At 29.2% G+C, this 60,948-nt stretch overlaps 2 protein-coding genes across 3 annotated transcripts; both read right to left on the bottom strand.

The window, feature by feature from the left end:
- Positions 1 to 331: 331 nt before the first annotated feature.
- Positions 332 to 47,881, bottom strand: LOC122504988. 2 transcript variants are annotated; one of them, XM_043616379.1, is made up of 2 exons: positions 47,572 to 47,881; positions 332 to 2,409 (listed from the first exon to the last, which is right to left on the bottom strand). In XM_043616379.1, the coding sequence occupies exon 2, from the start codon at positions 2,346 to 2,348 to the stop codon at positions 735 to 737; it is 1,614 nt and encodes a 537-aa protein (XP_043472314.1). In that variant the 5' UTR covers positions 2,349 to 2,409; positions 47,572 to 47,881; the 3' UTR covers positions 332 to 734. The 2 variants fall into 2 exon arrangements, with proteins under 2 accessions (XP_043472314.1, XP_043472313.1); XM_043616378.1 differs by lacking the exon at positions 47,572 to 47,881 and adding an exon at positions 20,057 to 20,489.
- LOC122504989 lies at positions 39,552 to 42,715 on the bottom strand. The gene is made up of 2 exons (XM_043616381.1): positions 42,388 to 42,715; positions 39,552 to 40,537 (listed from the first exon to the last, which is right to left on the bottom strand). Exons 1-2 carry the CDS (start codon positions 42,524 to 42,526, stop codon positions 39,963 to 39,965), a joined length of 714 nt encoding a protein of 237 aa, XP_043472316.1. The 5' UTR covers positions 42,527 to 42,715; the 3' UTR covers positions 39,552 to 39,962.
- Positions 47,882 to 60,948: the final 13,067 nt, after the last annotated feature.

The following is a 60,948-nucleotide window of genomic DNA, read 5'->3' as shown; positions in this document are numbered from 1 at the left end:
TAACAAAAATTTTGCCATTAGAAATCGAAAAATGTCATAGAGTGCAAAAATGGGTCTAATTATTTTCGTTTCAAGCGCAAAACGCTGGTAACAACAGTTTTTCTCTCCAAAATTTTTTCATTTTAGTTACAGTCGAAAGAAAAATTTTCTTCGACTTTTTAATTAAATTTTATACAAAATTTTCTGAACATATTCAGAATGAATGAATTTTTCATTTCTATTTTACTATTATTTTGCAATTTTTTTTCCATTCATTACGAACATTTCAAAAATTTTTTTTTTTCTAATTTCAATGCTCGTGAAAAATAGTTTATAAATAATGGTCTCTCTCTCTCTCTCTCACGCGAAAATGAATATTGCAAAAGAAGGAAATTGCATTCGCAGATCTGAGAACGTGGGTTATCAGAAAAATATACTAAATTTCTATTGTACCAAGGACGATTTTTTAAAAATAGAATTTTGCTCATTGATCCCCCAAGAATCTCGAATTCAGTCAATAGAATAAAAAAAAGAAACGATTGGAAATTTCGTAAAATTCTACGTTCGTGATTGAAATAATAAATTTTTTTCACCTCTTAATTTTTGTTCTTTTTTAGTTTCTGAAAAAGGAATAAATTATTCCCTTTCAGTTTCTACGAAAGAATTTTTCTCTAGAGGAGAAATTGCCTCGTGGGAGAATTCAAAGAGAGAATTAAAGAAAAAGGAATCAGGAGCAAAATTAATTTTTTCGCAATTCAAATGCTGTATGGATATTCAGCGAGATATTTCCTAATAATAACTGGGAGATGATTCTTCGGTAAATTGTAAGCATTGACCTTGAGCCTCGCTAAATGTGAGAGTGACGTGACTTCCTTGAGGAAAGGTTTTGTCATGTAGATATGACTGTATATTTCGCCACTGTAATCAATCCAAACTTGATTCTTCTGATCGTCCATCCTCGTCGAGTAGTCGACATAATATTCGATCATTTTGATCGGACATCGAAAGAGTGGCATTGCCAGAGCGAGTCTTGGCTCGGCGTCCAAACGAAAACGTCCCTGAAGAAAGTGCACCCTCACCGACGTGGGTCCACGTTTTGTCTGCACGGAAACCGCAAACGAATATCTACTGTCAGAACTGTCTCTCATCAACCAACTGCCAACAGGCGAATCCTTGAGGAGTTTCTCACTCTCCTGCCAAGTCATTCCCTCGTGATACCATCCGGTCGTCTGCAGGAGCTTCTTCACCTCGCCAAGATAACTGACATCCTTCTCCATCATGTGAGTATTAAATGTCCATGGACAGGGCATTAGCCACGAGACCGGTGTACTTGGATTCTCGTCATTCCTCTCGATGAACGAATCGTCGATCGGCGAATGTGGCTCTGTCTCAATGAGTCCCCCGCCGTTGAGATTATTCAGATTTCTAATATTGTAGTAGCCGTAGGTATTCCTCACGGTATTCGTAGTGGCCGTGATGTTGACAGTACACTGCCCGAGATTCGACGGAAGCTGTACGGTCGCATTCACTTGGATCTGAAGATCGGGATTCACCCGCTCAACATTATTCGTCTGTACGGATATATTCGAATGCGAATGACAATTGAATCTACTCGACGTTCTGGAAGTTTGATTTTCGTTGATGCGCCTAGTGCCGGGCAACTCTTGACAGCCACTCGGCGGTGACAAACCGCACTCTCTACACGGGAAGGTGCACTCATTTTCGACTAGTTTTGGACTTGGAAGATTGCGAAGTTCCTCCTCGTTCATTATTGGCTCTGTCTCCTCCATGAATTCGGTAGAGAGACGATTTTGCAGAACGAAACCACCGCCGGTGAGATGGGGCCTCATTTGAACGGGCGATTGAAACAGAACACCGGAATCAATGCACTTGATGACACAACCACCGGAATGATTTCTCGGCGTTGTGATGGTGACACTTCCGCCTTTGTGGTCGCAATTCGTGGTTATGTGACAGGCTGACGGTGGCAGGAGGTCGGGCACGTCTTGCTGATCGTCATAGCCCATTTGGGAGAGTTTCACGTGATTCGCCATCGAACTGGGCGAACTGGGAGGCTCGTCATTGACGGGATAGCCATGTCCCACCCTGAAACTCGGTGCAGTGAGGCAATTTTGATTACCAGTTTGAATGATCGTTGGACCATGCACGATCGTCGGGGCATTGATAAAGCAACTATTCTCGCTGGTGAAACCACGAGGCACCAGAATACCACCGCCACTGTAAAAATCCATCCGCTCCGCTGTTTGGGGCGCCATCAGTCTGTTACTCTCTTCTTGTCTCATTGTTGGATTACAGCATCCAGGAGCTGGGAATCGGTGCTGGCAATTCGGACACATCACCGTCATCATTTTGGATGATGCTTTTCCCCCGGTTGCTTCTTTAATACAGCATCACTCGCCAAACGACAGTCTGTAACAGGAAAAAGAATCATAAGTTTGCTGAATAAATCACACAAATACAAATACTTCTATTGAACAATTTTTGAAATCTATTTATCAAATTAATTTTTCAAATCACTTTAGAAAAACTGTTTTAGGTTAACAAAGTTAACTTTGTTTACAGTAAAAGGGTTAAAATAGAAATTTAAAAATGGCAAAAGGTAGCAAAAAAAGGTATTGTCTGGCTTCCGAGATTTGGTTCGATCCAATCGAGGCCATTTGAAAAACATTCCTTGGAAGTCAATCAACAGTCGCGGCCAAAGGAACCGGGAACATTAAAGGTTTTCGAGAACTCCTAATGTTCTCGCTTACGTGGAACGCCACGGTCTGACCTCGTAACAGGTACAGTCCTCGTCAGTCAGTTACAATTTCTACCAAAACGGTGTGTGTGTGTGTGTGTTGGGACAAAAGCTTTCCACAAAACAATAAAAATTGATTCTTCCCCAATTTTCCCTGAGTTTTTCTGGACCTGTGGTAACCCTGTAATATTTTCTCTTCTTTTGGAAAATTTTCAAATCCCAATTGAGCTATAATATGGACACAAAAAACAATTCATGCTTCGTTTCGCAAATACGGATCTACGGGATCTAATAAAACTCGAAACAAAAAAACGGCTGCCGATGACTACTAGAAAGTCATAAATTTTGTGAAATCGTCCCAAGAAAAGCAACAAACCGAATAACAAACTTACGATTTTCAAACACAAAATTCATTACATTCCACTTTAAGAGAGTTCTAACTGTAAAACAGATTTCGGCCAAGAGTGACAAAACACAAAAAAAAAAACAGTGCGCATATACAAAATACAGAAAGAGAGTAATCAACAAACTCAAATCGCGTGAAAGAACTCAACGACCTGAAAAGGATGAGCACGACGACCATTTATTTCATACTGAGAAGGCGTAATGAAAAATCTAGTAGCTTCAAGAAAAAAAAAACAACAAGAATTTTTCTCGGTACTCTAATAGCGAGAAATAGCAATTTTCAGTAAACAAATTGTTAACCTACTCTTTTCTCTGTATTTCAAAAGGCATTGTAAGCAAATAAATTTTAATTGAATTTCACAGAAAGCAGCGAATTGGACAAAATAACAAAAAAAACGTCCCCATCAATGATCATGAAATCCAATCGCGACAAAGAAGGAAGAGAAAATTTTTGTTAACAGTCCGTAAACAAAAGAGACAAAACTGATTGGCGGCAAACAACAATACACTCTCCTGAGTGTAATAATGATAATATTCTTTCATCACACGAAGCTCTCGAGGTTAAGTCGGCCGATAACCTCGTGTCGTTTCCTCGTAATTGCCGGTTCTGAGATAATTACCAGCCACTGAATGAGGAGTGAAAGGGAAGCGGTGACTCGATCCAAGAAAAGAGAAAAGTCCACTGTTTTCAAGTGTTTCAATCAATTTTTATTTTCTGCGTCTAATCAAATTTTTCGGAACCTAACGAAATTATTTTTATTACACCCATGAAGCTTCATGATTACACGTCTTTAAGACTCAAACAAAATTTTAATAAAATTCTTGTCAAAATTTCAATTATCTTTATAAATAAGATAAGTTATTACTGTCAGTGTAATTTTTAGTTTGAAAATAGTAAAGGTAACTTTATTCGTTTTTGCTTTGCCCGTATGTTTTCGAATGAATAAATGACCACTATGGGAATAATGAAAATAATAATTGATTGTTGCGAGTACGATTGTAGAAATGGAAAGGGAGAAAAAGAATTGGATTCAATGGCGTCATCCATCCTGTTTTAATCACAATGTCAGAGGGGCGAGAGAGAGAAACGTGGGAAGTGCTGGAGGCGGAAATAAAGCCAAGTCATACGGACTACGCACTTCAATCCACGAAAGATTGATTTCGCCATGCGATTCTCGCAATCCGTCGCGATAATCTATCTATGAAAGGCTGCAGTCGTGATTCTCGGAATGATTCTATTGATGAAGCGCTCGTTTCATGTCCATAAAGGACCCCGTCCATGCCGCTGTCTTTTCATGTTCCCTATCGGTAACGTGCTAAGTGCTTCAAGCTTTCGTGGAATTCAATTTTACACATTCCACTTGCGCATACCTACATGGAAATCATCTCACGTGTATCAATCCAGTTTCACTATTTTTCCACTGTGGTGAATTTTTATTTTTCCCCAATAGTCAAATTCTATTTCCTTTCTTCCTGTTTCGAAAAAATTTACTTATATCCACTAGTATAGTGAAGCTTTTTTATTGATTACTTTGGGACTTTTTTCATTTTTAAAAAAAGGACAGGAAAAATTTTTAGTAAAAAAATGTTCTGTTACATTTATTTACAAACTTTTCGAAAACATCAATAACTTCTTTTTTAAATAAATATTTAATTATTATTTTTCTATAGGAAATAAAATTCTTCAAAAGATTCAAATTCTTTAGAAAACAACAATTTTCCTGGACTTCGATCAAAATTCCCTGACTTTTCCAGGTTTCTTCAAGGTTTATAAAATTCCCTGACATTTCCAGATTTTCAGGTTGCATGGCAACCCTGTAATATAATAAAATACTATATAATATAGCGTACAATAATAGAAAAAACAGAATCGCTTGCAGCATTTCCCAATGAATTATGCAAAAGAAATTCCCGAGACTTTTTTCTATTGCAGAAATCCTGTTTCTCGTGTGTAGGCAAATTTAACGATACGATTGTGTACACCCGCCATATGGCTCTTTGCAAATACAAACACAAAAGCTTTGCGGCTAAAAATGCAACCAGTTGCTTCCGCATAATACCACACAAGTGGCTTTGAAAATTGATACAATTTCTTTCATCCTAAAAAAGATATTATTTCATCGTCAGGAGATTTTGTTCCTACGGAAAAAAATTTTCCATCTATTTTTTACATTCGCTCTTGAATTTTTTCATTACTTCCTCAGAGGAAGAATTTTGATTCTAAAAAAGAAACGAAAAGAAATTAATTAATTCCAAAGAGGACATTTCTCTAGAAATGATTCACTTGGAGTATCAAGTATACAAGTTTCACGCTGCAAAAGTTGCTTAGAAGAAATGAGTGATTGACTCACGATTAACTCGAGACGTAGAAAAATTGAAACAGCATTTACTACCACGAATTATTACCAGTTTACTATATATATCAAATATAAAAAATTTGTAGGATTTCAAAAAACGATAATTCCGAGGAAAATTTATTCTCGGTAAAAATTATTCCAAAACATATTTGTTAATCATACTTTCATAATCATTTTTGAATAATACCAATCACTGTTTTTCTAAGGATATCAAATTGAGACAAAAAATCGTATCAAAACGTTGCTTCGCAACTCAATTTGATATCCTTAAAAAAAGTCCACTAATTTTAATTCAGGTACACATTATTTTAAAATTGTTTTCTTTAAAAGTAGAAACAAATATTTACTTTTATAGACAAGAAATCGTTTAGTTGAATCAAATAATTTTTTTTCTATTAAAAATTAGAATAGAAATTAGAATAGAAATTAAAATTAGAAATAACTATTTAGAAAGTAACGAGCAAAGAAAGATATGACAAATAGTGTTCGTTCTCATTTGTCAATAAAACGGAGAAATGCAGAATACAAAATTATTATTAGATAATGTCATTGACTGATGATGATGACTTTTTTTCTCAATTATATACGATAACACACAATTTCCAAGTATAAATATACATGAAACATGCAACATTGTATATATAATGTATAAATTTGTAACTAATTGTTCCAAAAAAAAGAGTGTTTCCAGATAAAGTAATTTATGAAAAATGTTACTGAGAAAAGGAGTATAAAATTAAATTATACGAAATTATCATCGACTATAATATAGTACCTATACTAATATGTGTAGAGAATTTCATGACGTTAATATATTTTTAAGAATACTAAATGAAACTAATATACTTCTATATTTTCATAGTAGCGAGTTTCTTTTTTATTTACAAGACGATGATTTTTTTCTTGGAAAGTGATATTAATAACAAGTTAACAGCAGGGTCACGCGATAGGATTGCCTTCAAGGAACCAAATAGATTGACCTTGTCTAAAACGATTGTAACCAATGGTTACGTTCGTAAAATACGAATCTATTTTTGGGTTCTAATGGTTATTACAATTAATTCACTAATTGCCTCGTTTCAATTATTTCCCATTACTACTTTTTTATTTTAATTCCTTTTTATTTCGATTTATTCCTTATATCAACTTTTTACCATTTCAATTTTATTATTTACCACTTCAATTATTTATTCTTCCAACTATTTATTACTCCAATTATTTATCATTTCAATTATTTATTGTTCCAATTATTTACCACTTTAATTATTTATTCTCAAAATTATTAATTACTACAATTCTTTACCATTTAAATTATTTATTAATTAAATTATTTGCTATTTTAATTATTTATTGCAACTTTAATTAATATTAATGCTGGCAATTGAATTGTAATTTATTTAACAAATTAAATGCATTATACATTGAATTTTTGGAAAGTATTTAAATTATGCATTAATGTAAAGTTCTTGGAGGAATTTCGGTGGTTATTTTTTCTAATAAGAAAAAAGGTGTTTCGGTTTGAACCTCCCCAAAACAGATGGCAACGAACCGCCTTTAATCTTCGGTATCGACATTAAGTACTGCGTCTTAAGATCTTCGAGGAATTTAATTTTAACGAGGACAACCTATCACTTGATGTCTCGGTGCCTCTTCAGCACCCTTTTCTTATCTCATTCTCCACCCTCTGTATATAAATATATATTCAAACAATCCTCCAAATTTTTTTCCCGAAAGACCAAATGTACTTCAAAAAAGAAGAAAATAAAATTGAGCCAAATAAAAACAAAAAGTTTTTACAAATAAAAATTAAATGAAAAAGTTGAATGAAAAGCTAAACGAAAAGCTAAACGAAAAGTTACACGAAAAGTAAAAGCAAAAACTTACAGAAGAAAAGATTACAAAATAACAAATTTAAAAGAAAAATCCCAAGAAAATTTTAGCAGATAAAAAATAATTGACACAGTTTCGGCTAAACTAATAAATATCTAATGAATAATTGATGAATATACATAAAAGAATCGAAGAAAAATTCGACTCGCTAATTATTTCTAGGAGTGCGCGCGCTTGTTCTCACGCGATAAAAGAAAAAGAATCGAGTCATTTAACATTTGCAATAGAATCGATTGTTCCACGAAGAAAAATGTGGCAGGGATTTTAACGGTTTTCCTTTTAAACGATTCGTTAAGCTGGAAATCTTGTATTCAACTGTCAGAGAGCGAGCGCAAAATAGTGTTTGTTGTGCATTAGAGGGAAAACGAATAGAAATTTATATACCCGCACAGAGATTGTCACATATGACTCATAGCGAACTATATGGCGATAATTAAATGGCACTCTTAAGGAATACCGATCGATTAGAAGCGGAGTGGTTAATACCATAAAGGTTAAATCGTCCATTTTCTCTCATTATAAGAATCAATTAATTCACAAACAAGCCGATCGAGTCATTTAATTCCTCAAATTATTCCATTTCCCACCTTGCTAATTAGAAACTTGCGTGTATACAATTATTCCTTATATTTTCGTTTCACCAGTTGTGCTCATCAATGCAATAAGCAAATATAAAAAAAATAAAAATTGAAGAAAATAAATGGAAAAAAGAAAAGTAGGACAAATTAACTAAAAATGAAAAAATAACTAAAAATGATGATGAAAATGGAAAAATTACTAAAAATGATAACAAAAATGGAAAAAATAACTAAAAATGATAATACCAGTGGAACCTGTCGGAATGCAACTTGGTTTTTAAAACTTTATTGCAGTAAACAATCCTTAAAAAATTGTTTTATAATTTTAATATTTTTAGAATATTCTCAAATTAAGTAAAAATAATTCTTGTTGGACATTTTTGAAAATAAAATTTTTTTTAAAGAGTTGCATTCCGACAGGTTCGACTGTAAGAGAAAAAATAACTGAAAACGATAATAAAATGAGAAACAATAACTAAAAAAGATAATAAAAATAGAAAAAATAATTAAAAATGATAATAAAAGGAGAAAATAACTAAAACTGACAATAAAATAGAAAAAAATAGCTAAACATGACAATAAAATAGAAAAAATAGCTAAAAATGATAATAAAATGAAAAAATATACCTAAAAACGACAATAAAAATAAAATAACTAAAATATAATTAAATTAAAAAAAGCCTAAAGTAGATAAATAAAATTAATAACTAAAAAAAGATAATAAAGATAAAAAAAAAATAAAAAAGTAATAAAAAAACAAACAAAATAAAAAACAAGATAAAAAAGTATCACAAAAAATAATAAAAAAGATAAAAAAAATAATTATTTTAATTATAAAACAAAAAAAGGAAAAAATTTGCATTAATCATTAAATTAACTAATAAGACAATTCTAGTTAATTAAAAATCAGTTGCAACTATCCTCGATGAAAATTACCATGATTGGAAACGTCTATTGTTCAGAACTATCAATTATTCTATAGAATCTATTGTTCGCTTGAAATTATATTAAATTTACTATTATTATTTTTTAACTATCTTTAAAATTTAAATTCGTTTTAAATGTTAATGATTCTTAAAAATGATAATAATATTATTTATCGGAACTATTTTTCATAGAAATTTAAATGATATACAATTAAATACACCAAAAAAATAATAACCGATTACTCAGTTTTCTCGAAAAAATTTCAAATTGATAGTGAATCAAATCGATACCAAAAATGCTCGCAAAAATGTAAATTTTTGATTTGATCATTTTTGGTATCAATTCGTTGGAATGTGATACTTTAAAGTTAACATTGACTATTAATTAAATAATTAAATAATTATAAGTTATAATTATAAGTTAATTAAATAATTAATTCAATTAAATTCAATTAAATTAATTAAATAAGTTTTATTTGAAACTTAAAACTAAAAATTGTAAAAAAACTAAAAAACTTTTAGAAAAACCAAAAGTGATTTTTTATACGTAAATATTAAGTTAGGACCAAAAATTCTCTCCCAACTATAATTTACCTTTATTAATAGAAACTAGATACAATTACAAATTTTTGCTAATAGAAATTTTTAAATTGTTCTTAAAAATAGAAAAAACAGTAGACAAGTAACTCATTTTTCGAAGGATGTCAAATTGAGACAAAAAATCTATCAAAATTGTTGCGAAGCAACTATTTTGATACATTTTTTTGTCTCAATTTGACATCCTTCGAAAAAGTGTGAATTGAAAAAGAAAATCAAAAAGAAAAGTGAATAAAAAAATACTATTGTAAATAAATAAATTACAGGAAAAATTTCAAGGAACCGAAAGTTGAATTAATTTTAAAAATAAAATTCCAAGATGAAATCTGCGTGTTTTTCTTGAAATTTCTCAATTATTTGAATTCCTCTAAATTACTAAATATTATGACTTCAATAAAGAACTTTAAAAAGCCGGAATTTGAAATAATGTTCGTGTCAGTTGTACGTTCAAAGTAGTGTATAGTCACTAATTAAAAGGAGATAAAGATCGCGGAAATTTCGCATCCGCACGTACCTCTCCTCGGTAATAATTGCCATTTTTGTGAAAGTGACTTCTCTCTCGCGGTTAGATACGTTTTTTTTTATTCTTTTCTTTTTCTCTCTATCCTCCCACGACAATCGGCATTCTACTCATAAAAGACTCGCTTCAAAGTCTCTTTAATAGACTCTTACCAAGAACTATAAGTACTCTGTTTTGTTTTCTCACTCTTTCCTTCTATTTCTTTTAATTTCCCCTTCTACTTTTTTTTTCCTCCTGCTGCTGCTCCCCCACCCCTCTCACACTTGTCATGTTGGCGGCAAATTATCACAATAATTATTTATGTAACGCGTTGACTTTCTAAGAATAAACTGTCACATACACGTACAAATTTGGATTCAAAGTATAGGATTCAAAGTGTATAGGAAAAGTATATGTGTAAATAATATATGCCCCGATCAGTTTGGAACGCATAATGCATAAAAGTGGTATCTGATAATTATACCCAGTACACTTCATTTTCCATGAAAAGTGCATTTTTAATTCTTGGGATATCATATCGATCATGGGAGGAAATTAAAGACGCATAACGAGAGGGTTTATTATTCCCGGCTCGTTAAGGTCGTCACTTGGTAATAATAATAACAATCGCGATTACCTTTCTAATAATAGCGAAATATTTCACCGATGATGATTTCTTTTCCCGTACCAAAATTACGTAAAGAAAACCCGGATTTACGCTACAGAAGCAAAAAATTACGGTAGAACCTAATTTTAGATGCAACCACCAAATCAGACACTAATTTTCCCAAAAAGAAAACAAATACTAAGGTAACTGACTTTTTCAAGGTAAAAACAAACACACACACACACACCAAGACGCATCGTTGACACATTTGAGACGGAAAATTGGACATCTGCCATCGTTGTCTCCAAACTTTTGACGCAAAAGCATCAGACTAGACGTATCGTTTATAAAGTTCAAAATTAATTTTCCACGAAAGGAATATTTTTAGAAAAAAACAAAACCCACGTTAAACGTATTTGCCTCTCTTTAACACTATATATAAAAAAGAATAATATATAACTTTCGGAAAAAAAGAAGAGTTTCCACTAAAAATAGAGCGCGGGAATGCAAATAAATTTAGAAACGTGTATATTGTAAAGAATCAAAAATTACTCAACAATCATTTATTATTTCTCTAATAGTGTATATCGTAACAGCTTTGAAGGTTGTTCGATATATCAAATATCAAAAACCTTTTTCCGTTTGATACTTATTAATATTCACGAAATATTATGAATAATCTATTATTCATAACTTATTATTATATTCATAACTTATTGTAAACATTTTCTCAAAATTATTTCGTGGAACTCGGTGGAAAAAGTGTTTTTTTATATAAAATGATGAAGACTTTTAAAACGAAATTTTCACCTTGAACACCGAAGGTCTAAAAAACAATTTTTTTTTATAGAAACAGTTTGTATTAGAAAAGCACAAATTCTTCCTATTGACAAACTTATTTTTTAAATAATCACTCACTGAATTAGTGAAACTTTATTTAAATATTTAACTGAAATAAATACTCTGGCAAATAATGACAAACAATGGTTTCTAATCCTAAATATGATGCTGAAGTGCACGATTCTAAAACCGAAAATAAAAAAATAATATACAATTTATATTATTTTTGGTTTAAAATTCATGTTATTTGTGAGTAATTGTCTTTAGCTAACAATTAAGTAAAAATTTCTCAAAAAATCACGCACATGAAACTTGAAGATGAACTTTCGAAAAAAAAAATTCCTTTCTGATTTTTCGTTTCCAAAAACGCTGTGGACTTCAACCTGCGGTCCTAAATGCCAATAATTTGTTTCGAAAAGATATTTCTCGAAAAGATTTTTGCGATTTTTCTTCATAATTATGGACTACTAACAACTTTAGGTTCCAGGGTTCGAAAGAATACTACAGAATTTGGCAAAGATTACTTCACCGATTTAAACATAGAAATCATAGACAAAATTAAATCTCATGAGTAGTTATGGTGCGAATTTTAAGGATTTTAACAGATGCAACATTGAAAAAAAGGAAAATTCGGATTTATCTCTTAATTCAGAGCAAAACACTCGCGGAATTTAGAGATTTCTGAAGTGGGAACGTATCACTTTTGGGATTTAAGTAATAACGTAACAAATTCCAAGGAATCTTACTTGTAATCTTGATTATATTCCTAATCTTAATCCTAGCGCTTCATAATCGAACTTGGAATCATAATTTTACAAACCTACTTATTCAATTCCTAGTATGCGTAATCTTATAGGCTTAATCCTCGATCCTAGAAATGCACCTTAACAATTTTAGTCTTGTGATAATACTATTCCAAAATAATCCTAAAAGGAAGATTTAAATAGAACCTAGTTTCTTAATTCTAGTTCCAATTTATTCGAATCGAATCCTTAATTCAAAAATCCAAAGTCCAAACCCGAAGCCTAATCATATAGTCCCAACAATTCCAATGGTTTTGCTAGGTTTATAACTAACTTTCAATTTCCAACATTCGGAACTTAAGTAAAAATTTTATGGAAGTGCTTCAGTTTCTAATCATTAGCATCTTAGTAAATATACAACAAAAAATTACACAAACAGAAACTTACAACAGTAAGAGATTGAGAACATAAAACAACTCCTCAAAAATCTCCCACTTCGAATAATTTTTTGAAACGAATAATCAGAATAGATATCCAGTAATACGAGACTCATCCCAGAACACAAAATGATTGCTAAACAATAAATTACAGAGAGACCACTTATGAATAATAATCTCCCGCTCTTGGAAATTGAAACAGAGTAAATTGAAAATTGTTTCTCTCGAGATAAGATGATATGATGTTGTGTATTGCGAGAGGAGTAAGCTGAAGCGAACTATTGAGAGGCTGATTGCAGCTGATTGTGAGTTGAATTCGCATCGCGTGCTCGCATTTTATACAAAATACACGTGCGAATCGAGTTGCGCACAACTGCGCGCGCATGATGCGCGTGCATCAAGGGAGCCCGGTTTTACACGAGAATCGGTATCTCGGCACGTGTGTCGACAATTCGTAGTATTTGTGAAGTAGCGCGAAGGCGAACTTCCGCGAATTCAACTCGGACTCGAGTAGCCGAGTGTCGTAGTGCCAGAAGGCCAAGCCCCCATTTAGAAGTCACACAAGCAATAGCTCTTACAGACAGCATAGTAGTAGTTTTCAATATTTCCACAATTCGTCAATTTGAATAACAATGCGATTTTCTCGCAAGAAAAGAATGCAATAAAACGTATTCTTTCAAAGTAACAAATAATCAGAATATATACCAGAAAACTTCTGTTTGCTTTTTAGCTCCACGAAAAATTTTACAAAATTAAACCCAAAGGTGCAATTTGTACGATATGGTGTTTGGCTTTAACAACAAAACAGCCAATTCAGCAGGTGATTGGCCCCCTGAGATTCGCGCGCGGGGAAAAATTGACCATACGTTAATTATTTTTCAAGTTCGAAAGCCGGCTGCTTCGAGGGACCGAACCCTCTTGCGTGCACCTGCCGTTAACAATAATTTGGTAGCGAGTGCCGAACCTTTTTTTGCTGCTTTGTATATTCAACCAAAAAATTTCCTCTCAGAGAATTTTTTTCTCACCTTTTCCAAGAAGACTTCTTTTTTTCCACACACACACCGACTGTTTTTCTAGCATAAAAATAGATATAAATGCACGTCTCGACAGGAATTTTATTATAGACTTGAAAAATTGTAAGAACTCGTATATACGTACACTTCGAGGAACTTTATAAAACTTTCATAAGACCTCAACCATTAATATAAGTCTTTAAAAAAATTAATCATATATACAAAAAAATAGTAATTACATCGGTTGACAAAGAATTCGCAACTTCTATGAACTTTTTCAAGTTGTATAATAATATAAAAAAAGATCTATATCTCTATTCTCTAAAAGAATCTATAGCTCTTGGAAAAAAAGTTTTATAACGTTTCAGTGACAAAAGTGTTGTCATTAGGAAGGAAATGCTATTTTCTGAGAAGTTATTGAAAAAAAAGTCATGTAAACTAAATTATATAGTTTAAAAAAAAATAGATACGACTCCAACTTTTTAAGACTTTTAGCAGAACTTTTTAACATTCTCAATAAGGTTTTCTTTTCCAGAAATTGTCAAGATAAAAAAGTGGAATATTCAATTTGTTGAAAAGTAGTTAAACCGAATATATTTAGACAAGTGTTTTTGAATGGTTCTAATAAAAGATTTCGAAATCTAAATGAATTCTTCATTGGGAAATTCTTTGTTTATCAAATATCGTCATTCTTTATCAATACGAAAATTATACTATTATCAAATACTATTAATCAAATAATACGACTAAAAAACTAGAACAAACTTTTCAACTTCTAAGATCAGTTTGCTCATCAACTCAGCTTTGAATTATAAAACATAACTTTTCTGCAGATATCAAATTGAGACAAAAAACGAATCAAAATGTTGCTTCGCAACACTTTTGATTCTTTCTTTGTCTCAATTTGATATCTGCAGAAAAACAATACATTATAACCCAATTTTAACAATGAAGCAGGAAATCAAAATTCCATTAAGAGGAAAAATTATCGTCTACCGTGAAACACAAACTTCGGCCGTATTTTTTTTAAGTGATCCATTGTCAGTCTCATTTTCAAAAGAACTGTTTTTATGTATAACTCTTAGGAAATGTAGTTACTGGAGCAACAAGTGTCGTTCCTTGTAATTCTACAGAACACTGTTTACAGAATTCCTTCTTTTTCTCGTAAATGTCGCCTGCACAAAGCGCACCTCCTGTGAATCGAGTAATAAGCTTTTAAAATTCTACTCAAAACAATTACTACTAATTCTTTTCATGCGACTACTTTAGACTTAATTATACACATAAACATAATTATAATCCTGTACTGCGAATTATATATATATTTATATCAGCAAACACATCACCTCCAATGTGATAAAATACAGCGAACAATTAAAATTTCTAGAAATTAAATTTACTCTGACTAAAAATAATAACACTATTAGTTAACTTTTCCCAAAATTTGAGTTATAAACTCTCCACTTTAATTTGAAATTAGATTTAAATTACTAATTAATTCAAACACAAACAAGTCATTTTATGTTCCTTAGGTCAGTGATTACGACTTCTGTCGAACTTACATGCCGATTAAGAATTCAAATCAGCACATTAATATTCTCCGAGAAATGATCGATAATATTCGATTATATTGGTCTCTCATTTCCGAGAATAAAGTAAAAAATTCACGCTATCATCTTTAGGTGGGATAGAAATAATCCGAAATCTTAATTTTTCCATACACAGATAAGAAATTGACGTGAGACCAATCTTTTAAAAATGATGAGTTTCAAAAGTTATCTCTCTTTCTCTCTGTCTCTCTCAACTATTTACTGTTATAGTCATCACAGCATAAATAAAATACATATGTTATTTATCAGCCGAATAAAAAAAAATTATCTAAATTCAAAAATTGTCTCTTCCGCGAATTCATCACTTGTCAGCTGCTTTCAACTCAACAAAAACTCTACGCTCCCTAATGAAGAAATTAAAATTAAACCTCTCAAGCGCAAAGACCTCTCTTTTAAATTTAAGAGCCTCTCTCACTCTCCAATCAGACAAAACCAAAGCAGTAAAAAAAAATGATCAAAAAAAAAAAATCAAAAAAAGATCGAAAAAAGATCTTAAAAAAACGAACTCTAAATCAAGTTGTCAAACTGATGACAGAATAAATATTTCTTTCTTCCTAAGTCCCCTGTCGAATAAAGAGAAAAATTACGGAAAATTCAATAGTGGTATCAATAGAAGAAGAAGAAGAAAGTTTCGATATATTGGGGTCAGAAACAAAAAGAGGGGAATAGAAATAATACAAAAGTAAAGGGAAGTAAGTAATTTACGTGGAACTCGAGCGTTTTCACTCGAAATGGAATTCAAGATTCCGAAAATTCAAAGCTGCTGCTACTGCAGTCGTCGTTTCGCGATGGCAATCGAGCGTATTTGTTATTCGTTAGACAAGCCTGCGATTTTGCACTTCTCGCGATAAATCACCGTTACGCCGTCTTTGCCATTCGCATGCGTTGTAAAATCAACGAGGCATTTAAATCAGATGTTTTTACGACCTCGATAATGGCTCGCCTATTCTCTATGACAGTTCCGCTCTTTCATATCAAAATCGCAAACAAGAAACGTAAAAGAAAGATAAAAAAAACGAGAAAGAAAGAGGAAAAAGTCGTTAGAGAAAGAAAACTAGTGATGATACACTAAAAGTATACTCAAACCTTCGCTTAAAATAGCAAACATCAAATCAAAATATGTCAAGAGTTTATTAATCAAAATATGTCAAGAGTTTATTCGAAATAATTAAGATAACAAACTAAAACTGTTTTATCTAACTAATACTCTACAACTTAAAATAGTTCAAATTCCCTTAAGAAACATTAAGGAACATTAAGGGCCAGTTTCAACCAATTCCGATTAAAAGTTAATCAATTAATGTCAGTTTAACCTTTTATGATTGGTTGGTTAAGGATTTAATCATTGATTAACTTTTAATCGGAGTTGGTGAAATCGGACCTATATTTTCCTTAAGGGAATTTGAAACTGTTAAGTCGTCACAGTTTTAGAACAAATCCGTTACCAAAAATTTAGGAGAAGGACTAAAACCCAGCCATTTTTTGCTTGGGGAAAAAAACATTTCCTGAAATTCGCAAAAGTGATGTATCGTACGAATAAATCTCTGACTTGAAACAAACATTTCTCCCTAATCGTGAAATTTTTACGACATTGGCCATGGCACGTGTCCTTATAACAAAAGCTCATTTCCGTGAATACAAATACAATTTTTTCATCGAGTGCTAGTTTTATTTTTCTCTTTTTTTTATTTAAAAATACGTAAACGTTCCAATGACATTGGCCTCTTATACATTATCATTTTATTCTTTTCCTTCCACGAAGCACAAGTGATTTTTTTTTGTCGCACATGGTTCGTCGACAAGTATTATTTGAATTGCATTTTTCTTCCTTGAAAAAAAAAATAAAATTTTTTTCGCCACACACTAATACCTAATGCGAATTTTCGTTTCGAGAAATAATCTTTCTCTCTACTTTGAAATGAGTCATAAATAATATCTCTCTCCAGTCCCAAAGAGGAATACAAAAAAAGAAAAGAGAATTGAATAATTCCACTAAATTTGAGTTTAGAGAGGCAGAAGATGAGATAAATAAAAATTCGTGGAAGGTCCGATTGAAATATTCTTTCTCTCTCTTCTCTCGAGATGAGGATTGTTTCCTGCCATCTTTGGGAAGCCTCGTGCACCTGACTGTACAAAATTGGAACTCAAGTATGAGGAGGTCCATTGGGACAAAAATTGTATTTGACCATGAGACTGAAAAGACTGTGAAAAGAGGGACTTAGTCCCCGGTGCTACCTGGCTTCGACTTCTCGACAACAATTATTATCCTCAAGAAACGTCATGGAGAGAGAGAGAGAGAGAGAGAGAGAGAGAGAGAGAGAGAGAGAAACTCTCTCACTCTCGCAACTGGTACGAGTGTCCATCTCTCACAAACGTAACACAGGAATGCAGAGGGAAGAAGATGGAAGAGAGAGAGCTTTTTCTTGGTAATACAACTCCAGACGCGAGTGGGAGTCTTCAGGGAATCTCGCATAGCTGTTTCATTTTCCAAGAGAGAAAATGATGAAGGAGGCTATAAACAAAAAGAGAATCTATCGAGAAAAACTATGAGAGAAAGTATCTTTTCTCACTATCAATCGGCCCATGAACACAGTCCTCCTGATCAAAAATATGTCACATCAAATATTGTATCGAGAATATATTTATTCAATCCGTATTTCAATGACCTAGTTCCGGTTTTTTAAAAACTAAACATCCTGACACTCTAAATCTGACTCAAAATTTCATCAGTGAAAATTTCACACTGACATAATTCAGCACTGTAAAAAATAGGTCTTGTTTTAAACCTGATTTTGGATCGAATATCTTACATTAGTCCAAAGATTGACTAAATTTCTGTTTAGAAAACTGATTTTAAGACCTAAAATCGACTTATTATTATTTTAAACCCAAAAATGTGTTGAATTTTTAGAAAAAACACGTTTCAGCTGTAAGTACTTTAAGACTTCCTTAAGTTTTGAAATATGAACCAAAACATTTCGCCTTTCGATATTTTCCCATTTATTGGAAGTATTTTAATGAGAAATTAAAAAAATTTAACAATTTTCAAATAAAGAATTTGTTTCCTAATGTGCAAATTAATATTTTGTACCAAAATTCAAAAAAATTCGTTTCTTTAAACGTTCAGAACATCATCATCTCTCTCAATTTAAATCAGTTCAAAGTAACAGATTTTTTGGAAGTAAAAAATAAAGTCACTGATTCAAATAGCAATATTTCTACTGATTAGTTAAAAATAACTGATTGACAGTAGAACATAAATGATTATCAGTTAAAAACAACTGATTTTTCACTAATAAACCACAGTGTTTCCAAGGATATCAAATTGAGACAAAAAAGTATCAAAATTGTTGCATCACAACAATTTTGATCGTTTTTTATGTCTCAATTTGATATCCTCAGAAAAACTGTAATTTTCTACTAATTTATTAGTAAAATTGACTAATTCAAAAGCAAAAAGTCAGAAACTGATTGAAATTTAGAGACTACAATATTTAATTATTTGTTTACAATTTTAAATACTTTTGTTTAGTAGTTTTAATACCTTTTTTTACTAAAGTTTTAATGAAACATGTCTAATAATACAAAAAAAAATCTTACTATTGTTAATTAGTGGAATAATTGGCACTAATTCAAATTCAGAGAGGCGATAAATATGTCACTAATTATAATTAGTGAAGATGTACTCTCAATTACTGAAAATTCACCAATTCATCAGTTAAATTTCTATTAACTAACTAAATAAAGGGAAAATTTAAAAAGAATTAAATTAAAATTGAATTAAAGAGAAAATTTTCAAACAATTAAATTAAAATCAAATTAAAAAGAAAATTTAAATTTAAAGCAAACAAAAATAATTATTGCCATGAACATATGAAATCTTGCTAATTTAAATTTATACAGAGTAATGACCTAAGAAAACAAATTTCAAATTTCAATCATCACTATTCTTTTTTATCCAAAAATATAATAAAATTCCATTATCGAAACGAGTAACGCAATATAATCGAGGTGCAATAGAAAATTGCATATATAAATAACTATTCTTTTGATAAATATTGAACATTTCTGAAAATCGTATATGGAAGCTAAGAGAAAATACACTTGCAAAGGAAAAAAAATCAGAATTGGAAAGTTTCTAGGAAACAATTATGCAATATTTTCAAAGTAAAGAGGCACTTTTTTTTTCTTCTTTAATAAATCGATTCACATTGGCTTTAAGGATTTTTCAACATAAATCAATGTAAATAGAAGCTTTGAAAATAATAAGCATTTGGTGCACGTGCATGTAACGAGCATTAGACATATCCGGTCAATCGAACAAGCCTCGTATTACGGAAATGCATTGAGGCTTGTAAAACATCTCAATTTCCGGTTTAGAAATAATAGTCCTTGAAAAAAACACATATATATACAAGGAACAATCGTTTACTATTAATCACACCTTTTTACAATTTTAATTGACTTCGTCTCGACTCTTACAAATCGGTCATAAAAAAAATTTCTTCTTACAATGGAGACAAATTTTTTAATTATTTCTCCGCATTTTTGTGGGAAGAAAAAAAGTTTCCACGTAAAATTAGAAATAAAAGTGGTCAGAGACCGTCGAGAATAGAAAAAAGGGACCTGGTTCCGACAATTTCAGACTTCCAAGAAACAGATTTTCTCGGGAGGTTTCAACAGTTTTGTGTAAGGTCAAAAAAAAAAAACTTTTCGCACTAGACAAACATTTCTACTTATTTTTACATTATGTGTGCCAAAAATTTTTTTTTTTAGGGAAATTCAGAGTTTATTTTCAGTTAACAAGACGCTCTTACCTCTATGAAAGCGTCTTTTTCACGCTGGCAAATAGTTTCTCAGACGATGATTGGCTTTAATCCAAACTATATAATGTATCACAATGTTACAATCTCTCTCTGAAGAGAAAGTGTATTCAAGTTCCACAAATGTTCTTTGAAAAAATAAATAACGGATTTCTCTTTTAAATTCAATTGAATTTTCAATTGAAAAAATTCACTTTTTACTAAATGAGATTTTAATTTGTCAAAAAAGAGAAAAAAATATTTAATTTTATTAAACTTTATCCAAAATGGTGAAAATTAGAAAAAAGTTTTTTTTTCATGAAGAATAATTCAACACTATTTTCACATATAAATCCACATTTTCGAATGTCAAAAATGATTTTTTAAATTAAAAAAACTACACACACAAAATTAGACGTTGTCCATCGACTGCAATCGACTGACGCAAACTGACGGCTTGCCTCGAGAGTGAATGAATCTATTGCTGCACGTGACGCTTGGAGGGGGGAAAAAGCACGAGGGATCGTGGGAGGAGAGAGCGACAGTGGTGGGGGAAATCATAGAAACCTAGAGGGAGGGGGGGGGGGCACGATGCAATATTTTAATTGTAATTACAAGAAATTATCACTAAAAAGTAAAAACAATTAACATTATTGTGAAAAAATTATTTTCGATTATTTTTTAATGTTTTGATTAAATTAAAAATATAATTTACTATAATTTTTATTTTATTATTAAAACTGTATTACCTATTCACTATTATTATTAAAATAATGTTATTATTATTAAGTGAATTTGAACCGTTATGACGTCACAGTTTTAGAACAAACGTTTTGTACAAATTGTAACATCATAATGGTTCAAATGCCCGTAAGATAATATTATTATTTTCATTGTTGATTTTTATATATTATTTATTAAATAATAATAATATTATTTTTTTTCTATTTTACTTTCATTATTTATCTCCTTAAAAATTTGAACGTTCAAGTGAACGACGATTTATTTTCATATTTTCTTAAAATTTGAATTTTGTCAAAAAATATTTTATTGTTAATTTAAAAAATTAATTCATTTCTATAAATGTTGAATTTATTTTGTTTTGAATTTTTGTTAGTAATTTTTGAATATATTTCAAATAGAAAGAAAATTTCACTTATTTGAACATCTAGGATTTCAGGAAAATTTTTTTTTTATTAATATTATTATATCATATTAAATTAAAAACTTAAATAATAATATTTCCAAAAAATAAATTTTTTCTGAAATTTTGGACGTTCAAATAAGTGAAATTTTTTTTATATTTAAATATACTCAAAAATTACTAAAAATAAAATTTAAAAAAAAAATAAATCCAGCATTTATAGAAAGGAATTAAGTTTTTAAATTAACAATAAAATATATTTTTGGACAAAATTTAAATTTTAACGAAATAGGAAAAAATCGTCGTTCACTTGAACGTTCAAATTTTTAGGGAGATAAAATAATAATAAAAATAAAATAGTAAATCGAATGCAGTATTTCATAAATATAAATATTTTTGATGAAATCATTCTTTCCTTGTTAATCAACAATTTGAAAATTATTTTAAGAACTAAAATTAAAATGAGAAAAATATTCACAATTTCCATAAAATAGAAAAAAAGCATAAAACCAAGTAATTTGAATAAAATATTAAAACTTGAGTTACGTCACTTTGAGGGTTAACAATATAAAAAAAGTATCTCTCCTTATGTCACAAAACCTCCAACAATAGGAACAATTTTTTCCTTGTTAAAAATAGAAACTTATTCTTTTGAATTTTTTTTACATTAAAAAAATGTACAATTACTTGGAATTATTTTAACAATGACATAATTGTAAGAAAAAAAAAATTACATATGCAATCAAGCAAATGAATGTAGTAATAGGTAAATGAAATTTCAAAAGAAACTAATATTAAAAAATAAGAAAATATAAATTTTATATAGACAATATAATTCTAAGAATAAATTGTGATTGACCCCCATATTGGAAACTCATAATTATTTAATATCCTTCGAGAAATGTCATTAGCTATTCATATTTAAAGTATATAAGACAAGCTGCAATAATTTTATAACGGAACTCATTTGATTATATTTTACGACATACTAATACATAAATACTAAACGATAATGAAATAATGATGTTTTTTTGATTTGATCATTTCAATAATAATTACTGTGATTTATTCCGCGAAATTCTTAACGAGGAAAGAATGAATTTTTTATTTACATCATTCTCATAATATTAATTTACAATTAATGACAATTGTGAGAATTCGTTAAATTTATTCTTAGGAAATGAAAATTATCATGAAATTCTTGGAAAGTGGAATAGAAAATTATAAATTTCATAAAACAAATAAATGTTTTCTCTTTTTAAAACAAGTATTAATGTTTATAATTTCATCATTAAAAAAAACTTAAAAAAAAATTTCTTGATCAAAAAATGAAATGAAATAAAAATCGAAATAGGTTCTCAGGATATAAAATTTTTGTTTTAATAATAAAATCGAAAATAGTTTGATATGCAGTTATGCACATAAGTTCGATTCTTGCTGAATAGATAAAAGTTTAGTATTACAAAATCTAAGTAAGTAAGTAAGAAAAATCTCTTGCAATAAAAAATATTGATTTAGGAAATATGTTTCAAGAGATGTGAAATATTAATTTCGTGTATGTTGCGCTCTCTCTCTCTCTCTCTCTCTCGTCAAAATAAAGATTGGATAATAAGGTAAAAAGCTCATAAAGAAGATTTCTAAGGTTCCGAGAAACCATAGTACTTAACTCTTCGAAGAAAGAATCCGAGAGCAGACGAAAAGGGGACGAAAAGTAGATGAAAATAGTCCTTCTCTCTCTTTGGAGCTTGTTAAACCCTTCATGATTACACTATTCCCTGAAGTTGCAAGAATCCTCGAAAATGGACATCTCGAATTTCTATTTTCGAAGAAATCGAGAGATACTCGGAAAGTGACTTTCATCCGGGAGGATCCAGGTGTTAGTTTTGGTCCACGAGAGAGTTTCATGTTTACCGGATATTCAAACAACATCTGTCCTTCCTTTTTTTACCCCTCAAACTCCGTACTTCCACATTTCATGGAAAGAGACGATGACTTTTCACCGAATTACAAAACATTTGACACAATTTCATTTCTCAACATTATCAATAGCATTTGTTTGAAAAATGACTCGAACAAATTGAGAAATTAAATTATTCATGAGATTGTAAATTGTACTATGGATAACAATTTTGTATGACAAATTGATTTTTTAGAAGAATATTTACATCGCAACAAGTAATGAAAAGAATATTGTTCGAGTACATCTAAACTAAAGGTTGAAATAGAAATTTTTAAAGGTGTCACTGCTTTTTTTAATCCAGCCCTTTCATTCTTCACTCTCATGCATTTACGCCATCGCCATCTCGACAGCCATCTTTCAAAAGGAAACACGAGACAGGCGTGTCTAGATCACGAATCTTTGAGAAGGAAACCTTGACATGATGCTGGAATGTCGTCTCGTATCGAATTTCAGATCCGATATGAATCCCTTGAAATATTATTAATCACACTTGAAATATAATAACAAAAGTACCAGCCGCAGTCTTACGAAGCGCAACTAAAATAAATTCTTATATCACGGTACAAAAAATTTTTGATTCAAGAAAATCTTGATCTATCTTAAACCTAAGAAGTGGATGTCCCAGTTACCACCCACATTTCAACAATAATTTTAAAATTATTTATTATTTGATTCGTTTTTTCGTCTCAATTTGAAATCTGCAGAAATACTATATCGATGCTGAGCGACAAAATACATTTTTTCCCCTAAATCGAAAAGAATCAAACAATTACTAAGTTTTAGGTTCATAACAAAGTTCGTTGACATCCACACTATCTTCAATTTATCAGAATTACAAAAAAACTATTCAAACAAAAAATAAAATTCTAAATTATAGAAAAAAATAAAATAAAATGGCCCAAAAATAAAGATCGAAAGTCTTTCACGTTATTTATAGTCAACACACAAAAACTAAAAATTTCCAAGAATATGTATTAAAAGCTGATTGAATGAGAACCAATATTTGAGGAGAGTTCGACAAATATGTACCGTAGATAATGCACTATCATTGTATATGGAAAATTGGAACAAGAACGCATTAAAATTATATTGATAGAAATGTCAAAAGAACTTTGCTATGCATATACTTGAAAAAAAAATGCTTAAATAACAATTTCAAGGAAGAAGATAAGCGTGACTGCATAAGAACAGCTTTCCATCAGAAGACAGGTGAATATAAGAAAGAGAGAGAAAGAGAGAGCAATTCTCTATTGGACCAGGTGAAATTATTAAAGCCTCACAACAATGCGGTTCAAATTTCTATACAAGATCTAAAAGATAAAAATTTCATATATATATATAGCAAACCACGTATATATAATACCTTGTACCATAAACTAAAACCAAATCCTTTATTTTTTCAGAAAAAAAAAGAAATTTGTAGTGTTTCAAAATGGGGGTGAAAATTGACCTCAGAAAATAAGAATATTCTGAGTAGGCAGAAATTTAATTAAAGAGACAATTTTAACCTGGAAAACATGGAAAAGTCAGGGAATTTGAAAAGAGCAATGCGTGGCAATCCTTATTAATGACGAACTACAAACTTTAGTATAAATATTTGCTAAAAATATTTTCATGGAAAAAGTAAAGAACTGCGTGAAATAGTTTAACAACGAACTTACTTTTTGTGAATAGAGCCAGAGGGTAACCTAATCTTGTATATAAAGTCTATCTCGGTATAAAATCGCAAGATTCTGCTGAACTGAAATTCTGTTGATGTACATGAATCGTACGGACATATATGCTAGGTGTAAGACTCATTGTGTCGTTCTATCTATGACTCATGACCAGGTGTTCGCTGTTCAACATATGCCGTGACCATCATATATCTATATCTATATATACAGTTCTCCCGCATCATCGTTAAGGAAGATTCTTTTTTCAATCGAGAACCGGGAATGTATGACCCCTGCAGCAACCCACACGTGCAGATGTGATTCTTTCTGAATTGCACTTATGGGATTTGTACGACACGAGACTTGAACACACAACTTCCTACACATTACCCTATTGCACGTTGCATAGGACATGTTACATGCTCCAGGAAACTAAAACTACACGTTTATTCGCTCTTCCGTGTTCTCTGAAAAATTTTTGCAAAAAAAGAGAGAGAGAGACAAGAAATTGTCCAGGTGTATACAATATATATTCTCTTCCGGGAATATAGGTTTCGTTTTAAAACTGCGGACACAGCATTATTCTCAGAATATCTTGGTGAAGGTCAATATTGAATATTGACCGAAAAAAAAAAATCATTTTCTTCGAAAAAATAAAACCTTACTTTCTCCACGGTGTATTATAATAAAATTTGAAAAAGTTTTCTAGAGATTTGTATATATGTACTTTGGGGAAAATTTATAACTTTGGAGAAAAAAAAGGTTGTGGGGCAAACATGATAATGCCCACCAAATAGAAATATCATTTTATGATTCAAGATAATTGTGTATAAGAGCAGGTACTGAAAATAATTTTCAGAATAGAAGAAGGTGTAACTGTATAAAAAACGGATATCTTTTTCGGATATATATGTTTTTACTACTGTGATTTTCTTTGGTAAATATGTGGACACTCCCACTGAATTCATGCTGGGTGTTCGAATTTATAAGTTATTTAGAAAACATTTATTATACTTGTGGTTATAAAATTCCCAGATAAAGTTCATTGGTCTGGTTCTTGCATTCTTGATATTAGCATCTTCATACAGAATTTTATGCAACTGCTTTTCGGGGTTTATAGGTTTGTTATACTTTTTTAATTTTAACGAATCTTTAACAAATCTTTAAGGGGATGTCAAAGTCGATTGGATTTTTGCATTGAGCTTCAATGGGAAAATCGCATCGACTTTGACATCCCCTTAATCTTATTTTAAATTTTTTCAAGGTTCAGAATTCGACAAAAATCCATAATAGAATTGAATAAAATTGCCAAAATATCTCATTCGAACTTCATGACTGTCAACGGTATTATAAAAATCTAATGCAATTAATTTTATCTCAACCCAAAAACAAGAATAAATAAAAGTAAAAATTTATCTCTAATTCTTCAATTTGTATCACTACATTCCACACGTGCTCTAAATGAGTAATTAATAGCTCTCCAATTTAATCTCGCAATTATTAAAAAACACGTATCTATCAAAATTTCCAGAATTGTTTAATCTTCCATATTTAAGGTTATCATCGACTGACATTATTTTAGTAATGTTTTTCTTTGATCCAAATCATTTTTTAACGAAACAATTTTTATACTCTTAACATATGTATCTAATACAAATAATCATTTCCGCTAATTCTGTTATATTAACCAATTGACAAATATTATAAAGAAATTAACTTATATTCTTGGACTCGAACTCTATTTGAACAGATATTGTATTATAAGAATTAATTTAAATGACATTAAAAAATATATCCCGAAAATATATATTGAAAGAAGGTAATTTATTTATATTTCCGAGAAGTAATAAAAAAATATAACGTGCAATTACGTTTGTTTCTGACAGTAATAAATCTTAAGATCATGGCTGACAGGTTTTCGTAAGACAGTAGCCGTAGGCCGGAAGCGATTTAATCAATCACGTACATCCGTTACGTTTTATATAAGCGCGTCCAACAAAAATTATTGTACAGAGAGAGAGAGAGCGAAATAAGAAAAGACAATTTGTCTACATCAAGGAAATGAGTTTCATATTTTGCCAATTTGCTTGCGAAATATGGAATGAGGTTAAAAAAAAGGATTTCTATTTTTGATGGAATCGGTTTTTAATTTGCATATATAAAAACTGAATTGTAAACTGAATGTATGGAGGAAAGTCAAGGTGTGTGAAAAATCTGATAAGATGCTGTTTTAATATTCAAAGGCGAATGTAATAATGAAATCTGAAAATTTAGATAAACTGAAGCAAAAAGAAAAAATATGATGACAAACAATTTGGAACCGTTTTAAAACTAAAATGTAATTTAACTGGAAGGTGGCATGTCTCGATTCCACGTAATGTTATTAATACACAATTGCCTCGGTTATTCCCCTCCAAATGCGAATAATACACGCGTAAACGACATCGCACCATTACGCCAACGTCGGAAGTATAAAGTGTATGTGTGATTAAGGAAAGTATCAATGTCAAAGATTCTTAGTATTAATATTTGTTCTTTACTTCATTCACTGTTTATGCAACTCAAAAAATTCTAATCCATTTCACCAAAGAAATACTTTTCAATTTATCCTCAACATATGGAAATTTTTAAATTTCTCTCAGGAAGCAAAAAATTCCACAACCACGATTTATTATTATTTTTACTCATTCGAAAAAAAAACAACAAAAGATTAATAAAAAGCGATAAAAAAAATATCATGTGTCTCGATGGGAAATAAATCAGGTACAATATGCACCTATCATTCGAGTGTAATTGCATAGTGTATAGATAATGTATTGCTATATAAAAGTTTCAGCAATATATTTCTGAGAATATGACGGGGTTAAAGCAGAGTTGAAAGAATAATGACCACTTGTAATATTTAAATCCGACATACGAAATGAATAATGACTTGATGTGATTAGAATGAATTCAACAGATATAGCGAGTGTAATTACCAAGCATCGTATTTTGATTACATATTATTACATTCTTGGAAAAAAAAGTATCATGTGGGACAGACACGACAATCGTCAAAAGCCCCACCTTTCTTTACATCCTGTCAATTTGCCCATCGACGTATCTTTTAATTTTTTTCTCCATCTTCTTTTTTTTTCAAGTTTGCAAACCACCCGTTTCTCAGACATCGCTTCTTGGACCTCAGGTTTTTCAAACACGGAGTAATCACGGGAAAGGTTGATTTCCGCAAGGAGGCTCTCCTCAATTCTGCGAATTCGTCCCCACAAGCCTAATGTCGACGACACACAAAGAAACGCATTGTGTCCCTAATATAACGGAACAGGCCAACAGTCATTGTCCAGAGGACGTAAAAGCTCTCTCCTTCGTCCATCCTCTTATAATATCGTCTAAAATTCAAAATTGCACCCCTCATATATAGAGGAAGGCAAAAATAAAAATGCGAGTGAAAGGAAGAAGAAAGATTGGAAATATTATACACAGACCATCCGAAAAAGGTTTTAAGAAAGAAGATTTTCCTAGAAACTTAGGATGGGTCTATTTACCTGATTAAAGACAAAAGGCAGATGACAAGCTTTTTACCCTGTCAAATCATAAACGCTTAAATTTAAAATTTTAATACATACTCAAAAAAGGGGGACTAAAAATACTAACTAAAAAAAAACCTATAAGAAAATTACACGTTTGCCATATATCTTAGAGTTGATTCTATCCTACAATTTTTTTTCCTCCACTTCATGATTACTAAATCACTGTTTCATTTCACATTCTTGGTAATACCATTAATCCGAGTATCCGACACGGTTCATTTTATCTTATTTCTTATATACAAGTTGGTAAATATTGTTTCTTGTATATAAAACACCTACGGATTTTGATCCGCTTTTTCGCAATTATTACATCCACTCATTCGTGCAATATACTATTAGCAATTTCTGAGAATTTTGACTCATTTTCAATATCAGACTAATAAATATTGTTTAAAATGGTCGAGGCTGAAACGAGTCTTTGGTGTTATGGAGAAAGGGGTCGATATGATAATCAGAAAAGGCAGTCCCCTGGGTCTCAATCACTATAAAAGTCATTCTTAGTGTGAATATAGATTCTGAATTTCAAAGAATTTTATATTCAACAATGTTAAAAAGGGCGTACAGACAGAAAAAATTTAAAACGATTCCCATTTGCGATAAGCAACAAAAATATCGTAAAATTTCAAACTATTAACAGGGTAGCCACGCTTTTGCTCATTTCAAATTCCCTGACTTTTCCAGGATAAAAAATTGTTATAAAACATGAAGAAACCGATTGCTCCGAGTCGAAGACTCGGAGTGATCGATTTCTTCATGTTTTATAACAATTAAAAATGACCGACTGCTAAAATAATTATTTTATATTATAAGAATATTGTTACTGTAACTTATTTAAAATTACATCACTTCAATTCAATTACTGTTTTCCAGAACTGTTCCGGATCTTAAAAGAGCACTTTCAGCATTGATTTTAAATGGTAAAAGCGCCCTTTTAAGATTCGGAGCCTCAAGTTTTAACCAAAATTCTTCTTTAAATTAATAAAATTTGCGCAATTTTCAGTTCAAAGTATGAAAAATTCAACAATTCAAAGATTACAATTTGAAACCTTTTTAAAATTCAATTCAATTTTAATAAAATTCCCTGACATTTTCAGGTTTTCCAGATAGCATGGCAACCCTGTTATTAAAATAGTGATAAACATTAAACAATTTTTTAATCAATTTATCTCAACAAAAAAAAGAATCTAAACGATGTTAATCATTTTGAAATTACATCCTACCGGTTGTGAATATAATCGATCTGCAAAAACGAATAACAAATGGCGATAACACCTCCGTGAAAATAACTGCTTGCAAGAGCGTTCTCAATTTACACGTTAACGAGAAATTTTACTCGGTTACCACCACAACACTTCGGTTGATGCATGTGTAGTATATATAAAAAAGGGGTGCGCCTAAGATGCTCTGTACTCAAAAAACGTTTTCCATGCCTTCACATGGATAAGAAGATATAAATTACATTTATACCTGAGGCCCACGCCTACGCACGTGACTTATAACTTTTATATACAAGCGCATGCATGAAGCCTTACCTTCACGAGTTCTAAATAGGTACGCTGAAAATGGAATGCATCCATTTCGGGGAAATTCGATTATATACACCAAGAATCGAGCGCAGAGAGCGGCTGTTACAAGAATACCAAAAAAAAAACAACCCCGCAGACTTCACGTATATAAATTATAACCAGGGGCGTTTCCGATTATTTGGCAAACCCCTCTATGTGTGTGAATGTGTGAGTGTGTATCGAATTTACGATGATGACCCAATGGGAAGTAAACGATTGGTTCAATAATGGGCCATGCTTGGCGAACTCCGTTCCATTATTGGAACATTAATGGCAACCATCATTGGACCACCAATGGTTTAAACTTGGGATGATCACGCTACTGCCAATGATCGGTAGCCAAGCATCGGGCCAATATTAGTTGCCAAGGAATTGCCAAGAAAACAAAATCGATTTTTAAAAGCTTGATTTTTTATTGGCAGCCAACAAAAAACCAAGGTTTTGAAAATTGATTTTTTTTAATTATTAATTAAAATTTATTTTCAAAAAATATATTTTTCAAAAATTAATTTTAAAAAAATATATTTTTCAAAAATATATATTTTTTTAAATTAATAGAACATATTAATTTAATTTGTCACCTCTGGTAAAACAAAGATGAAAGACTGATAAATTCCCTCACTTTATATCTTACAGTGGAGGGATAACTGTGAATGTCTTTGCGAGAGAGGAGCAGGTACTTATATAGAGCCAGTGAAACAGGTCACAAGCGAGAAGAAATCACTAGCATGCACTCTGGCGGCGCTTGTCGGAAGTGGCGCAACGTTGGTTGCCAAGCGCTGTGTCGATAACGTCAGGATATGCATGCGCGCCAGAAAACAGTTCCGACAAGCGCCGCCAGAGTGCATGCTAGTGATTTTTTCTCGCTTGTGACCTGTTTCACTGGCTCTATATAAGTACCTGCTCCTCTCTCGCAAAGACATTCACAGTTATCCCTCCACTGTAAGATATAAAGTGAGGGAATTTATCAGTCTTTCATCTTTGTTTTACCAGAGGTGACAAATTAAATTAATATGTTCTATTAATTTAAAAAAATATATATTTTTAAAAAATAAATTTTTGAAAAATATATTTTTAAAAAATAAATTTTAATTAATAATTAAAAAAAACCAATTTTTAAAACCTTGGTTTTTTGTTGGCTGCCAATAAAAAATCAAGCTTTTGAAAATCGATTTTGTTTCCTTGGCAATTCCTTGGCAACTAATATTGGCCCGATGCTTGGCTACCGATCATTGGCAGTAGCGTGATCATCCCAAGTTTAAACCATTGGTGGTCCAATGATGGTTGCCATTAATGTTCCAATAATGGAACGGAGTTCGCCAAGCATGGCCCATTATTGAACCAATCGTTAACATTGGCAACTTCCCGTTGGGGAGAAATCGTTTTCGAACATTTTTCGGGAAAAAAAAGGAAATACAACTTCCTAAACGTGCGATTTACTCCGACAGACTGAAATTCTAATTAAATAGTTAATTTTATCTAATTTCAATTTTTTACATAAATAAAATAATCCTGAGTTTTTGCAAGTCACTTATTGTTTTTTTTTCAACTCCCTGCGCTTTACTAAATTATCAAAAGTGATTCCACAAAATGCTCAATATACCTGGAATCATCTACAAAAACAAATTCTCGAGAACTTTACATCACGAGTCGCGTATATATAAACGAACCACCTGTAGAGTATATTCCCAAAGACATCACTGTACATGGGTGCACGACCGAGACGCTCGACAACTCTCGTATAATTTACTTACTCGCAGAACAAACTTTCGTGGAAGAGATTATTAAATTCACAAAGGAGAACAACTTTGGCGCCACTATTTATAAAAAATCCTAAATATTCCTCTTTTTTTCTTCTCTAAAAAACTCCTTCATAAAAAAGTATAAAAAGACTTTTTATCAGTTATGACAATATAACGGTTTTATCATTGTTCATCAGCTGCTTGTGTAATCTCATATAATATTGGAGAAGAAAAAAAAATGAGAATGTAAAATGCTTTTATGACAAGGATTTACCACAGCAGAGAGTATATAAAGTTATAAATTTTCAGGGTTTTGCACTCGAGGTTATCATGTCCTTACTATATTTGGAGTACTTTATTTTTAGAAATGAAACACATGATTAACACCCAGGTGTTATAATTACATGTTACATAAATGCTCGCATAAATGACAAGCCAATATAGTACAACAGTTTTTACAAGATAAAGAAGTGAAAGCCAGTGACTGATTAGATCTCTGACCACAGATGCTATTGGAATGACCCTCGTAAATCTATACTGACAGTAAAAAACTTGTCAGGCGAAGAAGATGAAAAAAAACACAGCTGATGTATTCACTAGATGAATAATTTACTAATGTAGACAAACTAGAGTTTCAGGAAGTAGTTTATTCAAATGAACAAGTCTTTTATTAGAAGCATGCTCATTTGTGATAATTTTCATCCGATGCACTCTAATCCGGTGATTTCATTTCTGAAAAATTAACTTCTTTCACTGCAAAAAAGAAGTGTCCTAGTTCAATGGACTTTAAATTTAAATTATGCTCTTTAAAGTTAGCGGTGCATAAAAGTTCTTCCAACTTCACGCCAGAAATTTTTAACAGTTGTTGATAAAAAATGTTTAACAAGTAAAAAACAAATCCTCCAATTTTCAGAGATTGGTAGTAATCAGATTATCCTACACGGAGAGACCGAGATTACTAATTTTTGTATAAAATCACACTAGAATTTACTATATTCACATTGCAACCACCGGAAATAAGGGGACTTTTTGTATTTTTTACTATTTTCTACACTAAGTCACTAATCCCGACAAATGTTCACCAAATTAGCAAAGTTTCTTACTATTTCGTCCAATAGTTCCAAACAACTGTAGTAAACTCAGAAGTATTGTGCACGTAAAATTACTATAGTCGTTGTAAATGCAGAAAGAAAGAGTGAAAAGAAAAAATACGGATTTTTGTCGCCGGTTTCCCGTCAATTCTTGACTAGTGGAGGTAAACTGGAAGGATTTTTACATACACAGACACACACACTCACACACTTATATATTTGTTGTTGGATAAATATTTGAAGACACACACATGTTTATTTCACTTATATGTATAGACGCGGTTAATTAATACACTAATACACAACTGCACGCACGACAACGAATTTCACTGAAAGTATACATCTTTGTTTCCTTATATATTGAATGATGAAAATTTACAGCACTTACGAGAAAGCAGTTTACTTTTAACAACTTATTATAAGACATACTTCTTGGGACAGGAATAAATGCAAAATTTATTAATTTATAATGGTCAATTTCTGAGATACCGAACGACCTACGTTTCACTTTATATTTAATTATTGTAGATAATATCCAAATTTATTTTACATACGCGAAACATAGTCACTGTCAATGATCGGAAGGCATCGGCTCATTTACGGAGATTGACGAGGTTAGCAACCAATAGAAATACAGGCGCCATATGACTGCACTCGCTAGCCACACTTGCTCACCAAAAATTACTACAGTGGATAGAAGATTTTAGTGGAAAATGTTTTCATTTGTCAGATTTTGTCTAATTAAATTAGAGAAAACTATAATCAATTTTCGCTACATTTACAACTCTTACACAAAATATTAAAACTTGCTATTTCAATGTAGCAAATTTATCTATTTCTTTTGTAAATTTATCTAATTCTGTAGTACATTATGCTAAAAGTCCCCTTATTTCCGGTCATTGCAACCGTTTTTAGTAATTTTTACGAATGTGGGTCTCTCCGTGTACAACCCCCTTGTATAAATCTTACAGTAAAGTTAATTTAAATAATAAGAAAAAATTTCGATTCTCTTGAATTAGAATCGCCTAGAGGATTTCTTTCCTTTTTCTTTTATCATCGAGTGTTATTAAAATTGCATTCCTGGAGAAGTGCCTCGAGTATCGTATAATCTGAACACCTGGCCAATCGACCGAAAACCGACAAGTCAAACCCTAGAGTCTAGACTTGAGACGAGTGCCTGTATATATGTGAGAATCGAGAAGAAGAGTGCTCCAAAGATCCGAAGAATTCTAACATACATATAGTATAGCAATTTAGCAGGGAACCAAGAGCCGCAGGGTGAGCCAGTTGGCTCGGCCGTGTGGGTCGTGTTCTCGAACGTATGGTTGTTTGAGAAAAAGAGAGGAGAAAGAAAGAAGGAAGAGCAACGGCTTCAACATATAGTTCGAGAACAAAATTTTTGGGAGGGTTGCAGGAGCAGGAGGTTTAAGTTCTTGGAAAAAAAGTTGCTCTTACAGTATATGTATAAGAGAGGGGAATGCCAGGCCCTCTCTCACTCTTTCTTTCTACTCTCGCGGGAATAGGAAAAGGGTGGTAAACTCACACGCGTGGAAACGATCACATATGTGATTCCTGGAAATATACTAACATACATACCACACACTCCCTGGGTGCGAGATTGTGGTTCATAGGCGTGGCGAAGAACTTGGCTTCGTGAAACACACGACCTAAAATATAAGAGGTCCCAGACCTTTCCTCTCAAAACTATACTTTCTACGGTGGAATGAGTATTCGTCGTTATTAAAAGCTGCACACAAAAGACAAGAAAAGAAGGGTGTCGAGAATTGACGCTCCCTCCTAATAACAATGTCTCAAGTCTACCATCTCAACTATACTTTTTACATACTCCGAAAAGTCAAAATTACAAAATTATACTCTATTCAATAATTTAAACTCGAATTTTCAGTTATACATAGCACAGTTCCGCTGAGGAAATCAAATTAAGACAAAAAACAAATCAAAAGTATTGCGAAGGAACAATTTTAATTCGCTTTTTGTCTAGAAGAACTGAGTATAAAAAAATTATTTTGATTTTTAATTTAAAAATAATCCAATCAGGAAATTGTTCTAATTACATGCAATTTGAAAATAAATGAAACATCATCACTAATAATCAAGCTTTAATTTCATATGATTATTTTCATTATTAAACACAGAAATAGAAGTAGTATTATGCAAACCAGGACTAATTGATTCAGGCCGTTTCCTCTTTATCTTCCCCGCAACAAATGTATAATTATCATGGTGAATTTTTCTCCTTCCCATATAATTCGTATTGTTTGGGACAGAAGCATACACACACTAACGAAAAAAAAAAAAATACCGATAACGATCTTATTCGATTTGAATAATAAGCGCTTCGCTGAAAACCACTTTAATTTCACAATAGATAGCGCAAACTAACTCCGACGTAATCTCAGGTGTACATATACATACAAACCTACCAGCAGTTTATATAGTGATTATGCAACTGTGGTGGAACTTGTTTAACACGCTAGATGTGCATCTACCAAGATATATAATATAATACCAACGCTAACCTAATTTTATGCAGTAAATCTATGCAATGTTACTTGTTATTCCAAGAATTGTTTATATACAAAAAGAAAGAATTTAATTTGTTTAAAAAAAAAAAATTTTAAATTAACTCAAATATTCCTTACTATGATTTGACTTGCTGATTTCCAATTTGCTTCATTATTTAAGTTAATGATTATTAGAAATTAAACTTTGAAATTGGAAATTGTCAAATAGAATTAAATTGAATCATGAAAACTTTTCGATGGAAATTTTTTGATTTCAGTTTTATAGGTTCTTTTGTAAATAGTACAATTTAGAAAAATACAATTGGTTACAAGAGTGCGATGTGTTAAATTTACGCTTCATTGAATCGATGATTCGCGTTTAATTAGATTTTCCTTTTTTCCCTCAAATTCAATGTACGAGAGCTTAGTCACGTTTTCAATGCTTAAAGCTTTGCGCACATTCACTGTAAAGCTATTATTCCATACAACAATGAGATAAAAAAAATTTAATTTCTTTTTATTCGGTTTGATTCAATTTTAATTTGTTTCGTTGAATTATGCCGGTTAATGGTTAAATGTAATTAGTAAAAGTATTTATTGCCCACGTGGGATATTTATGTGAGAAAAAAATTGGAATGATTGAAGGAAAATATTTATTAGTGTGGAATGTATGATCTTTAATCGAACTTAACTTATAAGCTGTATTGCCATTTAAATAAATTGCGATTTAAACAAAATTTAATTTTTTGAAATTTAATTACTTATAAAAATTTACACTGCAGTGCTTACAAAATTTAATTTTTTGAAATTTAATTACTTATAAAAATTTACACTGCAGTGCTTCTAATATTAAAATATTTTCTAATATATTAATATTTCAAATTTTATAACTGAAATTCAATTTTAAATCCATTCTTATTAGAAGGTTTCACGAGAATTCAATTATCTAAATAGGAAAATAATGAATTTAATAAGTAATTGAATATTTTATCAAATTGAATTATTATAAAGAACTTTATCAAAATTTTATAAAATAATTGAATTCTTGCGACGATTTGCATTAAATTTTTTTTTTAAATAATTGAATTCTTTTAAGAAATTTCATTAAAATATACTAAATATGGAAAATAATTGAATTTCGACAAATTTTTGAAATTAATAAAATTTCTACGAAGAAGGTTTTAACATTTTTTTTAAATAATTCAATTTTTTCAAGAAATTCAATTAAAAATGTATGGAAAATAATTATTAAATTCTAATAAACAAATTATATCAAGATTTTTTTTTAATAATACAATTACTTTGAAGAATTTTAATAAAATTTTTAAGAATAATTGCATTTTACGAGAAATTTATTTCAAATTATATTAAAAATAATTGAAATTCTGCGAATGAGTTTTATTACTTTTGTGAAAATAATTGAATTTTTGCAACGATTTGTATTACATTTTTTTAAAATAATTGAATTTCTGAAAAGAATTTTGTTACTTATGAAAATAATTGAATTTTATGAAAATTGTGTTTTAAATAATTGAATTCCTTTGAAGAGTTTTAATAAGACTTTTAAAAATAATTGCATTTGTCGAGAAATTATTTTTAAAAGTCTTATTAAAAATAATTACAATTTATTCTGCGAATGAATTTTATTAGTTGTGAAAATAATTGAATTTTGCAACGAATATTATTAAAATTTTTAAAAATAATTTAATTTCTGAGAAGAATTTTATTATTTATAAAAATAAATGAATTTTTTTTAAGAATTCAATTGAAATTTTTCAAAACAATTGAATTCCTAACAAAAATTTTATTATTTATAAAAATATAATTGAATTTTATAAAAATTGTGTTTTAAATAATTGAATTCCTTTGAAGAATTTCATTATTCATAAAAATAATTGAATTTCTGAGAAGAATTTTATTATTCGTAAAAATAATTGAATTTTATGAAAATTGTGTTATAAATAATTGAATTTTTTTTGAAATTTTTGTTATTCATAAAAATAATTGAATTTCTGCAAAGAATTTTATTAAATTTTTTAAAATTAATTTAATTTCTGAGAAGAATTTTATTATTTATAAAAATAATTGAATTCCTGCGAGAAGAATTTTATCATTCATAAAAATAATTGAATTTCTGCAAAGAATTTTATTTTAAATTTTTTTAATAATTTAATTCCTGAGACGAATTTTACTATATTCATAAAAATCATTGAATTTTTTTATGAAAATTGTGTTATAAATAATTGAATTTTTATGAAAATTTTATTATTGATGAAAATAATTGAATGTTTGCAAAGAATTTTATAAATTTCTTTCTAAATTATTGAATTCTTTGAGAAATTTTTTATTAAAATTGTATATGGAAAATAATTGAATTTCCAAAAGTTTTAAATAATTGAATTCCTTTGAAGAATTTTAATAAGATTTTTATAAATAATTGCATTTTTCGAAAAATTATTTTCAAATTATATTAAAAATAATTGGAATTCAGCGAATTAGAATTATTAGTTATGAAAATAATTGAATTTTACAACGAATTGTATTACAATTTTTAAAAATAATTGTATTTTATGAAAACTGAGTTTTAAATAATTGAATTCTTATGAAAATTTTATTACCGATGATAATAATTGACTGTTGGAAAAGAATTTTATTAAATTCTTTTTAAATAATTGAATTTAAGAAATTTTTTATTAAAATTGTAGATATTGAAAATAATTGAATTTCGAAACATTTTTGAAAATAGTTGAATTTTTTGTAAGAATTCTATTGAAATTTTTGAGAATTATTGATAATTTTCTTATTCCAACTATTAGCGGATTTGAAGCAATGCAAATTCGCAATTAACAATAAAAAATAGTAGCTTTTAGTGTCCCAAAATGGAACATAGTTGTTCTAAGGATATCAAATTGAGACAAAAAACGAATCAAAAGTGTTGCGAAGCAACATTTTTGCTTCATTTTTTGTCTCAATTTGATATTCTGAGAAAAAAGTATCCAAATATTAGCAAATCGTAAAAAAAAGGTTTTAGTAGATGAGTACGAAGCCTGAAAAAAATGAAAACATCGATTCCTAATTTCTCTACTAAAAACAACTTCCTAAACAACAAAACTATGAACCTTAATTGGCGAAAAATTAGTGACTAGAAAATCGACAAGTTTCTCAAATAAATTCTTCATGAAAAAGAGATTCCGCATGAGTCGATCTTGATCGTTGAGAGAAGAGTGGATTGTGATTCGATCGACTTTCACGACGGGACTACTAATTACGACGTTGATTGCCTCCCCTCTTTTCGAAGGGCCTCTTTTTGGACATGTTTAATTCCAAGGAAGGACATAAAGAAGCAACAAGGCGCCCTCGTGCTTTCAGTCGTTCAAAAAAAAAAAAAAGTTAAATTAATTCCTCAATCCAGACAACTCTTTTATTTTCGTCTAGCGGCCCATCGAGAGAAAGAGCAGAGAGTATGAGCAGCTGCTTCTCAGAAGGATCTTCCTCTCTCAGTCGGTAATCTCGCGCAGAGAGAGAGAGAGCGGCGGTAAAACCATTCCTTATTTCTATCCTTTTTATTATTTTACTGATTTCTGCCCACCGGCGGTTATCCTCCGAGTTGCAATTCGTCTGCGCCTTTATGTCTTCGAATTATATAGACACGATCGCAATTATTCCATTGGATCGATCGATTTTAACTGCCTTACGATTCAAAAACCAACTCTGTAATTCAATCTCGATGCTAAGCTGATTATTACCTGGGCATTTAATATTAAACCGAGGGTTGCATTTTTCTAAAATCAAATTTCCATTTATAATATTCCCCTTTTTGTATAAACAAAAAAAAAGAGCTCTTATTTTTTCCAAAGCAAAAAATTGCTTTATAAATACAAAAAAACTCGCTAATCACTATTCCAGGATTAAAAGATATGCATATATAGCTTTAATGCAATCTGATCTGATTTCCAGTGACTCTTGTCGAGGTGATTGCCTCGCGAGTAATGTCACTTTCCACAAACGTTATCTCTCATGCTGAGGTTAGAATTTCTTATCATCACTGATATAATTCGTGTCAATATTTTACTTCATCAATTCGAAGAATTTCAACGTTTCCCTAAAGCGTGAAAATAAACAGGGAAAAAATCACCGAAAAAAAATTATAAAGAAAATCCATTAAAACAAAACTCATAATGTAGAATATTTCTTTATTTCTCTATTCTAGATCGTATTTCCATTTTTACAAAAATGTACATTGTTGAAGAAAATTGAAAAAATAAATTGAAAACAAAATTGAAGAATAATTGGAAAAAAATACATTTTTTTCTCTAAATAATATAACAAATAATTAATGATTATTTTTTTCAAAATAAATTCTAAGTAAAGAGATTTTTGAAGACATTCGGCAATCGAGACGCACAAACCGCTGCTTTGTAAATAGGCCACTTTTGAAAGCAATGCAAAGTTCATTCAGAGGTTAAAAGAGTCAACAATGAGTACGAGAATATAATAATTCATATTCCGTTGTTTGTCTAGCAGTGGAATGTATAAACCAAAGAATGCAATTTAGAAATTATTGCAAAAATGAAAAAGAGAATTTAACTCAAAAATAAAAAAAGAGAATTTAATTTAAAAATACAAAAAAATTACTGCACTTGATAAATTTCTCATTTCTTATCAGCGGATATAATAAGATTCATAATATCCATTCGAACTTTCATTTTATTTGAAACTTTTCTCAAGCTGGGTAGAATGCTCATGACAAAATGATAATCATCGTCCTCAACGATATCACTCGGTTTTTGCTTTATTGGTGACATATCCTCTGGTTCTAATTTAATTTCAGCAATTTTCGCCGTTCTCTTTCTACTGGGCTCATTTTCGGTGCAAACGTACGCCATTGGATCGGAGAGAATGGAAAGTTTTCTTGGTACAATTTGAAAATTTCCAAATGTATAAGGAATATCATTGACTGCAATTTGTGTATCCTTTTCAGGTGAGGGCGATTGCTTTGAGAGGAAGGTGTCAGTCTCTTCAATCATTTCCTCAATGATCTCATCGTCCTCTGTCTCGTCGATGAAACTTTTTCTTGCATCCATTGTGTCTTTGAGAAATAGCATCTTATCGAAATACGGCCATTTTGATACGTATGGTTCAGATTCGGTGGAGAGTTTCAGAATTTTTCTCATTTCCCTCCTGAATGTGTCTCGTACACAGGCCCATTTTTTCTTTAATTCCTCATCTAAAAATGTAATTTTTTTTTATCAATTTTCGTATTTTATTTTTCCATTAAATTAATTAAACGCAGTAAATTGAATTAAAAATGGAAGAATTGTCGAAAAATGGAATGACGAACAGTTTTATAAACTTTTCTTTAAATTTATTTTTAAATAATTTGTTTAAATTAACAGGGTGGTCACAATTTTCAGTTTATCAATAATTTCTCTGCCATTTCATAGACAATTTACTAACAATAAAATTATTTTCCCTGACAAAATTATTTTTACATGAAAAATGATGTAATGAGTAAAATTTATGAATTTTAATAATTTCTAAAAGTTATAATTATAACGTGAATTCAATTATTTTCTACAATTTTCAATAAATATATTTTCAATAAATATATTTTTTAAAATTAAAATATTTTCAAAAAATTAATAGAAAAATTCTTACAATTAATTTTTCTAAAAATATTTTTCAATAATATTTGAAAGCTAGTTTTTTGAATATAATTGAATTTCTAAGAATTTTTGAATAATTTAAAAAAATTAATTTTTTGATGAATTTTAATTAAAAGTTTTTAACATGATTTTTTTCTCCAAAATGTTAAAAATAATTCTAAAATATTATTTTTTGTGTGCATTTGAATTTTCGGAAATATGTATCTGAAAATATTGTATTTTAAAAAAATTAGAAGCTAATTTTCATTTATTTTCGTTTTTAAATTTTATACATTTAAAGATTTTTCATTAACATTTTTAATAATTCAATTATTTTCAAAATTTTCAATTAAAATTCTGAAAAAGTTGCTTCTCCAAAATTCTAACAAAATACATGAAAAGAATTAATTATTTTCAATTAAATTTTAGAAAATTTCAATTAATTCAAAAAGATTTTTATTACAGATATATTTGAAAAATTTAGGTAGTTATATCTTAAAAAAAGTGATTGAAAAATAATTTTTGAAATATTTGTTTATATTTATTTTTCGCAGTTTAAAAATCGATATAAGTTGCATTTTATACTAAAAAATGTTGTTTTGTTGCAATATTTGAAAATAAGTCGAAAAAAATCTTAATTTCCCTGACAACAATTTTTTTTCGTCATTTCCCTAACTTCACTGATAAAAATTTTGTTTTTCCGACATTTCCCTGACTTTACTGACATGTGGCCACCCATTTTTTAAATTAAAAATATTTAATTATTTTAATTAATTTAAAAAAATAAATAAAATATTTAGCGTATAGTTTTGTAATTTCTTTTGTTGTCTTTAATGTATATTTATACCTCACTTTCTACAAATATAAACAAATATTATTTGTTTACATTCCAGTACACTTTAAAACATGTCAGAAGTCACTTTTTCAACGTTGGAATTTGTAAGTTTAAAACGTTTAAAATTTTTGCAAATTGCTGCAATAAATAAGGTTATGTTACCTCCTCCGACATTCTAAATAATCTAAATATTCTAAACACTGTAAACTCACAGAATGTGACGCATATTCTAAAGAGTAAAATTCAGTAACAAGTGTTTTCGACTCTGACATTATTTTACGTGCAAACACCAAATTATTTTAACTTGAAACAGAAAATTAAAAACCATTTATCAATAAAAATTCACAGTACACTTTCAGTAGAAATATTACTCGACAGTGACAAATTTTTCCCACAATTACTTTCAACAGATTTTGATAAAACAATAAAGTAAACGAAAAATATTTTTCAATTCTTCCATAAGTAATTTACAATTTTCACGAATTTCCCCGACTTTCCTCACTGAGGAATATTAAAATTGAGGTTATGTTGATAAAATCAAAAGAGAATGTACTTGAGAAAAGCAATTCTACACTGTAATGTTTCATAATGGCTTACCCGTCATACGAAACTCGGTGGCTAGTTCAATCCAAGCTTGTTGCTTTTGCAGACCACTACGATAATCTACATGCTTGTGATTCCAGATAATGGGCCGTTCATACATCATACGTATAAGCTTATCCTTGTTGATTGACATTTTTGATATTCAAATTTCCTTATAATTCACTTTTTTCAACAATATAAACTGATTTTTATCTCTCTATAGTTTCAGGAATATTTGTTTCGCGGCGTCTATTTTCTGACACGTATACCGTGAAAGAATTTACGTCAGAACGTTTTCTACTGTGGCGTTTGGCGTCGTTGAAGCCAGGATCCGTATGCGAGCCGACGCAATCCGAATGTCTACGGCTAGACCCGACGTTTTACGGTCTCGTTCGAGAAGCCTCGAGTTGTCCCGAATCACGTGTACATCCACAGCAGACAACAAACGGGTTATAATATTATGCGTTACAGACAGAATTCTCTCTCTTACGTTCTTACGGAAGTTTACATATTCATTGATTGCATTCTCGATCATGTAAATTATTATGAAAAAAATATTTATATATTTACCACTTATTTAGCAGAGAAAAAAACTAGTTTTACTCTCCATTTCTAGTTATTTAAATCAATGACTGACTTTTTGCACTTTAAAAATTACCAACTAAAAAAAGTTATAACTTTTTTTAGTAAACATAATTTTTTTCTTCTGGTAAATTAGTAAATTTCAACTATAATTTTGAAAGCAAAACGTCACTGATTCAAAACTTTAAAATTTTTATTTATTAATAACTAATAATTCAGATTTAGAAAGTATATGCTTTTGATAGAATACTAAAAGGGTAATATTGCAAATAAATACTGTTTTGTATTTCTCTTTATTCTTTTGCTATTAAGTGGAACCTATTAAAGGTGTATAGCTATCGTTCAGAAGTAGATTATTAATTTATTGATTCAAGTGAAAATTTAATGAAGCAATGATTATTTACATTTGTTCGATGCTTCTCTTGGGGGTTTACACAAGAAAGTAAAACAGCTGCCTTTGGATGAAAATTTTCCGAAATCTTTTTAATTTTCTATCGTTAATAAAACACGGTTACAGTATAAGATTACTAAAATGCTGCAGTTAGATTTTTCATTCCAGAAGTTCATCAATAAACTTGCAAAAAATTAAATTATTTTCAAAAGTAATAGAATTCTTTGCCAAAAATTCAATTATTTTTAATACAACTTTAATAACATTATTTTCATGAAAGAATTGAATTTTTAAAAAAATTCTTAATAACATTTTTTGAAAAAATTCAATTATTTTCTGAAATTTTAATAAATCCTTCGAAACAATTCAATTGTTTTTATAAATAGTAAAATTCATTGCAAAAATTACATTATTTTTTATAAAATTCAATTATTTTCTAAAAATTTTAATAAAATTCAAGAATTAAATAATTATAAAGAAAGACGATTATTGTAAAAACTTGAAAAAAATTGTTCATATAAAATTGAATTACTTTGAAAACTTTCAATTAAAATTATTAAAGAAACTTCATTATTTTAAAGAAACTCAAAGAAATTCTTCAAAAGAATTTAATTAAGATTATGAAAAATTTTAATAAAATTCTTCCAAAATTCAATTATTTTCATAAATAATAAAATTCTTTGAAGAAAGAAAAGAATTGAGTTATTTACAAATTTGTTGATAAAATTCTTTATGAGGATTCAATTTAATGAAACATTCAAATATTTAATAAGTTATTAATTTTTCTATTTAAATAATTGAATTCTAATTGAATTTTCTAATAAAAATTTATTAAAAAATGAATTTCAGTTAAAATCTTATGGATAATAATTGAATATTAAAAGTATTATAGCATGAATTTTTATAAATAATTGAATTCTGAAAAGGTTTCAAATTCAAATCTTTGATAATAAAAATTTTAACTAACAATTCTATGAAATTAATTTTTTTCAAAAGGTTTAATTGAAATTTTTTTGAAGATGTTATTTTTTAATAACAAAATTCTTATAATATGAAATAATAATTTTATTAATTTGCCATCTTTGATTATTATAAAACATGAAGAAAGCGATTACTCCGAGTCTTCGACTCGGAGTGATCGATATCTTCATGTTTTATAGTTATGAAAAATTTAATTTCTAGTTTTGAGTAAAATTTTGAGTTCTCTTATTTGACTCAGACTATGTTATATTTTTCTCAGTAATAATTGGTCCGTAAAGTCCGTATTTTTAAATACTTTCACTGATTCTAGCCTTGTGAACGGTTAAACGAGAATTTTACTGAACAAAATTATTTTAATCAAAATTCAGCTAAAAGCAAAAAATTATGCTTCTCCTCCAGGAAAAGTAATTCAAAACCTATTGTTTAGTTCCCCAAGCGAAAAGGCAAACAGTGAATCAAGATTCAACTTCAAAACAAGAAACCACGAAACCAAGAGACCAAGAGTCCAAGGTAGAGGAAAAATTGAAGAACTCACATATTTATATTTAGTCTTATTTATAAATCTAACGACAAAATTCATTCGAGTAGGCAATCGACTCATAAAAATAGAAAGCACATCTTTACATTGTCGTCATCAGTTCTGCACTCGTGGAGGGCATTCCTCTCGATCGCATAACCTAACCTTACCTAACACAACGTAATGCAGGATCGTATACAATATACATGCATATATATATATCTGGAACTTGAATCGCCTAAGAACCTCTCTCCCAACTTATTCGCTATAACGTCGACGTGGCGAATCGAAATTAATGCATCGCTTATATATCGTGGGTCGTTGACTGTTCCTAGAAATCTTACGGTACTCTATTAAAACACGAGTTGCGAGTAATGCAACTTTCGTGCTATAGGCGGAATTTGTTTGCATCCAGTGGCGGATATCGATTGGACTCGTTCCATTTATAACTTGGAAGCCAAGGTCTTCGGCTTTGAGGCCATCACGCTCTTTCTGTAATGCAAGAACCCACATTTCCTCACGCTTTTCATTTCCCGACATATAATTGTCAAATGAAATTCCGAAATTAATATTCATTCCGGATTCTCATATTGTATTCTCCAAAAAAAAAAATCGTGCAACAGAAAGAAACTTTTGAATCTTCGTTCAGATAACAAAAGAATACAATAAGTCTGCTTTCATCAAAATTAAAGCAGGGGGAAGGAATCTTCCATAGTTGCAAATGCTACCTTTCTAAAAAGATTCGAACACCGACTGAATTCAAGAAAAATTGGTTCTTAATACGATCAGAATAATTATTGTTTGGGTCTTTTTGTACACAAGTCTTATCTACACGAAAGTTGTCAAATTTCTTAGCCTTGCATTGAAGGTCAATTTTATTTCAGATACATCTTAAAATAAGATTTGATCTTTTTACTGAAAAATATTCTTACAAAAACGTTATGACAAATTTTTTGTTAATTTATTCAATTTTGTTTCAAAAGAAAAGTTTTGATACAATATAAAAGTACTAGATTTAAATATTTTATATTTATATTTATTATATTTGTATTAACAATTTTTTTTAGAAAAGTATGTGTTAAATTTACCATTCCCTACGATTAAACATATTTTTAAGTTCCACATTGAAAATAGTTATTTAAATTGATCTACAAAGCTATAAACATTCAACTCATCTCAAGGTTCTCGATATGATTTAAAAGCAAGTCAGTGAGTTTAATTATTAATGCCTTTTTCCATTTCTATACTTGATGGAAGTTTAAATTAATCTCGATCATTTATATTGCTGGCTCTTTCAATTCTTTAAATATTTTCATATCCCTTCTTCCTTTTCAACTCACTCAAGTCATTAGTAATAAAACTCCTGCTCGAGTGAATGACCTCTGAAATAAAATTGATCTTCACTGTGTGTTTCAATGCAATTTTTCTTCTATTGTTAAAAATATTTTTAAAAAAATGTTAATGAGTTCATTTTCACATCTAAAAAATAAACCGACTTCAGAATAATATGTAATCTTATGTTTGTAAACAAGAAAATATTTTCAGTTAACACACATTGTTGACTAAAACTGTTTTAAAAGAATCTTGTTTTATTCTTTTGTTTCGACAATAAATATTTTGCTTGTGAAAACAAATATTGAATAATATTTTATTCGGAATAGAAACAATTTAAAAAAATCAAAAATCCTAAATTGAAAGGAGAAAAATCGAACTATTGGATCAAAAGTGAGGACTAACTATAAACAATACGAATAACCAAGATGAAAAAAATTTGTTCTCAAGGAAAGGTAAACTTTAAAAGACTTTTCGTTTCCCTGCCTTGGAAATATTTATACAAAAGATCGTGTATACTCTTTTGCAAAAGGAAGAGGAATTATTACTCTCGTGTGGTCCTCTTTCTTTGCACTCTCAACTACATGTTTCTGTGAAATCCACTTCATCATCTCTCTTTTCTCTTGGAATTACCGTAAAATAAGCATCAGTGTTCCGCTTCTCAAACTTCCAACTTATTTGCAAATTTGTGCTAATACAAAAGCTGTAGATTTTAAATACTCTTTTCTTTCTCCAAATAAAATTATATATATTATTTTTAAAATAATTTACACATGAAAATAGTGACTTAAATTTGAATAAATAAAGGTTCAACTTTTTTTTCAAAATTTCATACCCGAAAGGACTATTATTACAGAGAAATTTCTCTTTATTTTAATAACTGATTTTTGAGATTCTTAGAAGAATAGTCAAAGAGAACAGCTGTGTGTAAAGCACATCTGTAGAAAAAGGAATATGAACAACAAATATATTTCCTCTTGTTGGAAATCACTTTATCATTTATGTGAGAATATGTAAAGCAATCTGTGAATGAATTTCATTGTTTCAATCGAAATAAAAGAATGATTGTTTAAATATGAAACGCAGGAAATTAACTGAGAAGATAATTCACTTCTTATTTACCAAGAACAATGAAAAATGCTACAATATTTCTCAAAATAGATATTAAAAGTTTTTCTCAAAAAAGAATTTTTCAGATTTCTGATTTTCAAAACAAAAGAATTTTTTATTCATGACAATAGAGAATTTTTGACAAGTGTAACATTTATATATAGGGCATTTGTTTACAAAATGCCATTGTTTGTGATACACATGCGAGGCAACAAAACTGAGTCTTGTCAAACAAATATCAGTCATATGAACCCAAATTTATAACTAAAATAATTTCTAAATTCACCTTTTATCTCTCCTTTAATTTTCCAGTTTCAGCTCCAATAAACAAAGGCAAAAAACACTGAGAAATATTCGATATAACGCGTATCCTCCATTTAAAGTTTGGTTTCGCGGATCCGCGAATTTTTTGTTTTAAATAGAATTCACAAGACACTATATTCGATATCTTTAACTTCACGATGAAACTTGTGATATTGCTAACAAGTTCCACAAGGGTAAACACTCGCGCAAGGATTAAATTGTCCTTAAAGTAAATCAACAGGCAAAATTTAATTAAAATGTGGCAAAACGCCAGACGATCGCTCTGGCGTCTCGAGAAAACTAGAGAATTGAGCTCACGCCATTTGTTTTCATTTTATACCGACTGGTGGCGGTAGTGAGAGTTACTTCAACTTTTTAAATCACAACACATTCCTTTTGTAATATCAAATATTTTCAAAAAAAAGTTTATTCAAATTCTGTGTAAAATCGATTTTTTACTTGACTTATTTTCTCAATATTTTAATTAATTACAATCGAATTTTGTTTTATGAAAATTAAAAATGTTTATCCCACTATCTTTTTTGTTTATGTTATTTTTATGTTTTCTATACCTTTCATGTTCAGTAATTTTGTAACTAATTTTATCAAAAAAAGAACTGTGTTATGATTTTTCAAATTCATAAATTTTTTCAAAGTTTCTAAGTTTTTAAAAATTTTAATTTGAAAATCTCTTGAAATTTAATTATTTCTAAAAATTCAAACAATAACACTTCTAATATTCAATTATTGTATATAAAATTTGAACTGAAATTTAATTTTAAATCAATTTTTATTAAAGAGTTCTAGGAGAATTCAATATTTAAATACAAAAATAAATAACATATTGAATTTATTGAATATTTCTCAAAATTGAATTTTTATACAAAACTATATCAAAATTTTTTTAAATAATTGAATTTCTTTAAAGAATTTTAATTGAATTTTTAAGAATAATTGCATTTTTCAAAAAATTTATTTCAAATTTTTGAAAATTAAATTTGAAGGCTAAATTTTTTTTATAATTTCTCAGTTTTTAAAAATTTCAATTAAAAAATCTCTTGAAATTTAATTAATTCTAAAAATTAACACAGTAACGCTTCTTATATTCAATTATTTATAAAATTTTAACTGAAATTCAATTTTAAATCAATTCTTATTAGAAAGTTCTACGAGAATTCAATTATTCAAATGTAAAAATAAATAATTTATTGAAGTTTTTTCAAAATATTGAATTCTTATAAAAAACAACTTTCTTTATCAACATTTTATTAAATAATTGAATAATTGGAAAATCCTTATTTCGAAGAATTTTAATAAAATTTTCAAGAATAATTGCATTTTTCAAAGAATTCATTTAAAATTGTATTAAAAATAAGTGCAATTAAAATAAATTCAATTCAATTAATCAAATAATTGAATTCTTATGAAAATTTTATTATTCATGAAAATACAGTGGAACCTCGATTATCCGAACCTCTGTTATCCGAAACCTCTATTATCCGAACCGAAAATCATTTTATCCGAATTTCTATTATCCGAACTTTTTTTTGGCTATCCGAATTTTAAAATTTATTTTCTCTATTTATTTTATTACTTATGTTTGTTTATGCCAAAAAAGTCTTAAAAAAATCATATATTGTGTTTTATTAATATATTATTATAAATTAATATATATACTTATATATCTTTGAAAAATGTATTAAATTAAATATGTACATATAGTTCAACTGTCCAATTTTTTTACTTTAATTATGAAAAACATTAAAACCTCTATTATCCGAATTTTCGATTATCCGAATCAGGCCGTGCCTAGGTTAGTTCGGATAATCGAGGTTCCACTGTAATAGATAAAAATAATGGAAAAAAATAAAGAATTAAGAAATTTTCTACAAATTATATTATAGAAATAATTGAATTTCTCCATAGAATTTTATAAAAGTTTTTGAAAATAATTGAATTTTTTCGAAGAATTTTATAACTATTGAAACGAATTGAAATGTTTATTAAAATTTAGTAAAAATTAAAAATAATTGAATTTCGATAAATTTTCGAAATAAATTAAATTTCTACGCAGAATTTTATAAAAATATAAGACTTTTAGAAAATAACTGAATTCTTCCGAAGAATTTTATAACTTTTGAAATGAATTGGAAATTTTATTGAAATTTATAGTAAATATTGAAAATAATTGAATTTCGACAAATTTTCGAAATAAATTAAATTTCCACGAAGAATTTGATTAAAACTTTTGAAACTCATTTTAAATTTTTTCAAGAAATTCAATAAAAAATGTATTGAAAATAATTATCTAATTTTAATAAACAATTTATAGGAATTTTTTTTAAATAATTGAAATCCTGGTATAAGTTTTAATATTTATGAAAAGAATTGAATTTTTGCAACGAATTTTATTAAAATTTTAAAAAAAAATTAGAATCCTGTGAAAATTTTATTATTTATGAAAATAATTGAATATTTGCAAAGAATCTTATAACAATTTTTTCTTAAATAATTGAATTCTTTTGGGAAATTTTCTACTAAACTTCCGATAAAACAAAAAATTTGGTTAATACTTTGTAGCTAAGGCAGATTTTGCTGAACCAGATGTTTAAATATCGCCCCCTAGTGACAAAGTGTTTTTTTTATTTCGTGTAGTTTTCCAGCTAAAAATATAAAAGGTCGAAGAAGTTAACAATATAAAAATTGTAGAAGTTAAAAATATAAAAGTCTAAGAAAAACGAACTCAGAGAAATGCCCTTCAGCGCATAATACTCAAGTAATTAATTATCATTTTTTGCGGTTCATACAAAAAATTTATACAATAGAGAAAATTTTTTAAAAGACAGAAAAGTTACAAAAGAGGGTTTTATATGCGATGCAACGTGGGAGACTATAGATATATAGAATTTTTAAAAATTTTCTCCACTTCCCCCCCACATCGTTGGACAGATGGTCGAAACTACACAGAAGAAGATTAATATTCCTATCTCACATGGTGGTAAGAATTTCTCTCCTCAACCCCCCTTTGACAAATATAGTTAATCGAAAGATATTAATAAACATCAATATGCGAGGGTGCGGAAAACAGGTTTGACTCATATCCAATTCAATATTTCGTTTAGTCGATTCGTCAAAAAAGAAGAAAAAAACTGAGAAAATAACTAAAAGAGATCGTAAATCTCAAAAACATTGAAGAAATATATTCTTTATGCTACTCCTCTTACTTAATCCCTTTCTTTACGCTCATCCTATCTGATTGTCTCTAATTCAACTGGACCAACTCCTGGAATTTCGAATATATATCTCTATAGAATTAAAAACGAAACCATCCTGAATATATTTTTAAGAGGCGGATCTATTTTTAGAACACTGATTTTTCTTTGACGACGAAGACACTCTATATATATTTATATATTCCGTCTTCTTCGTGGACTCTTGCGTCAAATTCAGGACGTCTGGCAATCGGACCATATACGGTTTCAGATGATTCACGAGATTCCTTTAAAAAAATTTTTTGATTCGCCATGGTCGACATGAATATACGAAAACCTATATATATATATATAAACTCAACACATATATAATTTTCATTTCAAAAAGAAATATAGTACTCAAAGCACGTCTATCGTGTAAGAGGAAGTTGCATTCCACGAAGCACGTCGATGAAATAAGCGTGTACACGGGGGGACAAATGACATGTGTGTGCAATAGGCGTGTGATAAAAAATGAATATAAAATGGAAAAGTGGAATAAGCCATAAGCCAGTACAGTCTCTATTTCAAATATACATATATATGTGCACTGAGACGATTGTCAGTACGATTTATGTAAGCACATATGCGATGGGCATCAGCGTGACATAAACGAGAAATAGAATTATACTTCTCTCTTTTAACTTTAACAACATCTACTTTAAAATTCTCGCGCTAGCCGAGTTTCAAATACAAGGTATTATGTACCTTTTCTTTTTATGAGTTATATTTACCACACATGTATACATATAATATTGTTACTTGTTTTCAATAGCAGAAAGCATATTTGCTGAAAAATTATTTACCTATACTCTTGTGATTTCGAAAATTGTTCAATAAAAGAATTTACCATTTTGATTACTATAATTTTTCACTAATTCTTTAAAAAATTGAATAATCGTTGTTAAAAAGAAAATTACATCAATAAACATTGTTTTAGTTAAAAAATTTCATTTTTAAATGAAATTTTTATTTTTTAAATTTTTAGAAAATTTCATTTTAGTGAAAAATAACTAATTAAGTAAATGTTTTTAGTAGGGACCAAATTTTACAAGTCTAATAATTTATATTTCCATATTTAAATATTTACCTATTAATTATTGTCCCCAGACGATTGTGACACTTCATTAAAAAATTCTTCAATTCGCAAAAGATTTCCTTTTAACCTGACAAAAAAATTTTCGATAAGTTAAATATAACATTGTCAAAGAAAAAAAAAATTAATAAACGTTTTAAAAAATAATACCTGCTGATGTGATGAGAATATATAGTTATTGCTTTTTTCAGGAACTGCAGGTATTATGACACGTTAAATAGTAAATAATTCTTAACTCGAAAAATGACGTCTACTCGTCTACTGAATGACGAATTCCCTATAACTAATTAAAGACCCCCTCCCCCTAATAAGGGATTATTCTATCCAAAAAAGCCTATTTTACGAAAAGAACAACGAGAATTTGCGGCAGTACAGAAGCGGCTTCACAAATATATAATACAAGGCAAAAGAAATAAATCTGATGTGGTAAAAGAGGGGAAAAATCACAAACTGACAAAGTGGATAAACAATCGAAAATCAAGAATTCGAAAATTATTGATTTTTGATTGAAGAAATATTTCTAATAAATACGTTTTTAACCTGAAAAAGAAAAACATCCTACTCTAATTCATGTATTTTTATAAATAATTTATAAGAGATAACTATATAAAATAATTAAAATTTATTATTAAAATAATAAATCATAATTTATAATAAATAAAATCTTAAATAGATTTTTAATTAAGTTAAATTAAAAATTTAATTAAATGCAAAAAATTTACACTTGACTTAAAAACGTTACAATTATTCAATTAGAGATTAAGAGATTATAAATAAAAAAACCAATTTCGAAATTGGAAATCAATAGAGAATTCAATAAATTGTCAGAACAAAAAAGTTTAAAAAAATTTTCAAATGTCAAGAAACACAATAGAATTAAAGTTAAAGGAATTTTTACGTTATTGAAAATATCTATTCTTGGCTTTAAAATGCAAAGAATTTGAAATATGTAACTTTGAAAATTTGAAATCAACATTTTTCAATTAATATTGAGACCGTAGATAAGAAAAATTCCTAGCCAAGAAGAGATTCCTAATCTAAGCATTGAATACAATAAATATCCACTCACTGATAAAATCAATTTTTCTCGTTTTTCAATTGATTCAATTAGCGGTCAATAAGTGATTTTTCAAGTTTGTTACAACCTGCTCCAGCCACATCTCTGGAAACAGGAGGGACTCACCGAAGCTGAATTCTCACCAGTATCCCGTCCTTCGTCAGTCCTGAAAATATATAATAATAAATAAATATCGTTTTAATGGAACTGTAAAAAATAAGTATAATTCTTTATATTTACTAATGAGTAAGGAATAAATTAATGAAATAAAAAATTTTAATACATATAAACAAATTTCAAAAAAGGTAATACGAAAAATTAATTTAATGGAAAAAAATAATAAAGTAACTTTTAATATTTTTATAATATAGTAAAACCTAAACCGTCAGTAACTTCTGTACATTTCAGACAAATTTAATTATGTTCAGAGTAAAAGTTGTTACGTTTGAAGTACATTTTAGTGTAAAAAATGAATAGTTAAATGTATTTCGAGCGTAGCAAAATTTACTCCGAAAGTAGTAAAAGCTGTCAGAAATTCGCAGAAGTGTCAGACAGTTTAGATTTTACTTTGTAAATAGTAAAAATTCCTCTATATTTTTTTCCGTGTTGTATAACTTGATTTGAAAATAAAACTGAATTATTAAACAATTTTGTAAACATTTGTGAATGAAAATGTACCTTAATTGGAAGAGTGAGAGACAGAGACGCGCCGATTGGAATCCTTCCAAGTGCACTAATCACTCACCACCGCACTAATTTGAATTTATTTTTAATATGTCAGAAACACTTGTAACGAATTAAAGAAATAAATCAAATTTATAAGAAATTTAGTTCCCGCATTGACTCTATATTAAACTAATCGATTATTTCACAAATAAACCGCACTGACGTTAACTTTTCACTCTAATATGTAACGATTTTAAATTAATTTTTTTTATGTCAAAAACACTTGTAACTAATTGAAGAAATAAGTCGAATTTATAAGAAATTTAGATTTTGCACTGACTTTAATTGAAGTAATTGATTATTTCATAAATAAACCCGCACTGATACTAACTTTTGACTTTAATATGTAACTATTCATATTCACGACCGCTTGACTAACAACGTAATTTTTTCTCCTTTTACACATCTTCCTCCTTGTGTTATATGTAATTTGAATTTTCTCTCATGAAGCGAATTGTAATTTCTTCCTTTGACGGTCCTGAAAAAATTCATTTTGTTAAAAACAAGTAATTGCAAAAATAATAAATATTTTAATTTAAATAAATAAATAAATATTAAAATTTATTTTTTAGACTTTGCTAATTTAAAACATTTTTTTTAACAATTTTAAAATGTAAAAATAATCAATGTAATATTTAAATGTTTTAAGGAATGAAAACGGCAACGTGCAAACATGAAATTCCCTAACACCGTAAACAGAGGTGAGAGGCGTTTCATCGAGTGGTTAGTTTAGGGAGATCCCCTTTTTCTCGAAATTATCAATTGTGATTGTTAAAATATTAATTTCTATTTATTTTAAAATTTACCTAAACATCCCTTATTCCTCAATGTCAATGTATTTCTCTTTAGGATAAATCACTCTTTAAAATTTTCCAGCTGAACTTCGATTTGCATTTCCAAGTCAAAAATATTTGGAAAAATGCTAAAAGTGAGATCTCGACTTCTTTTGATTTCCAGATGCCAATATATTGAATGATTTTGTGATTAAGGCCACAAAGAAAACTGAAAATTAAATAATAATTTACAGATATTAAATCGTATTCACAAAATGGAAAAAACTATTTCTAACCTTACTTTTAATTACTTTGTTACAAGAGTAATGAGAATTTAATTATTTATGGAAAAACAATACTTTCAATTTAACAATATAATTAAAAAACTAGCAATTTTTTCAGAAAAACAAAAATTGAATGACGTATGATATAAAAGATTTGTAACTATGAAAAAAACAATTAGCAAACAAGTAGAGGAGAACAGAAAACATGGAATGAATACAGTAATATAATGTCATAACCTCAAAATACTTACTTCCAAGGTATCCAAGTTGTGATCGTTGTGATATATCAGGAGATTTTAATAAGCAAACGTCTACGATGTCAGCAAATAAGAAAAATAGATCCTGAAAATAGCAACGATAGCAACAAATGTATTTGTGGGTTTAACGCCTCATTGTTAAACAGATAAATGATTTGAAAGAATAGTAATCTTTTGTTCTTTTTTTCGCACTGTTAATGTACTACATTGTTATTATACATAGTCACTTTGATCGATTCGACATAAATAATAAATAAAACACAAAATGTAAAAACCGTCAAAACTAGAAAAGCTTACCGATTCCATGAACAAATGAGTGAATTACAGATAGGAAACCATGTTTGAAGCGCCGGTTGTCCGTTGCGCATGCGCCAGATTACAAAGCTCTTTGTTGTTGACGAGCTATTTCAAAAGTATAAAAAAAATTAATTATTAAAAATTCATCGTTCTATAGTTCTTAAATGCGACAAAGTTACGCTTTATTGTAATAACATTTATAATATGCTCTGTATTAATAGGAATCATTCGTTCCTTTGTTGCACTATTATTGTTCAATATTTTTATATTGAACAGTCACTTCGATTCATTCGATATAAAAAATAATAAATAAAGTAAAAAATGTAATCAATGAACAAGAAAATCTGACCGATTTCATAAACAAATGAGAAAATTACAGAAAACTAGAAAAGCTGAAAAGCCGTATGGGAGCGTTCATAAATTACGTAACATTATAAAGGGGGGAGGGGTCTAGCTATGTGTAACGTACAGCAGAAAAAATGGCGCTAATATATGCAACAACGAGTTACATGGGGGAGGGGCGCAATTTAAAAAAAAAACGTTACATAATTTATGAACGCTCCCTATTTGTAGCACCGGTTGTCTGTTTTACGCATGCGCCAGATTACAATGCTCTTTGTTGTTAACGAGCTATTTCTAAAGTATAAAAAAAAATTAATGATTAAAAATACATCGTTCTATAGTGCTTAAATGCTCCGTATTAATTGGAATCATTCGTTCCTTTGTTGCACTATTATTGTTCAATAGTGTTATTGAACGCAGTCATTTCGATTCATTCGACATAAAAAATAATAAAAAATATAGTACAAAATGTAATCAATAAATGAGAAAATCTGATCGATTTCATAAACAAATGAAAAAATTACAGAAAACTAGAAGAGCCGATCATATTTTGATCGAATTTATCCTTCTTACGTATGAAATTACCTAATCTTTTTTCAGACATTATCTTTTACGACAATCAATTACATTTTATAATAATAATTATAATAATCAATATAGCTCAATAGATACTTTACCAGAAGTGTAATAGAAAAACCACATTAAAGTTATCCTGCCATATCGAATTGTAGATCTTGTGTATTGAATATGGATGTTAAGACCCTATGGTTGCATGTGGAAAAAGATGAACGTTTGAAGAAGAAAAAATTTTCTAATCGACGTAAGTCCTGTCTCCAAAACTTTTCAGAAGATACTGAGAGCGCCATCTGAAAGCGCCCGTATTTACGTGGTTCCCGGACAAGTGACTGGCAATGGTGGATTCTGATTGGAGGGCGCCTCGTGCGGTGCAGTTACAGTGGTAGAATAGTGGGGTCAAGTGAGCCGCGCGCTGATTGGTTGGACTCCGTCTCGAGAGCGCGCACCACTCAACGCGCAGCAAGCATCTCGCCACTGCATAAATACGGGCGCTTTTACCGTCTTCCACCACTCTCTCGTTGGATTTGTTATGAGCAGAACTGCGTTATTCTGCAAAATTGTTTTTAACCAATTGTTAGCTCTCACGGAGCGAAGAATGATTGCACCGTGTCTACTGATGCTAAAAGCATCTACTAATCAGCATACAGGAATATCGGCAACTACTTTGGCGTTCATTATTGATTTATTCTCAAGATTCTGAACAGCAGTGGAATCAAGATGTGTGCTATTTCATCGATCGGCGGAGAGGATCTTGGCTGTATTAGAAGATTATGAGCTACACTAGAACATCTTATTGAACGCAAGAGGGTAAGGATATGCAAATGGTAAGATTATTTTACTTATTATTGGGAAAAAGTTTTTTATAGCAATAGTTATTAACAATGGCGCAACTATTCAGTAAAGTACATACGTGTGCGTGCGTAAGATACGTAAAGCCGGGTGCGTAAAGCGATATTACTTGTAACTTTTTCTTTTACTGTATCATTGAATCGGTACAATTTTTTCGTTTTTAAATATTATCTTGCGTTTCAAACATTATTCCGAAAAGAACAAAATAATTATGTACAACGGCAATATTTTTATGCCATGTACATACTATAGTAAAGAAACAAGAGAATGGTATAGTGCGTTCGGTGCGTGCGCAGTCTCATCCAGTCTCATCGCTTACAAAATGGCGGCTAAGTGACAAGTTCTCGTCACAATTCTCAGGTTTCCATGCTTTTGATTTTCTCGGTTTCGAAAACCACTACCAAAAAAAGAAAGAAGTCGACGAGTTTTATCGTTTTGAAGATGTCGCGGACTCGAGGTCCTTATATTTTGCTCTATTTCGATCTTGGCCATACTTCGTATGACGGAGTCTAAACCTTTGGAAGTAGGACGTGAAGATTTGCTGTTACGGTAAATTGTAACAAATAAATATATTATTCTCTTCATAATTTCTTAATTTTAATCACATTCACAACATTTAGGTTATTTTTTTCGATTTTAGTTTCCGTAAACTAGTTTTTAATAATTATCTAGTGAAATAGTGTGTATACATATAGTTCTATGTGTGTCAAGTAATGAAAAGTGAGGTTAAGAATTATTACATTTTTCATTGTGCATTTTTATTCAATTTCATAGAAAAATACAATTCTTGATTATATTTACAGATTTTTAACAAATATGATGTAAATATTATTGCAATACAATACTATCAATATAATATTGATGTAAATATACAAGATTCAAATCAATTTCTCACAAAAATATTTATTTTGTGTAGATTTTAAAAATTTCGTATTTTCTCAAAAAATTTTTTTGCCTCTAAAAATATTTTCATTTATATCATCATGATATTTATATATACAGTTAAACATATGTTGCGAATGATTGCTATTTATTTATTTACAAAACTAAATTTAGTAACAACTTTTTTGAATTTTTATTTTTTATTTGCGGAAAAAATATTCTTTATATATCAAGGCAATCATGAATTAATAATTTAATTATTAATCAGTGGCGAAATATTAAAATAATTGTTAGAATTGTAATAAATGCAATTGATCGTCTAGCAAACGAGGGGATCTCCAGGTAGTAAACTCGTGCGGTGCTTTGACTGCGATCATAGGGAATTACAATTTTGTGTGTTGCCTTCTAATTTTTTAAACACATTTAAATAGTAAAAAGAAAATAATTTTTTGTTTTTTGAAAATTATTTAAATAATTGTAATTCCTGTAAATTATTTAAATAATTGTAATTTCTGTAAATTATTTAAATAATTGAAATTTCTGTAAATTATTTAAATAATTGAAATTTCTGTAAATTATTTAAATAATTGTAATTTCTGTAAACTTTTTTATTTAAAATAAAATTTTTTTTTCAGAGAATATACAGTTTGACATAATGGAACAAATTGGTTTTGGAATCCAGCGCAACTATCTCCAATGGATTACTTGTCGCAGAAAAAAGAATTATCTCGACCATCAAGTATTACTTTGGTAAATATTTATTCATTAACACTGATGATTTATCATTTATTCTTATTTAATACATTTTTATTTATTTCTGTTTTCAGAACTGATAAACAAGATAGAGGCTTAACAAAACTGCTGATCCAGATGAGGTGATTTGGACGCTCCCCTGTGATAATTCATAAACGGTGAGTCGCTTTATCTCCTTGAATCATAATTAAAGTTGAAAATTTCTCTAATTGCTAAATGAATCACTTGAATGGCAATATATTGAACATTTTGAAATTAGTCTTTTTTTCGGCTCTCGTTATCATATTTTATTTCTCAATATTAAACTCTTACAAATTTTCAAAAAATTCAATTTTGAAATCAATATAAAAAATTTTTAACTTATTAAATATAAGTTTTTAATAGTATAAAAATAAGAAAAAAATAAATTTTTGCAGTCATTTTGAGTTTTAAATCGACAGAAGCATTGAATTAAAAATACATAAGACGATTTGAAATAAATGAACTCTTAACTTTGATCTTTGCATTGTAATTCCTTTTGTCTTCTGTTATATAATATAGTGTAATTATTCTTATTTTACCAAGAAAGAAACTGCATATATAATAGAATGTCTTGTGACTTAAATGTTAAATCACTTCATCTGAATTTAGACCTTGATGTTGAATTACATAATAATCGGATTACATGTTTCTAAATCTAGTTTTCTGCATTTTTATTACTGGTTTCAAGATATGTACATACAGTAAACGTGTTCTTGTTTTACAAAAATTCACAAATCATTTAATTTAGTTTCTTGATTTGACGAAAATTAACTTATTTTTTTGCCCTGTCGATCTATAACGCACTCTACGGCGAACATTATTTTAAATTAATTTTGGTTTTATGTATATTAACGCATATATAACATTTGTTCTTTTTTTATTCATAAAAAAATAAAAAATGTTACTCATGAGTCTTTTTATATAAATTTACTTTTGAAAAATATTTTCTTTTTTATGAAGTCATAAAATTTAAAATAAATTTATTTAATTTATGCATTATTCATTAATATTTTTTGGTAGATTGGAAGAAATGGAATTCTCTTCGAAGCTAGTCCAGGAGAGGAAAAAGCTCAGATTTTCAAGAAGAGGAAAGCTGTCATCGTACTTCTGTCACGATACGGGAGATTGAAAGATCCAGGAGAAGAAAAATTCATCTTTTCTCGAAGAGGATTCTTGTCATCGTACTTCTTCACGATACGGAAAATTGAAGTACAGGCACGACTTCATGGCATCTATCGACCAACGTTGGACTCACCGGTGAGTCGTAAGTCCATTTTTTGTTCAACACCCCTTCCCTGTTTGAAGCAGTCCCCTAATGGATCTACTCCACCTGAAATTACAATTAAACAAAATTTTTTTATCGGTTTTTTATAATATAAGGGGTTGTTCATAAATTATGTCGCACTATTTTTTTTGTTGACATTTTCAAACCCCTCTCATCCGCCTTCGTGCCTGTCATACACTGTTAGGTTTTTTTCGCACATTTTCTACAAGTTGTCATACAAAGTGTCTCGATGCCCCAGGCCCTTCAGGTGTAACATAATTATATGGACGACCCCTTATTAATTTCGCATTTTTAATCTACTTGCAGTAAAATTTTGCAATTTCGAGTTCTTTTGAAAAATAATTAATTCAACCGACATATTGTATTACGAAAGAATTTAAACAGGGAAGGTAACAACATAGTGACACCATTGACAAAATGTATTATTGGTATTTTTCATTACTCCAATCTAATGGTTTTGTCAATGTTCTTTATTGTTTTATACATGTTTGTACTTGTCTTGTCTATAATTTGTCTATTTTGAAATTTTGTACAGTAACTTTTATTAGTAACTCTCTATTTCTTTTATATTTCATTAAAATTGTATTTAATTTAAATTTAAATTTATATTATAAATAATATTATTTATTTATTTATTATAATATTAAGAAATCTATGTGATATTTAACTAATTTTAAAGTTTTAACAAAATATAATTTTTTACATATAATGTTTTATTCAAGGAAATTAAAAGTAGAGTTTAAAACTAAGTTCTTGATAAATTCTTCATTAAAAGTCAAATTAAAATTTTTTTCTTTCAAACAGTAATTGAAATTTTATAAACAATTTGATGGAACAATTTTATGTACTAAAAGTTTTAAACTTGCAAATGAACGAAATATTTTTTATTAAAAGTATTTTTATAAATTACT

Source organism: Leptopilina heterotoma, unplaced genomic scaffold, assembly GCF_015476425.1.
Source record: "Leptopilina heterotoma isolate Lh14 unplaced genomic scaffold, ASM1547642v1 Lhet_329, whole genome shotgun sequence".
Taxonomy (NCBI): Eukaryota; Metazoa; Arthropoda; class Insecta; order Hymenoptera; family Figitidae; genus Leptopilina; species Leptopilina heterotoma.
The sequence above is the reverse complement of the archived record's forward strand: the minus strand, read 5'-3'. Positions and strand labels throughout refer to the sequence as shown.

Excerpts from the sequence above, each read along its gene's own strand:
- LOC122504988 (XM_043616379.1), bottom strand. The coding sequence starts at position 2,348 with ATGATGACGGTGATGTGTCCGAATTGCCAGCACCGATTCCCAGCTCCT.
- LOC122504989 (XM_043616381.1), bottom strand. The coding sequence starts at position 42,526 with ATGTCAATCAACAAGGATAAGCTTATACGTATGATGTATGAACGGCCC. Across the intron at positions 40,538-42,387 it reads CACCGAGTTTCGTATGACGG|ATGAGGAATTAAAGAAAAAA; the intron begins GTAAGCCATTAT and ends TTACATTTTTAG.